Source organism: Phocoena phocoena, chromosome 9 (genome assembly GCF_963924675.1).
Source record: "Phocoena phocoena chromosome 9, mPhoPho1.1, whole genome shotgun sequence".
Classification (NCBI taxonomy): Eukaryota; Metazoa; Chordata; class Mammalia; order Artiodactyla; family Phocoenidae; genus Phocoena; species Phocoena phocoena.
In genome coordinates this window covers 99,045,927-99,116,845 of record NC_089227.1, presented here as the reverse complement: position 1 = coordinate 99,116,845, position 70,919 = coordinate 99,045,927, and the positions used below count along the sequence as shown (strand labels likewise).

The 70,919-nt window shown below is 48.1% G+C and overlaps 2 protein-coding genes and 1 pseudogene across 2 annotated transcripts in view; all 3 read left to right on the top strand.

Moving 5' to 3' along the window:
• Window positions 1–5,005, top strand: part of ZNF786 (zinc finger protein 786) — a 7,621-nt gene extending 2,616 nt beyond the window's left edge. Inside the window, exons 2-3 of the mRNA XM_065883609.1 lie at window positions 1,630–1,782; window positions 3,183–5,005. Of these exons, the coding sequence (XP_065739681.1) occupies window positions 1,630–1,782; window positions 3,183–5,005 (1,976 nt within the window). The remainder of the gene's footprint in view (window positions 1–1,629; window positions 1,783–3,182) is intronic.
• A 12,281-nt stretch (window positions 5,006–17,286) lies between these two features.
• LOC136127978 (activator of 90 kDa heat shock protein ATPase homolog 2-like) lies at window positions 17,287–18,083 on the top strand (annotated as a pseudogene).
• A 7,957-nt stretch (window positions 18,084–26,040) lies between these two features.
• Window positions 26,041–44,024, top strand: PDIA4 (protein disulfide isomerase family A member 4). Its single transcript, XM_065883824.1, has 10 exons — window positions 26,041–26,189; window positions 31,893–32,070; window positions 33,269–33,474; window positions 35,221–35,359; window positions 36,324–36,529; window positions 36,654–36,812; window positions 39,561–39,712; window positions 41,662–41,818; window positions 42,115–42,348; window positions 43,224–44,024. Exons 1-10 carry the CDS (start codon window positions 26,102–26,104, stop codon window positions 43,637–43,639), a joined length of 1,935 nt encoding a protein of 644 aa, XP_065739896.1. The 5' UTR covers window positions 26,041–26,101; the 3' UTR covers window positions 43,640–44,024.
• The last annotated feature ends 26,895 nt before the right edge of the window (window positions 44,025–70,919 follow it).

Sequence of the window (70,919 nt, the reverse complement as noted above, 5' to 3'; positions counted from 1 at the left end):
CAATTAACAGTAAATGTCAGAGTTTATTTCTGGATTCTCAAGTCCGTTTCATGGATCTATATATGTCTAGTCTTATGCCAGTACCACACTGTTTTAATTACCATTGCTTTAGGATCAGTTTGTCAATTTCTGCCCCAAAAAAAAAAAAAGCAGATGGGGTTTGGGGAATATGGTCATCTTAACAGTACTAAGTCTTCCAATTCATGAACATGGGATATCATTTCATTTATTTAGTACTTTTTTTTTTAGGACTTTTAAAATTACTTTGAACAACATTTTATGATTTGTATTGTGTAAGTCTTATGTTTCTTTTATTAAATTTTTTCCTAAGTATTTTACTCTTTTTGATGTTCTTGTAAATGGACTTGCTTTCTTAATTTTTTTTTGAAAAATTGTTTTATTTTAAAAGATGCTGAGAGTTCAACCCAGATGAAGACTGAGAATAGGTGTATGGATTTATTTTTTTAATTAATTTTTATTGGAGTATAGTTGCTTTGCAATGTTGTGTTAGTTTCTGCTGTACAGCAAAGTGAATCAGTTATACGTATACATATATCCCCTCTTTTTTAGATTTCCTTCCCATTTAGGTCACCACAGAGCACTGAGTAGAGTTCCCTGTGTTATACAGTAGGTTCTCATTAGTTATCTGTTTTATATATAGTAGTGTATATATGTCAATCCCAATCTCCCAGTTCATCTCACCTCCCCTTCCCCCCTTGGTATCCACATGTTTGTTCTCTACATCTGTGTCTCTATTTCTGCTTTGCAAGTAAGTTCATCTGTACCTTTTTTCTAGATTCCACATATAAGCGATATTATATGATATTTGTTTTAGGTGTATGGATTTAAATAAAAGACAGTGATTCCTTTTTTCATGAGAGCAGCCTTGGAATTCTTTTGGGGTTGAAGTCAGATTTCAGAGGGCTAATGTATATGTCACTCTGACATTTTATCCCTAAAATCCCTCAGCATTGCCCAGCTTATCCTCTTTCTCTGATTTGGACCATCTACTAATCTCCCTTTAGCAATCCATGAAGCATACTTTTGGTTCTTTTAAATATATATATTACCGAAAGAAAGTTTTACTTGAAAATACACAGCGTAAACAGTTTTTACAGGGAAACGGGTGTCTTGTGATATTTTAATTCGTTCATTTCATTCATTGCAACCCCCTCCTATTCTAGCGGAACTCAGCTGTATTTTAGGTTGTGATTAGCACTGTCACTGGAAGTACTTCTCAGAATATTTTAGCTGAAGCTCCAGTTCTTATTTTCATATACCCCCTATTCCCAAGATATCTCCGGTTGTCTCAGGGGTTGTCCCACAATTCTCAAAGCACAATACTGGTGAGTTTTAAGAAACCTGTGACAAAATGCAGCATTGCTAGATATATTGGGACCAAGACAAAATCAAACGCAGAGTCATCTAACAGGTCCAGGTAGATTAGGAACCCACTGTTATAATGTGTGGACAGTTCTGCTTTTCTTTGTGTAAACCTATAATCTATTTTAAAAAATCTCTTCTCATACATTTTCCCAGGAGTAAATTTGAGAATTTAAAAACAGCTCATTGTGCTTTAAATTTAGTGCTCAAGGAAACCGAACTACGCTGTTTGACTTTTCTGTACAGGTGATGGACTTCCCAAACCAGAACTAATATCCTGGCTTGAACAGGGGAGAGAACTCTTCAGGATCTGGGGAGAATCACAGAAATCAGGAAACATAATTTGCACCTCTGCTGATTTGCATTTGGATCCAGTTATTGAGGGACAGCTGTTTGTGGGTGAGTATTAAGAAATCAGGGCCCTGTCCTTAAGACATCCCATTCAGGTTTCTTAGTTCCAATTCTCTGACCTTGACTTCCTGTTTGACTGGACTGAGGCTTAACACCTGGTATATTCTAGAGAAAGGCAGTAAAGCATAGTTGTTAGGATTGTGGGTTCTGGATCCTGAGTCTGGATCTTGCCTTTTCCAGATGACCTTGGGCAAGTTATTCAACCTCATAGTATTTCAGTTTCCTGACCTATAAAGTGAAGATAATTAAAGTACCTACATTATAGGATTAAATGGGTTAATGTATGTAAACTGTCACAATGATACCTGGCAGCACAGTAAGAGTTCAGCAAATATGAGGTATTCTTAGTAGTGGGGGGAGGAATAGAGACTCCTCTTTTGTTTCTTGTCATGATGGGAGAGTCTGAGATTTTTGGATTCTTAAGGGTCAGTATTAAAGTATGGAAAGAAAGTCAAATGGGAGCATCATTCCAAGAAATGTTGTCAGTAGTTTAATTTTTAGCTGCTTCTTTCAGGAGAGTAAAAGAGTTTTTCTTCACAAATTATTTCACTTTTTACTGTCTGTTAGCAATTCTTCCAAGAAACCTTTTTACAAGGTTGGTAGGAATAGAGACGAGGAGGGAGGAACATCTGGTCTTAGGACAGCTCCTGGAGTATATGGAATCATAGTGTTAGCCAGGGCCTGTCAGTAACACTGCCGTCATTATTTTATCTTTTTTTAAGTCTTTATTGAATTTGTTACAATACTGCTTCTGTTTTATGTTTTGGTTTTTTGGCGAGGAGGCATGTGAGATCTTAGCTCCCTGACCAGGGATTGAACCTGCACCCCCTGCACTGGAAGGTGAAGTCTTAACCACTGGACTGCCAGGGAAGTCCCTGTCATTATTTTTTGACTCCAGGAATGTCTCCGCATCCAAATGGGACAAGTCTGGTGGCCCTGAGGTCATAATAATGGTGAACATTTACAGGGAACATGCAGTGTGCCAGGCCCACGCTAAGCCCTTTACCCACGTTAACTCATACAGTTCTCACAACAATCTTATGTATTGTTTCCATTTCTACAGGAGAAGGAACTGAAGCCAGAGATGAGTTTGACAAAGCTTGCACAGTGGACAAATGGGATTCGAACCCAGTCTGATTCCAAAGCTTAGGCCCTACATTTGTGACTTACATGTTCTCTTTTCAATATTATTCTAAGGTCTGTTCAGTTTAATTTCAGCAGACTCTCACCAAACTCCTGGTCATGAAACTGACCCCACTGAAAGGAGCTGCCGGTTTAGTTCAGTGGAAGGTGGGCTTCCAGGCCACCTCAGGTCACTGCTACGGCCACATAAGCCTTGGTCATGTCACAGGCTGAGATACTGACTGAAGTTTTCTTTTCAATTTCAGGAAGCCAGCAAGCTGTGAAACCAGGAGAAGCCCACTGCCATTTCCAAGTAGATTCTCTTCAGAGCCAGCGTTCCTCTGAACCCTTATTAGGAAAAAGTGAAGATGTTTCCTTCAGGCCTGACCAAGTCGTCGCCCTCCTGAATCCACAAAGACATGATACTCGGGCTCTAGTTCCAGCAGTCCACAGCTCCAGGGAACCCACCCAAAGAGACACAATCCTAAGTCCCAGGACCCTCGGTCCCCCAGGCTTCCAGGAAACCTCTGGGGAGGGCCTCCAGCACCCTTGCCCTGTCTGTGGGGAAGGCTTTTGGAAAAACCTCTCAGAGCAGCACCAGGGGAGCCACTCGAAGGACCTGCCACACAGGGCCTGGAATCAATTCCGCAAACAAACCGAGGCACAACAGCCACTGAGTATCCCTCGGGGCCAGAGGCACTTCCGCTGTCCAGAATGTGGGCGGGGCTTCCGCCGGAAGTCGTGTTTGCTTAGACCCCTGTCAAGCCACCCTGAGGAGAGACAGCTGCTGAGCAGCGAGTGTGAAGTGTATGCCCACCACCTGCGCGCGGGGCCGAGGCCTTCCCAGTGTCCCGGCTACGGCGAGCGAGGCCCCCGGGGCCCTCCCGGCGCGGAGAGGCCAGGCTCCCGGAGAGAGGGTGCCGGGGCCGCCTCCGAGCAGGCTGAGCTCCCACGCTCGGGAGAGAAGCCGGGCCTGAGCCCGGCTGGCGAGGAGCGCCCGGAGGCTCTCGAGCCCGGCCCCGGCGCGGAGAGGTCGGCCTCCTGCGGCCCGTGCGGCCGGCGCTCCTCCCCGCAGTGCGGGCTTCCAGACCACACCCACGTGCACAGCGCAGAGCGGCCCTTCCAGTGCGCCGAGTGCGGCCGGGCGTCCCGCCAGCACGGGCGGCTGCGGCTCCACCGGCGGCTGCAGTCAGACGAGCAGCCTTTTGCGTGCCCGGAGTGCGGCCTGGGCTTCCGGCTGAGGAGGCACGGCGGCGAGAGGCCGCTCTCCTGCGGCGAGTGCGGCCGCGACTTCGCCCACCCGTGCAAGCTGCGCGAGCACCTGCGGGTTCACAGCGGAGAGCGGCCCTTCGGCTGCCCTGAGTGCGGCAAGAGCTTCCGCCTGAAGGGCATCCTGAAGGCGCACGAGCGCACGCACAGCCGCGAGCGGCCCTTCCAGTGCGCGGAGTGCGGCAAGGGTTTCACGCGGCCGTCCAAGCTGGCCGAGCACTTCCGCGTGCACAGCGGCGAGCGGCCCTTCGGCTGCCCCGACTGCAGCCGCCGCTTCCGTCTCAAGGGGCAGCTGCGGAGCCACCAGCGCCTGCACACGGGCGAGAGGCCCTTCCCGTGCCCCGACTGCGGCAAGAGCTACCGCGTGAAGGCCGACATGAAGGCGCACCGGCTGCTGCACGGCGGCCGGATGCCCTTCTCCTGCGAGTGTGGCAAAGGCTTCGCCAAGCAGTCCAAGCTCGTGGAGCACATCAGGACGCACACAGGCGAGAAGCCCTTTCAGTGTCCCCAGTGCGACAAGAGCTTCCGCTTGAAGGCGCAGCTGCTCAGCCACCAGGGCCTGCACACCGGTGAGAGGCCTTTCCGCTGCCCCGAGTGCGATAAAAACTTCCGGGAAAGGGGCCACATGCTTCGGCACCAGCGCATCCACAGGCCCGACAGGCCGTTCGCCTGTGCAGACTGCGGCAAGGGCTTCATTTATAAGTCGAAACTCGCCGAACACATCAGAGTGCACACGAAGTCCTGTCGTGCCCCCAGTGAGCCTGACGTTAAGCAAAGGCTCAGCCAACTGTTTGCGATGATTGAGGCCGACTGGAGTTGAGGCCGAGTAGGGCGCCCAAAGCGGTCAGCAGAGTCCGTATTGCCAGGGAGTCCACAGCCAGCGCAGCCAAACCCAAAATCTGGTAAGACAGATGGAAGGAACAGGGGCCCTTTTTTGAGCAAGAATGTAATACAGGTTAGGTATGTGAGAAACCACAAAGATTTTCATTTAAAACATCACCAGCTGTGTTTTCTATCCATTGATAGAAAACAGTGGATAGAAACAGTAGATAGGTTTGTTCTTCCCACCATCTTAACCGGTCATTTTCCCCAATGTGCTAATAAGCTAACTCTGAAATCCCAGCTTGAATTTAGACAGCAGGAAATCCCTCCAGTACTGTTCTCAAAGCTAAAAGGATGGGGTGACTGTTAAATGTCGACTCTTCTTTTTTTCATAGTATGATGATAAGCAGGGAGTTTAACCCGGCGACTTTTGTTGCAGGCCTGATATGATAGGATTTGGTTTTGACTTATTTGAAGCTAATAGCAACAAAATGAGTTCTCCGACTCATGGTTTGTCTATGTGAATGCTGAAGTTTCACAGCAGGTTTCATAGTGATTATGCATGGTTACCCTTAAGGAAAAGCTGATAATTCAAGCAAAATTTGATTAATCTGGGTTGAAGAAAATAAAACCAAAGGTGCTAAGTTGTATGGGACTAGAGTTTTGTTTTTTTAAATTGAAGTATAGTTGATTTACAATGTGTTAGTTTCAGGTGTACAGCAAAGTGATTCAGTTATACATACATATATACCTATTTTATTTTCAGATTCTTTTCCCTTACAGGTTATTATAAAATACTGAGTTTAGTTCCTTGTGCTATACAGTAGGTCCTTGTTGATTATCTATTTTACACATAGTATCCCAAACTCCTGATTTATCCCACCCCACGGAGCGGGGGTAGCTAGAGTTTAGATAAGAGATTGGGACAGGAGGTAGATTTGGGAGTTCCAGAACACAGGTGCTGTTTGCAACTGAGAGAGTGAGTGAGATTCCCAAGAGTGACTTTCTAGGCAGATGACTGAAGTCTGAGTTAAGACAAAATAACAAAGCTAAACAGCTTTTATTAGGGAGCCTGACAGGCAACAACAGTTTCATGTAGAGAGTTTTCAAGGAAACGTTCAAAGTAAACATAATACAAATAGAAGTCGAGGAGAATACCCCATTTGTTACACTAGGTGAAGGCTGTGTGAGCACAGAATGTTTATACCTCAGGGACGGAGTTGTATTCCATCCAGAGAATTCCTGACTTTCAGAGGGTTTATGTTTCATTTAAAAGAACGGCTGACCTGAAATTCTAGAGATGATAGAAAATGAGATGTCAGTAAACTGTAATAGACATTACTATAAAGCAGTAGTTCAAGATGATTTTCTCTGGAACACTAGCTCCAAGTAAATAAGTTAAACAGTTCCCCACTACACACACACAGAGTCTATGACTCTCAAGAGGAAGACATAATGTATAGTATATTCTGAATATATTTGACCTTGGGATTCCTTTCTGTCTTTTTTTTCCCCCAAGAAAACCCCACTATGATCTTGTGGACATCAATAGAGTTCTACAGGACTCATTCTGGAAAATATTACTGAAGAATAGTCCTGGCTCCAGCCAAGTAGCCCTTAGTCTAAGACAGAATATCAGGGGTGAACGCCCTCAGTTTTAGGTGACAAAACAGAACTTTAAGTCAGAGTAAATCTTTAATTGGTTTTAGAGCACCCTTTTCTCTCATGTGATAGGACACTAACAGAGGTGACTGATGATATTAAGAGGTGATATGATGTAGGCAGGTTTATAATCACTGGACACACATGGCTGTGTCTGCTGTGTTCACGAGGCAGTTGACCTCACAGTGCGTGAGGAAAGAAGGCCGTGGCCCCTGCTGCAGACGAGGGCCTGTGGTGAGGGAGCAGGAGGGTGAGGAGGAGCAGGGTCCGTAGTGGGGGAGGGGGAGGAGAAGGGGGCCTGTGCTGGGGGAGGGGAGGAGGAGGATGTGGCAATGAATCATGTAGAGGCTTTGAGGGAGACTGAAGGCTCGGGCCTCTAGTTCGGTGTTCTCACATATTTCCTGTTATAATTGGAGGATCTCAGAGATAGTAAAAGATCCAGAGTGTTTGAATTTTGTTAGAAACTGGAAGGGTTTTGGAGGAAGTTGAGAAAAAGGGCACGACCCAACTAAACCCCAGTACCCTAGGCTGCCCACGCTACAAATGAAAAAGATACCAGAGTGGTGTTTAACAAGTAGAGGGATTTCTGGGAAGGAAGGTATTATAAGCACAAGTTCCTAAAACTTCTCTTCCTTTCCTGCCCAAAATTCCTAAAAAAAAAATATCACTGCTGAGATATCCTGGTGAAATCCCTGAACTTCCAAAAATAAGAAGAAGGAAAAAAAAAAGTATCCTGTCACCTACAAAGGAATAAGAACTCTGATGGGAGCAACAGTGAAGATCATATTAAAGGGACAGAATGGTTTAAAAAAATCCATTTAGGGGCTTCCCTGGTGGCGCAGTGGTTGAGAATCCGCCTGCCAATGCAGGGGACATGGGTTCGAGCCCTGGTCTGGGAAGATCCCACATGCCACGGAGCAACTGGGCCCGTGAGCCACGACTACTGAGCCTGCGCGTCTGGAGCCTGTGCTCCGCAACAAGAGAGGCCGCGACAGTGAGAGGCCCGCGCACCGCGATGAAGAGTGGCCCCCGCTCACCGCAACTACAGAAAGCCCTTGCACAGAAACAAAGACCCAACACAGCCAAAAAATAAAAAAAATAAATTTAAAAAAAAAAAAAAAAAAAATCCATTTAAGTCAAGAAGACAAGGTCTCTGCTGAGCCATTATTTAACATTATAGAATACATCATATTACTGTGTACCTGGAACATCCAAGAGAATCAGCTAGGTAACTACTACAAGTAAGAAAAATGACCCTCTTCACAAAAGTCCAGTTACTGTATTGATTCAAGATAGGAATTAAGCACACACTTATGTTTGTGTCTTCTGCCTCTCAGTATCCCATTGAAATTATAGTAAAGGGATTTTTCTTCAAAGGCTGTAAATCCACAACAAAGAACAGAATTCCAAGGAGACCATCACCAGATGAGAAATTTCAGTAGATTTCAGAAAGTTATTAAAGAATGGTATCTAATGAAGAGGATCACAGGACTGAGCTGAGGGGACTATTGATTTGCTCAGAAGAAGCTCAGCCTGGGGAGCCAGGCAGGATGGAGTCTGGAAACCAGGGCATTAACTGAAAGTCCATTACAGTGAATAGTCCAGCCCCACTCCATCCCTACCACTACCAACACCAGAAGCAGGAAGTATGTCTGGCAGCTAGGTATTTACCTTGTAAGGGAAAAAAGGAAATGAACAAAGCATCTGGGGATAACTAGAACAATATGGATGTTGTCTGAGATAAAAGCCCTCCTCATTCTAGCATGACTCCTAAGCAATCAGTCACCTTGGAGTAAACTGTTATACAAGACCCACCCATGGACACAAAGATCCTAATTGACTTGTCTACTGTTGCATTCTCAAATATGGACAGGCAAGATTATCAAACATTTGGAAAAAACTTTTACATGAAAGAGAAAGACCAAGACAAGCAAGAAGAGTACGTCAGACAAACCATAGCTAATTCAGGAAATAAAAGCTATATTTTAAAATCTCTAATAAAAATAATCAGAAAAATTGGAGAACACTTATAAAACAAGAACATAATGTTATGAAAAAGGAAGCATCTGAAAAACAAATTCTAGGAAGTTTAAAAAAAAGTGCTAAAATAAAAACATCTCAGGAATTCCCTGGCAGTCCTGTGGTTAGGACTCGGCACTTTCACTGCCAGGGCCCCGGGGTTCAATCCCTGGTCGGGGAATTAAGATCCTGCAAGCTGTGCAGCACAGCCAAAAAAACCCAAAATAAAACAAAACAAAATCTCATCGTAGTATTAAATCTCAGAGAAAACAGAACCAAGTTTCAACAGATAGAAAATAAGAGTAAATGGGAGAAAATGAATTGTGCAAATACTAGCCTCTGCCCATTTTTCTATAGGAAAGAAATGCATATCTGTACATATTATGTTAATCATGTATACATATATGACATAAAGGTAGGAGGGGAAGAGAGTGGGAGAAAGAAGCAAACAAAGCGGGGAAAGTACACCAAAAAGCCCCTCACGTGTGATTATGCATCTATATAAAAATGTATGTGATTACAAGGAAACTTTGAAATTTTAAAAAGTAGTAATATAAAAATAAAATATAAAACTCAGTCCTAAAGGAGGGCTGGACACTCCTTTTAATTCTTTTTAGAATTTTAGAGTTTTAAAATTCCAATCTCTAATAATACAGAGAAGGAAACCAAAGCCACAGTAAGTGTCTCATCCACAATCTCATACCTAGTTAGTGGCAGGGCTGAGACCGTGCGGGTCTTCTGAGTCCAGGGCAGGGATCCTTCCACCACACTTAATTAGAAATCCAGGAAATGCATGTTCTGTGGATAAGAAATACTAACTGCTTAAACAAACAAAACCAGCACAGTCACCTAAACCAGGGAAGGAAGATTACAGAGAAAGAGAACAGAAAACCACAAGTATTCAGTGTAAAAAATCACATAGGCAAAGGGAGATTATTAGCAGCATCTTAGAAAAGACCAAAAGATTAATGAAAGGATTCTTTTTTAAAATAGGGAAGAAAAGCCATCGGAATGAATGGAAACCCTTTATGATTTTAGGGACAAAGAGATTATTTAGGAATAAAATAGAATCTTCTTTCTGACTGAACGTAATTCACTACTTCACTCTTGACCAAGATAGCTTCTGGGGGGAGGTTTCCATCACCCTAAAATGTGAAGCTTGGAGTTATTAACTAAAAATCCAGAAACTTTTAGTTATAATTGACAAAGGGGAGTTTGTCACCAGAAGTTTTAAAATAAGTTAGGAACAAACCAATCACTCTCATGGAAACTAGAGGGCTTTTTATCTGTGACCCCACTCTATAAGAATAACATCCCCCCGCCCCAGAAACCAGTGCGATTATATCCTGATGAGAGTCACCTGGTAAAAAGTACAGAAAAGGATGTGCTCACCAAACACTTAAAATAAGTTGTTGAGGGAGAGGCAACAGTTTCTATTATGCCTGTGTGGTGTATCCAGGGAATAAAAGGATAGCTTCTCACCACATCCACTTGGATGTCTAATAGACTTCTCAAATTCAACATTTCCAAAACCAAACTTATAATTTTCCTCTCTTATCCTGTTCCTTCTGTAGTCCTTTCCATCTCAGCAAATGGAAACTCCACCTTCTAGTTTCTTAGGTAAAAAATCTTGATACTTCCTTTGACTTCTCTCCTCTCAAAAATCTCACCTAATCCATCAACATGTCCTGAGAGTTCCATCTTCAAAATAAATCTAGACTCTTAAGTCTTCTTACCACCTCCTCTAAGACAACCTGGCTCAAGCTGCCATCACCTGGTGCCTGATTATTTCAATAGCCTCCTCACTGATCTTCCTGTTTCCGCCATTGCCTGCCCACAGTCTGTTCTCCAGAGAGCAGCCAGAGTGATCCTTAAAAAATAAAAGTCAGGTCATGTCATTTTCCTGGTCAAAACCCCCAATAATTTGAGGGTCAACAGATTTGAAGAAGCAAAAGAGACCAAAAAGGAGAGAACAGTGAGGTGAGAGGGATCCCATGAGAACATGGTGTCTCACTAGCCAAGCAAGGAGAGTATTCCAAGAAGCAGGTCTGCTGCTAAGGAGTACAATGAGAACAGGGAAGTGGCCAGTAGAATTGGCAACATTGAGATAAATGTTAACCTAATCAAGAACAGTTTCACTGGGAGCCGTTGGGGCAGAAAGGCAAAACTTGGTTGATTGGTGCAGGAGTGTGAATAAGGAATTGGAGACAGGCTACACAGAAAACTCAAGTTTGAAAGAAGTTTGGTCATGAAGGGGAAAAGAGAATTTGGCAGTAGCGGGAAAAGTTATTGATAATGGAGCATGTTTGCATGCTAATGGAGGAGGATTCTGAAAGAGGAGGAAATTGATGTCGAGAGGAAAGATAATAGAGGAAGTGGAGGAATTGGCTTTTGATGAGGGAGGGACATTTTCCCCACAGTAACTGGAGGATAGGAAAAGAGGAGGAGAGGGACTCTGTCCCTTTGAACCACTACCGTCTCCCTTTTAGTGTGCACTGTGCGTCTGCATTACGTAGACATTAACTATATCCCCTCAGAAGACACAGGCATGCCTACTCGCCAAAATACCTCACCCAATTTCCTCCTGGCACCAGCAAGGTAACTCCTTAGGAGTTAATGTTCCTTTCTCAATCCTGTAAGAGGTCACAATAACCCACTACTTGCCTCGTTGGACTATGTAAACTGTCAATACGGTACTTAGATGTATAACCCTTTGTCTCAAAAATCTTTACAACTGTGCTTCGCCTTCTGATAGGTGGAACAGCCTTCAGAGCTTTCTGCAAGACTGTCTCCCCTGTAATAATCCTCAGTTTGGCTCAAATAACAATTTCCATATCTTTATGAGATTGACTATTAAAGTTTTTTCACTGTCGAGAAGTTTGGTGTACCAAAAATTCAGGCAGAAAAAGGCAACCTTACACATGATCCAATTCCCTGATTTATATGCCCATCAATTTTAGGTCCAACCTTGTGTAACCCCCAAAAGAGGAAGGGGCGGGACTTCCCTAGTGGTACAGTGGTAAAGAATCCGCCTTCCAATGCAGTGGACTCGGGTTCGATCCCTGGTCGGGGAACTGGGATCCCACATGCCACGGGGCAACTAATCCTCCTCACCATAACTACTGAGCTTGCGTGCCTCAACTAGAGAGCGCGCGTGCCACAACTACAGAGCCCACACGCCCTGGAGCCAGCGTGCCACAACTAGAGAAGAGAAAACCCACAGGCCACAACTAGAGAGGAGACTGCGCACCATAACGAAGAGCGCACATGCCTCAACGAGAGGCCACATGCCCCAACAAAGATCCCGTGTGCCCCACCTAAGGTGTGACGTAGCCATTAAAAAAAACCAAGGGGTTGGGGGAGCGGAGTATAAATTGCATTTCTCCCAGAGCCTGGGAGATATGGACCGGACGCGCAGCGCTATGATCGGCCTCTGGAGACTCTTGGCTCCTCCTGCCTGCAGGCGGCGCGGTGGGACTCCAGTCCCCGCGCCAGAAAGGCAACGTTCCCAGGATGCCTTGCGTGTCCCCATGGCAACGGCCCCCGCGGAGCGGGGCTGACCGGCGCAGGCCCCACCCCCGAGCGGTCGGTAAGATCGTTTGGTCGTCCGCCGCGGCATCAGCGCGGCATTTGAAAAGGGTACCCGCGCCCAACCGAGGCCTGGAATCCGGCCGGGGACCATCCCGGGGGCGGGCTCAGCGGCCGCGCCCCGGGTCTCGGGCTACGCAGACTCTGCAAGTGTCAGCGGTGACTTCTCGGCCCGGCAGAAGGGGCGGTCCGCGGTGGCAGGAAGAAAAGCCTGCTCGGGCGGGAACCGGGCCTGGAGGAGGCGCGGTCCGGGATCCTCGGACTGACTGTGAAATCTGCAGCCCTAGCCCAGCAGTCTAACCCGAGCTCGCGCGTTGGAGTCCAGAGGGGGCCGTGCAGGGAAATCCGTGCTTTCAGCCGTGGTTACTAAGTTCCTCGAAGCAGGGACTGATTTTTTTTTTTTTTAATCTTTGTTACCCATGCAGTGTGTTTCCACAGTGGGCGCTCTACAAACACTCGTTGAATCAATGAATTAACGAATGAAAGAGATGTACACATAGCCACTGATTTTACAGTCAGCCCAGGGCCTTCTGAGTGTTCCTGTTTCTCTGAAGCTTAGCTTGTGTGCTGGGAGTACTGTTAGTAAGGTACAGAGTGGAAGAAAGAACAGGGAATTACGGCTGAGGAAAGGAAAGGAGTCCCATAGGGGAACATAGAGTATAATACTAAATTGCAATGATAGGGACTGTCACCTCAACATGTAGTTCTTTAGAAAATGATGACGACGGTTGCAACTCTTATTTTAGTTTCAAGTCTTTGAGAGATTCTCAGGGGTGACAGTAACTCAGTTTCCTGATACTTAGCTTAAATTGAAACAATGTTTCCCAAGAAATATGACAATTAATTTCTTACTGCCTTTTCCCTAACACACACACACAAAATGGTATTCAGAATAAAATCTGTAGGGATCATAATCCAACTCCCTCACTTTATAGATGAGTAAAGTGAGTTACAGAGAGGTTGAAGTGACTTGCTCCAGGTCATATAGCTAGTGACTGAGAATACAGCCTAGGTTTCTTGAGTTCCAGCTCTATGCTCTCCCTCCTTTCTTTCAACATATTTATTGGAACTTCTTCAAAAAATATTAATACCGTATTGTTTCTCTTGGGTTGTGGCTGCTTAATCAAGCTTCTGTTTTACATTTTCCAAGTTATCAGGAAGCTATAGGGCATTTTCCTCATTCCCCTTTGTCATCTACAGAAAGTGGTTTGTTTTTCTGGTGCAAATGGTCTTGAAAAAGATCGCTGATGATTTATCATTTCTTTCTGACATTTGTAACATGATCTTGGGGCAAATAGTTTTCAGTTTAAATTTCATTTCAGTGGAGTCAAACTACCAATTGTAGAAGTCTCTGTAAATGCAACTTTCTGTATTTCTTAAAAACACATGAATGGGTTTAAAGATATCTCACAGGAAATGCTGAAGACAGTTCTATGCATACTTTATCACACAGTATTTTAACACATTTAAACGACTGTGTCCTATGGTAGGTAGTTACATGACTGTGTCTTATGCTATGTGCTCAAATGGCTTTTTATTTTATTTTTATTTTTGACTGCGTCACGCGGCTTGTAGGATCTTAGTTTCCCACCCATGGATCGAACCTGGGCCCCTGGCAGTGAGAGAGCTGAGTCCTAACCACTGGACTGCCAGAGAATTCCCTCAAATGTCCTTTTAATTGAATCAAACTCTTTGTTTCAGGTCAAGTTTCTCCAGTTAGAAATGAGTGTCTGTGGCAGTTCCAATGACTGACTTCTTTATGAGTTCCCCCCATCCCCCCACTGTTCCTGTAAAACAAGGGCCTGTACATTCAGTATTCCACCTTTGTCAGGGTATAAATTCGCTTTGTTTGCAGCAACTGTTGTTTTGGAAAGAGGACCAGCAAAACCATCACAAGCTCTTCTTGGAATTGTATCATCCAAACCTTGCCCATTTTACATATTGAAAAGTCTGGCTTTTCAAGATCTGTGTCGTAACTTCTCGCCTGATACGAACAAAGGTAGAAGGCTTTTAAACATTACTGATGAGAAGTGTGAAGCCATCCTGAGACAGAAGGAAATGCGTTTGGGGGTCCAGATGGCAGTGCCCTTTGATGACGTGGTCATCTGTTTCTGAGCCCAGGAGTAGGAGAATCCGGATAAGCATCAGAACGAATGCTCGTGGTGCATGCTTTACATGCATGTGATGAGGGGTATGGATGAGACTGCTCTCTCTAGGCATGACATGTTTTTGGTGAAAATTTGAGAGTAATTCATGAAATCAAAGGCTAAGCAAGTCTCAGCAGGTCATCCATACTTTCTGTTTGCTACTTGGTCAGCCTTTAACGAGACAGCAAATTTGACGTACCCATCCAGCGTCTTTTAAAGTCACAGATACTTATATTTAAGTCACTTTTGCAGTTGGAGATTCAGCAGTGATTCAGTGAGTCGTCCACATAGTGGTGAAAGCGTAACTGGATAGAAAATCATGCCCTTAGAGTCTTCATGCTGACAGCGCTGATGTCGAAAGGTAGTAGAAAATGCCACCTATGAGAAGAAAACTACCTGTACTTTTGCCATTTGAAAATTATGTCATAACTTCCTTATTCTATGAGAATGACTTACACAGGGGGAAAAAAACACCCTCCTTCCTGATGGATATGAATGAGGAAGGATGCAGCCCTAAGAAATGCTGAACCAGCATATTGGAAGCGAAACCTTGTCCTGGTAACATTGTTTGAACCCCGCATTAAGCGGTCCCTGAACTTATCCTACCCGACTCTTCACGTATGTGAACCGGTAACATTTTCTTACTGTTTAAAATGTTTTGGAATTGCATTTCCTCTTACAAAACAGAGTCCTAAAAGACATAGAAATTGTTAACAGAATGAGGGTTTGTGAGTAACAGATCCTAAGGCATGAAATTGGCTGCACAGAAAAAGAATGGGAGGAGTGACGACTGTCCTGGTCTGAGCAGGTGACAGTCTTTGTTAGGTAGTAACTGTCACCTCTTCTGTCTTGGGACTCAGACCGTGTACATACTAATATGAAGCATTAGGGATTTGGTAGGGAGAAAAAAATTCAAATGTTGCAGCTTGCTTGTTTTCAGCCCTCAATAAGTTTCTAAAAAAAAAAAGAGACAGTCTTAGGCTGTCAAGACCTTGATACTTTTCAAGGTTACAGGGCAGTTTTTGTAGAATGTCCCTCAATCCGGCTGTACCTGATGTGTCTTCACGAGTAGGCTCAGTTTATTTGCCTTCAGAGGGTTAGCCAAGATGTGATGCTGTGTTTATCTCACTGCATCTTATCGGGTGGCGCATGATTTCAATTCCTTCCGTTACTGAGGATGTTCGTGGTGATCACTTAAGGTAGTGTCTGCCAGACTTCACTATGAAGTTGCTTTCCCCCCTCTTTGTAATTAACAAGTAGTTCATGATTTTGTGGGAAGGTACTTTGAAGTCATGTAAATATCCCATTCCTCATCAAATTTTCCATTCGTTTAGCCACATATTTTATATCTGTATGGACTCATAATAGTTTCCTATTTTTATTCCTATTTTGTCCAGTGGGTTATAATTCTATCAGTATTTATTTTGATGCTCTCATTGTCCTAAATTTGGCCAGTGGAAGCCCCCTTACACAGGCTTCTGTGTCCTTTTAACTTGTTCTCATCATTCTTGAGCAACTTCCTTGCTATCTCTGTCACAAGTTGTTCCAGGTGTCTTCTATTTACCCTGTTCCAGCGCTGCAGTTGATCATTTCTCCCAGGACCCCCGGTTCCTTGTAACGGAGAGTGGGTTAGAAGCCAAGATCTGGCACTAGTTGTGCCCATTGCTATTTGAGGGTTGCTACTCCCAGACCCTCTCAGTGGACAGAGCTAGGACATACATACATATAACACGTACACATGTTTACATTTACACTTATTTCCACATCTATTTTTATGAATGATTCCACACCAATACCATTACCACACCAGTGTCCGTTCTAGTTTTGTCCCTTCCCATATCGGTAATTCTCATCTCCAAGAGTGAGCTTTGCTCCCATTATCTGTAATATATTTATTTATCTGATCAGTCCTCCTGTGAGTCAGCCACCTCATGGGGCCACTGCCACCCCTTCCCCCGAGCAGAGCCCCACTGGGGCTCTGGCATCCTGCTCTGGGCCACCCCACCCCCTCCCATCCCCACCTGCTGTAGATGCTTACCTTACTCAGCTCTACTTAATGATTTTGGAACTGAATTGTTCAGGAAAGGAAGGGAGGAGAAAGAGGAAGGAAAAGAAAGAGGAGAAGGGAAGGAAAAGATGGCGATACTATTAATGGAAATGGTTTAGTTGACAAAATGAATCAGTGAAGAAGTGAAAAAGATCAACAGAGATGATAAATTTAATATGTGAGCGGATATAGGACTGAAATCAACCCCCAAACTGAATCTAGTACAGCTCTGAAAGTCATTTAAATCAAAGTGATTCTACTGCTATAAAATTAGGAGTAATGTACTAAGATCATAAACATCAACAGCCAATTGCAGATGGCCATGGGCTGGGGTTTGGAAAGCACACCCAACCCAAGGGCAGCACCAGGAGGAAGGGCAGTCCCAGTCATTCAGCAAACGTCGATGTGGCCGGGTATTGTCCCTGCCCTCGAGAAGCTCACAGTCAAATGGAGAGAAAGACGAATAATGGGCAGATATAGGAAAGTGGAATAAGCGCCAGGCGAGAGGGAAAGCAGACGCGTGAGGACAGCACCCAGGAAGGGCACTTAACCCACATTCAAGGGGTCAGGGAAGTTGTCCCAGAGAAACGACACCTCAACTCAGTCTTGACCAATGAGAAGCAGGTTGCACCTGCCCAAGAGGTAAACTTGAAGTTGATTAAACTGCAGGTGAGACAGTCTAATGAGAACCAAGGAGGAAAGCAATGCATGTCTTCGATGAAAGGGCTTCATGTGTGGTTTATGATAGAAGGCAGATTCCAGTCATTGGAAGGAGGCAATTAAGACTAACACGTGTTGAGAACATCCAGCCCTTGGATGATAGGAGATGTTGCCCACAGTCCTACAGAGGTAAGCCAGGAGGGGAACAAGAGGAGAAGCAGGTTCAGGGACGTGGCAGTGAGCCAGGGCTTGACAGAGCGGGATGCCACCAGCTGGTCCAAGGGGAAGCTCTGTGAGCTCCTGGCGGGCACCGCGGTGGAGAATGAGGCTGCCGGTTGCGAGATCAGTGAGCTGAGGCAGGCGGAAGGTGAGGCTTCCTGCAGCCGCCGCAAAGGAAAGCTGATTTTCTTCTGAGTGCAACATCACATTGGTCTGGAAAGGTATAATTAAAGAATCTGGTGCGAAGCACAAGGGGTTGATTGAAATACCCAACCTGTCTTAAGAAAATGAAGTAGATGACACTGAAGTGAACGTGAGTAAAAAGAAAGGAGATGGGGATATACTTGAAAGATCTTATGAAATCTGCAGACACCGCCAAGGTCAGGGAAGCCCTTGGAGATTACCCGAAGGCACTTAAGTCGGAATTTACAATGGGAATGATTTTACATACCAAAGCTATGGCAACCCAGGAATTGACTGTTAAAAGGAAACTGAGTGAGAATACCTTGCAGATTCAGGGCTCCTCTCCAGTGGCACTGGGTGTAAGGATTCCCACTATGGCACTGCACATGACGGAACTGTTTGACACAGCTATCGAGCAGCTGTACAGAATCTTTACTTTGAAAGATTTGGTACAAAATTTTCTAAATCTCCTGCGGTATTAGAAGCTGAAAAGGGAGGGAAACTCCAAATGTTTGATGGGAACATCACCGGTAAATATATAGAATTGTTAACAAATAAAAAGGTCATCCTGAAATGGAGATGCAGGAACTGGCCAGGACACTAGGCACTAGTTGCACTGACTTTTGTGCCTACTCTAGGGCAGATGGAACTACAATTGGACCGTGAAGGAGCTCCTGTCTGTGAAGGAGAGAAACTCAAATTCTGTTGGCAGAAGCAGCATCTTGAAGAAATAAAAGGTTTACTGCAGCTGAGAAGATTTTATAACGGCATTACTTTTTGTAAGCAGAAAAAGTGTAGCATTTACCACTTCCCTCTATCATTCCTTTAAAAAAAGAAAACAAATACTCTTAATTTATACTGGATTAAATCCATGAATTTATAACAGAATAGAAAAAAGAACACTAACACGTGGGACAGCTCTAGCCCTCCAGCCGCCCCCCTCCCGGACCATATGCCAGGTTCCCCACTGTCTTCGGGCATCTGCTTCCTAAACTACAACCAGTCACCTGCTCCGCTGTTTTCTTGGACCATGTTGTCCAGGCCCTTAGAGAACAGTTGGAACAGCCTTTTGGTTCTGAGCAGCCCAGCCCTATCGTTTGGGTTAGATGCCGATGAGACCTCTTCCCTGCAATATTCCTGACGTCGTTTCTCCTGGAGTACTGTTTCTACTACTATCAGAAAACAGACACCTCACTGGGCTTTTTAGTCACGTGAGAAGTGTGGTAAGATGGGTACCCCAGTTCCAAATAAAGCTTACAGTGCTGGAGTGTGGATGGTTTTATTTCCCCTTCCTGGCATTGAAGGGTCCTCAGGTTTTTTGGTTCTGTTTTGATTTTCTCTCTCCCAGTGTCTTGTGCCTTTAGTAAAATATGGGAACTTTGGCACCCCTGGACGTGCTTTCAGACATAAAACTCAAGGCAGCGAATCCACCTCATTGTGACCTTTCGAGGTGAGAAAACACACTATTCCCAAACCAGGCTCAATATCCCAGATTGAAATGGGACAAGAGCTGTTCACTCTTCCAGGACAGAGGGGAAAGCGAGAAGACAGAAAGGACAGTTACCCCTGTGCTGGGAGGCTTGGATTTGAAGAGCATCAAAGTGTGGCTGTTTTAGGGTAAGAAAGAGTTGGAGCACTGACATTTGAGTCTGTGCATTGAGATTACATGAATTGCTTTTCTTACGTCTTCTTGTCATAGTGGCAGCGTGTAGAATTCTGTGATTCCAGCCTGTAAGATGAGGCCCTTTTTTTTTTTGTTTTGTTTGTTTTTGTAGTACGCGGGCCTCTCGCTGTTGTGGCCACTCCCGTTGCGGAGCACAGGCTCCGGACGCGCAGGCTCAGTGGCCATGGCTCACGGGCCCAGCCGCTCCGCGGCATGTGGGATCTTCCCAGACCGGGGCACGAACCCGTGTCCCCTGCATCGGCAGGAGGACTCTCAACCACTGCGCCACCAGGGAAGCCCTAAACTCTTTTTAACAATAAAAAAAACCTTTTTAAGTACCTCATGGAAAGTGCATATTATTCTCTGTTGATAAATCTAATATATATTGTTGTTCCTTGTCTTCTTGTTCTCTCTTCCATGAAATTCTTCTCATTGCAGCAAAGTGATCACTCTTACTTCTCTTGTATCCTCTGACAATCCCTAAAATGTTGCTTTCCAAACTTTCATCCTCTACTTTCTTCTCACTCAACACCCTCTCCCTGGGTGATTTCATCCACTCACACCTCACTTACCCATCACATACTGGCATTTCTCCTAAGCTCAAAACCCACGTTTACACCTGCCTACTGTAGCTCTCTTCTTGGATGCTTCACAGGCATCATAAACTCAACACACCCCAAACTGGAATCATTCCTGGCTTCACTCGTCCTCTCGTCCCTGCCTGACAGTAACATGTTCCTCCTTATCTGTTCCCCATCTCATTGGAAGGCACTACTAGCTGCCCAGCTGACCCTTCATTCCTCTTCCCCATATGTCTTGGTCAATCACCAATTTTTACACTGATTCCAGTTCCTTATTATTACTTTAATATTCCTACGTTGCTTCATGCCCACTACCACCACCACCTCTCACCTGGATTAGCACGAGACCATCTCCTCATGGATAGACCATCTCCTATCCAGTGTTCCTGACTCCAGTCAACTTCCACTGCCACATGCCCACCAGCGTGATCTTTATAAAATGCAAATAATTCCATGCCACTCCCCCACTTAAGATTTTTCACTGACTTCTTATTGCCCTCAGGCTAAAGGCTTTTATTTTCTGGACCCCTGCCTCCAGCTTCATCCCTGTTGCACCTCCTTCCACTATATCTCAGGTTTACTAAATAACCTGCCTTTCTCCAAATTCTCCATGTTTCGGTTATTTGCATGGGCCTCGCTTACATAGAATATCTCTCACTATAGATTCAAGCTATATTATGTTTTCCATCCTTCATGTTCCAATTCTTTGCATGGACTCCCCTATATCCACCATCTCCACCTGTCTAATTCAAGGTATAAAGCCACACTTAGGGGGAAGTTTATACCTACATTAGAAGATAAGAAAGGTCACAAATCAATTACCTCAGCTTCCATTTTAAGAAACTAGGGGAAAAAAGAGTAAGTGAAACCTAAAGTAATCAGAAGGGACATCCCTGGTGGCACAGTGGTTAAGAATCCACTTGCCAATGCAGGGGACACGTGTTCAAGCCCTGATCCGGGAAGATCCCACATGCCGCAGAGCAACTGAGCCCGTGCGCCACAACCACTGAGCCTGTGCTCTAGAGCCTGCGAACCACATCTACTGAGCCTGCGTGCTGCAACTACTGAAGCCTGCGTGCCTAGAGCCTGTGCTCTGCAACAGGAGAAGCCACCACAATGAGAAGCCCATGCACCGCAAAGAAGAGTAGCCCCCGGGGCTTCCCTGGTGGCGCAGTGGTTGAGGGTCTGCCTGCCGATGCAGGGGACGCGGGTTCGTGCCCGGTCCGGGAGGATCCCACATGCCGTGGAGCGACTGGGCCCGTGAGCCATGGCCGCTGGACCTGTGCGTCCGGAGCCTGTGCTCCGCAACGGGAGGGGCCACAACAGTGAGCGACCCGCGTACCAAAAGAAAAAAAAAAAAGAGTAGCCCCTGCTCGCAGCAACTAGAGAAAGCCTGCATGCAGCAACGAAGACCCAATGCAGCCAAAATAAATAAATTAAATTTATTTTAAAAACTTTATCAATATCAGCAGTAAGAGAAGTGACCTCACTACAGATTCTACAGTTATTTAAAACATAAAAAAGAATATTATTAACAACTTTATGACAATAAATTTGACAACTTACGTGAAATGGACAAATTCCCACTAATTACCAAAGCTCCCTTGAGAAGAAATAGATAAACTGAATAGCCTTAATATTTATTAAAGAAATTGAATTTATAGTTAAGATCTTTCCCACAAAGAAAATTTCACTAGAGAACTTTACCAATTCTCTAGTGAATTGGTAAACTATTCCAGAAAACTGAGAAAGAGAGAATACTTCCCAACTCATTCTGTGAGGCCAGCATTACTGATTTATCAAAGCCAGATAAAAATATAACAAGAAAGTTAAAGACCAATATTTTTATACATAGATATATAAACTCTTAATAAACTTTTGGTAAATCAAATCCAACAATATATAAAAATGATAATACATCATGACCAAGTGCAGGTTGTCTCAGGAATGCAAGGTTGGTTTAACTTTTGAAAACCAATCAATATATTAATCTATATAAACAAACTAAAAAAGAAAAACAATATGATGTATTCATGATTTAAAAAAAAAATCTCTCAGAAAACTATGAATTAGAAGGGAACCTCCTCAACCTCAAAAGTGCATCTGCTACAAACCTATAGCTAACATCAAATAATGGGAAAGACTGAATTCTTCCCCCGATATCTAGAACAAAGCAAGGATATCTTCTCTCACTACTTCTCTTCAGCATTGTACTGGAGATTCTGGCCAGTGAAATAAGGGAAGTAAAAGAACTGAAAGGCATCCGTAACAAAAAGGAAGTAAACTGTTTTTATTTGCAGATGACATGATTTATGTAGAAGATCCAATGGAATCTAAACAAAGCTACGAAAACTGCTGTGAGTTTAGTAAGGTTGCAGGAGACAAGGTCAATATACAAAAATCAATTGTATTCTACATACTTTCAATGAACAATAGGAATTTGAAATTTCTAATTTCAAGTGAAATTTAAAGATTCACTTAATATAGCATAAAATAGGGACTTCCTTGGTGGTCCAGCGGTAAAGAATCTACCTTACAATGCAGGGGACACACGTTTGACCCCTGGTTGGGGGAACTAAGATCCCACATGCCACGGGGCAACTAAGCCCGCACAAGCCACAACTACTGAGCTCGTGTACCTCAACAAGAGAAAACCTGCAAACCCCAACTGGAGAGAAGCCCGCCCACTACAATGAAGAGCCCACGCACCACAATGAAAAATCCCGTGTGCCTCAGTGAAGATCCTGTGTGCCACAACTAAGACCCAACGCAGCCAAAAATAAATTAAATAAATATATAATAAATAAATCTTTTTAAAAAATAGCAAAAATATATGCAAGATTGCACACTGAAAATCACTAGTCACATAGTAGGTACACAATAAATACTGAATGAGTAAAAAGTTGGTAGGGTCTAAACTCAAGGCTGTGAGGTCTGACTCCAGAGCCTCTACTCTTAACCTTTCACAGCAAACACAGTAAATATTTTTTTGTTTCTAATATAAAGGTATTCTGTCTTTAAGTTTTACTATTTAATTTCCACAAGGGCATTGGTCTCTTTAGTAACAGCTACCAAATGTCTGGAACCTAGCATTTGGTGACAATAATACTAAAATAACCTCAGTTTGAGTCTTAAAACATCTTCTTAAGAATTCGTTCACCATAGAACAATGAGAAATGGTGGCCAAGACCACTAGCTTAACAAACAAACAAAATGGCTGTGCAAGTTACCTATATTTGCAAACTTGGAAAGAATGTCTTATCACAGACAATCTCCTGCAAAAATGCTGGCTTAGTCTTACTCTCAATGTTTGGCCACACTTGCAGTGTGAACATTTTGCTGTTTTGAATCACATCAAAGGCAGTAAATACTCCAAGCTATTGGAAGATTCAATAAAAGTTGCAGTAGCTGAATATCATTACATCCTAAAAGGTAAGGATAGAGTCTGAGTACCATGTCTCAGCTATGAACAGGATGGAGTTAACGAATATGGTAGGCATTCTCAGGCAGCTGCCTGAGCAGCTAAAGGAGGTCTGAGTGTGTGCCTGGGACCTCATTTCAGTCTCTCATCTTCATGAGTCAAGGTGGACCCTTCAAGGGAGAGCTCAGTTCCTTCAGAAGACAACGTAAGAGCGTGAGAAAATGAGTATGATGTGATTTTAAGTTAAAAACGTAAGCTAGAAAAGTACATGCAGATTGTATCTCTGGCTACAGTAGTGTTTGCCTGAAGAGGCAGAGATTTCTGAAAACGAATCCCTTTATTTCCGAAAACTTCAGCTTTTCTTTCCCCTTTCTACTTAAAGGGGACTATATCAGAACCATGGGAAAGATAGCCAGGACCATTCCTGAGTTCTCCAGCACATAAAAGAAATGGTTTCATTCCACAGGGTTTAATTCCCCCAAAAGATTGATCATAAGCCTCATGCATTCAGGGCATGCAGATGTGCAGCTGCCTGGTTTCAGTTTACAGTTTTCTGACCATATATTGTTGGCTTGTGAAAACTGACATAAGTGCCAAGATTGGTAATGATATTGTCACAGATCCACCTGGAGACTATATAATGGGGAAGATTATTTCCCCGTAGGCCGCTTCTCTAGAGAGTGCTATTCGGGAGAAGAGGGAAGCACATGCTCAAATTGATCTATAAACATAACCTAACAGTGTTAAATGGCAGCCCTGAGGACAAGCCAGGGGCCAGTTCTGTGTCTTAAAGGCAGCCTCCTATGTTCCCAACTAGTTATAAAGATCTTGCAGATAATCACAAAAATCTCTCTCTCCATTCTGACCCTGAACACAGTGGTCTCCAGCCTACTTGTACCCATATAACCAAACCTGGTGACATTTGGGGATAAAGAAAAAGTGAGGAGCTTTTCAACTTGATAAACTAATGTTTTGCTGTTGAATGAACTGTTCATTCATTGTTCATTGCTCTAAATGTTTTTTAAAAAGAAAATATTACTTTAATTTCACAAGTAATATGATACTGATTTCATATATATGTGTTTGTATACATACATATATACTGCATTTTGAGAGGTTTCCTCTCATACCTTGGATCAACAAAGGGTCTTAGTGAAATTGGTTGTATTTGTCCCACTTCTGGGCAAATGGTATTCTCAATCCTCAGTTTAATAAGGATTCAGAGGAAACTACCAAGAAAGATAAAAATTTTGGCTGGGCACACTATCTTTTTGAAAAGTTTCTTTTTTTTTTCTGTGGTACTCCGGCCTCCTCACTGTTGTGGCCTCTCCCATTGTGGAGCACAGGCTGCAGACGCGCAGGCTCAGCGGCCATGGCTCACGGGCGCAGCCGCTCCGCAGCATATGGGATTTTCCCGGACCGGGGCACGAACCCGTGTCCCCTACATCGGCAGGCGGACTCTCAGCCACTGCGCCACCAGGGAAGCCTCCTAAAGAGTTTCTTAAAATGATATTCAACTGTTTGATATTCTACATTCAGAGCATTCTGATAAATCACTTAGTGCATACTCATCCTGTCGTTACAGTTAATTGAATAATGTCTTCCTGCCCTACAAAATTGAGGGGAGTACCATCAGATTCTGTAGTTCAATAGAAATTTATTAAATTTAATAAATCAAATAAAAAACTTTCTAATTACTAAAGCCTGTGAGTAGTTAGCTTTCTTTCTTCCTGACAATCTGTATACACAGAAAAATACTTCTGGACCCTCGAGTTTTGTTAATTTGACCTATTTGTCTTCCATAACTCTTCAGGCATACGAATCCCCAGGTGTTAAAGAAATCTCAAACCCTAAAACACATCACGGCTTGACGTACAAAAATCATTATCTATCTTAATCTAGTTTTTTTCCTCCTAAATTGTCAAGAGGGGAAACCTCAAGCCTATATTTAGACTTGTGTAAACCTATAGATTTTGCGTAAAATCAGGAGAAATTGATAACATGAAGCAAAGTTTAGACACGCACCTGATGGCCTGCTCATAGATGAAACCCTAGAGAGAAGCTTCCCCAAATCCTAGTTCTAGATTCACTTTTACTGCATGCGACCCCCGTCCCTAGGCCAATTTGTGTTTTAATCCAGGAAACAAATGCCAACTTTCATTCGCGCAGGCATAAACCAAAAAGACCACGAACAAGAAGCCGACTCCGGAGTCCCGTTCTCTCTCTTTCCCACCAACAGACTAGTTCGGGCCTCTCCGCCGCTTCGCTCTTGAGCTCCCCCCGGCGTCCCCCAGAGTTGCGCACACATACCCTCTCACCAACGTTCTGCTAAGGACACGTGTTCTTCCTGCCCAGATCAGCAGCCTGGAGCCCCGCCCGCCTCGCATTTCCAAGGCCCCGCCTACCGCTCCACCGGCCAATTGCTCCCGAGGCGCAGCCCGACCCCGCCCCTCCGGCTCCTGCCCGCCGCTTTTGTTCTCCGCAGCTCCTTCTCTCAGCCTGTGCGCTCCAGGCAAACCGAGTGGCAGCCGCTGATTGGAGGCCGCGGCGCAGCCAATCAGAAGGGGGCACCTCACGGTAGCGCTCTGATCTTTAAACGCCGGAGCCGCGGGGCCTGCGGAGGAGGCCCGGGAGGAGGATCTGTGCTGAGAACTGTGCTGCGGGGCTCGGACGCGCACTTCGGCGCTCGGACGCGCACTTCGACGCACGCGGCCCCAGCCCCAGGTCGGGCTGGGATTGGCCGGTCCGCGGCTTCCCCCGCCCCCAGTCAATTGCCGGCTAGGTCTTCCGGGGAGGGGGGAGTTTCTTTCCTTACCTCTCGTTTCCTTTCGCGAGACCGGAGCCAGAGGTTTGGGATCGCCCAGTGGCCGTCGGCGCGAGGAGGCCGAGCTCCGCACCGCCGCGATGAGGCCCCGGGAAGCCTGGCTGCTCGTTCTGCTCTTAGCCCTGGCGCAGCTGCTGGCAGCGGCGAGCGCAGAGGGCCCGGATGAAGGTGAGCGGCGGCGGGCCGGGCCTGTGGGCGGGGTCGCCGCGCGGACCGCCGACGTGCTGCAGTTTGAGGGCGGTAGCGGGGGACAGGATCGCTTGGGAGATCCGGGAGAGGAGGGCGGCGAAGCGGCTGGGGCTGCCACTGAGGCTTGAACGCGGAGAGGATGTAAAGTGCCTTCTTTGCATGCTGGCTCCTTCGCCGTGATTCTGCTCAGGTTTTCCTCGAGTTCAGGCTGACTTCCCGCTCCTGGGAACGGGAGCTTGGGAACTGGTTCAGCCTTTGACGCTAACACGTCCAGGGAGTGTGAAGGGAGAGGGGCCTCTGGTTTCAAAACAGATTTTAGAGAAGGGGCGAGGGCACGAAGCCCCAAGTGGGAGCTCTCGGGACAACCGCGGGCAGCAAGCATTTTTCGTCTCAAAACTGTGGTTTGTAGGTTTGGATATAAGTAACTCAAGGGTTCTGGTTTGAGGGAGAAAGGGATGGCTTGGTTTGCATCTTTTGGAAACCGGAGATAGCACTCCTTTTGCGAGCATTTATTCAGCACTTACTGTGTGTGCCGGTCACTGCGCTGGGTTGTGGGAGTTAAGGATGAGTGTGGCCCCTGCCCATAAAGCGCCCGCTCTGGGAGGAAGGTTCGCAGCTACTAGTCACCACTCCTGCATTTTTCTTTGAAGTCGGCTAGCTAAAAAATGGTGTAAGAGAACTTGGAAAATTAGAAAGTTTTAGTCAAGAAAAGAGTGCTAATTCCTAGAGAACAGGGCATCGCATTACTGGTCTTAAACTTCTTCCTCTCTGGCCTTTCTCTAGGTGACTAGAGTTTTTTCCTGTTGAGTTTGTTCCAATATAAATAAACCCCTTTTTCTAACGTTAGTGTGTAAAGGAACTGTGAACTTTATACTCTTTTAGACAGCTTGAGTAACTTTTATGCAAGTCAATGATTCAAGAGTCTTTACCCACATAGAAAGGGAAGTTAAAAACCAGCGCCTGGTGAGAAGAACACCTACCTGCCAACAGGAACTAGAGAGTAGTGTCACCTACAAGTGTCTTAGGACCTTTATCCAAATCACCTGGTGCTTATTTAAATACAGAGTCCCAAAATACACCCAAGCGGACTGCAGCAGTGGGCCCTCGAATCTGCAGGTTAAACATTTCATTGATTCCTGGGCAAGGTAAACTTTGGGAGGCACCTTAAAGTTTGAGGACCAGTGGAGATGGAGGGTAGTTTTTGGAACATAGCCAAAGAGCAAACTAGCTTTGTCTTGGTTCTGATCCAGTGATTCTATTTTGCGGGGATTCTTAAGAGGCCTGGAAGGGTGGCAAACATGGGTGGACACCAAGGGCTATTAGGAAGAGTGAGTCTGTCATTTGGGTCACAGGTCACTAATGCACTGGAGACCCTGGGAAGTAGCCGCCTCTGGGGTGAGCCCGGGAATCTCTGCAGTTGGGTAGGGTGGGGCTTCTAGTAGTTACCTCGACTCTTTCCCATCTCTGGATCTTCACGTTCAGCTTCTATCACAGGTAACCCATCCCGTGGATTTATTTTAGGGCCACACTTCCCTCTACCCAAGATGGTCCCTGTCCTTAGGGGGTTTTCCCTAATTTTGCCTCACTGCTGGGCATGCAGGTTCTTAGTTATTTTATTACTTATTTATTTATTTGGCTGCACCGGGTCTTAGTTGCAGCATGCAGGATCTTCGTTGCGGCCTGTGAGCTCTTGTAGTTGCGGCATGTGGACTCTTAGTTGCGGCATGCGGGATGGAGCCCGGGGCCCCCTGCATTGGGAGTGCAGAGTCTTAACCGCTGGACCACCAGGGAAGTCCCTTGCTTGCTTTCATTTGGGATTGGTTTAGATTTTAAAGTAAGTGGAAATTCACTTGGGTACAGTGCTGGGGAACTGTCCAGTTGCACCTCTCTTTTCCTTTCTGGGAAGTAATTATCAAGCGAGTCCGTGTAAAACTTGGGGCATCCTGGGAAGAAAATCCTATGTGTCACCATGGCATAGCAGCTGAGCGGTCAGGACCCTCCACTCAGTAGCCTTGTGCCTTTGGGCAAGTGACTAAAGCTCTCTGTTTCTTCCTCTGTAAAGTGCATATAATGTGTTTCCCTCGGGGGATGAGAGAGTGTGCTTAAGTGCCCAGCACGGTGCCTGGCGCATAAAACATATCAGTTAAATGATGTTATATCTGATAACAAATTTCTCTTTTTCTATTCAGTATTGACCTAATGGTAAGATTTACCCAACTTTTATGGGCACCTCCCTGGTGGGGACTGGAAGACTGGCCAGCTGAGGAGGCAGATGAGGACATGCTGTAAGGAGCCGCTGGTGTCCAGCCTGGGCAGGATCCAGTGTTGTCAGATGTACTGGTGGGGCTGGGCAGGGGTTGCAGTGACCTGGTTAGAGGAGGGGCCTACATTTCAGGAGGGGCCTTACTGGATGGGCTAAGCAGTGTGTGGAGATGATGCAAGAGGCTTCACTGACTACACGCTGGGGAGGATGGCGCCCTTCCAGAAGGTGCTGGAAGGCTTTGGATATATTTCTATCCTAGAATGTCCAACTTTAAAAGTGAAGCCCAGTGAAGAGTGGTCTCCCCATTAAACTGAGATACTTTCCTTGTCTGGATGTGTGGGGTTTTAGTCCATGGGAATGTAGAGCCAGCACCTTCTCCAGTTGCAGACGAGTCAACCCTGGGAATTGTCTGCAACTTGGGGAGGAATGGAAAGGGGCGGCCACGCCTTAACGCTATTGAGGATCCTTAATTATGTAGGGAATGTTCTGCCATTTTGTTTATCCTTAAAACTATAAACTCAAAGTCAATTTTTTTAAAAGTGTCAAGAAATGAATTCACTGTTTGGAGCTCTGTCCCAGGATAACTCATGGACCCCCATTTAATCGTGAGAGCCCCATTACCAATAGTGCTCTCAGACCACTTCGGGCTGGGTGTAGGTAGGAAAGCATCTTTGCTTTTCCATTTTGTAAAATTCACCTTATCCCTGTGCATTGAGCAGATAGCCGAGTCCCTCTTCCTCCCCGAGCTGTGTTTCCTAGCTTGAAGAGAGGATTAAGTTCTCCCGAGCCTTCTTTCCACCCTTCCTCCAGTCTTTCCGTCTGCCCGCAAGTAAACTTGATTCTCGGACTGAGCTGAGCAGCCAGGCGGTGAGAGTGGAGATGCACTGCCTGGGGCATCTACCTAACTGCCCACAGCAGGCCTTCCGGGCCGTGGGAGCACCCAGATCTGGGGCAAGGCATGTGGTGCTTCCTAGGTCCCCGACAGGAGCAGAGAACCTGCACGACATCCCCACATTAAGCCCCCGGGTTTGCAGCCCCGATGTGGGTCATTTTGGGTGGGACTTTCAAGTGAGGGGCGGTCAGACTAGCCTTTTGAAAGCCACTGTGACAAGGTTCTGCAGGCCGACATGGGTCAGCTAGTACTTATCCTGCAAGTTTGTTGTAGGCAGTGTTCCTGTACCGGGAGCCCCTAGCCAGCTGGCGTAAACCCGGAGGTTCTCAAGCGTTACGTCCTAGGATTCCCGAGGACCTGGGTGTATCGTGTTGGCTGCCAGTCACCAGTGGAAGGGGATTCAGTGTTGACGTGAGTGTAAAGAAACGAGCTGAGGCCACAGCCCTGAGAGGTGGCGTTGGGGTTGAGCCCAGGTTGTCTTCCTCTGGGTCCTGCCCCCTCCACGTCCAGGGAGCCTGGTTCTCATTGCTCTCCCCAAGCCTCCTGCTGACAGTGCTGGGGGCCTGGGGCTTCTGCAGGCCTGACCACCCCGCAGGGTCCCTGATGAGGAGCAGGGAAGTGGTGAGGTGGCTGGGGAGCTCGGGGAGGGCAGGAGGAAGACTGCGGGCAGGGCCGGTAACCTGCCCCAAGAAACATGGATGTGTACTCCTCAAATTGGTGGGTGTTCTTTTTGGATTTTAGAGCCATTTCTCCTGCCCGCGCAATGGAGGAACTTCTGCCTTAAGTTGGGGGGGGGGGATGTGAAAGGAAAAAGCAGTGGGTGTTTGAAGGGACAATGTGGAGGAAAGTGGGGCTCAGCGGGTGGGGTGGGTTTTTGGTTTACTTTTGACAATTGGTGTGCAGATTGGTAGATTTTAATGATACCGAGCAAAGCTGCCACCCTGCCCAGACCAGTTCCTGGCTTTTCTGAGCACCTGCAGAGCCAGCACTGGATCAGTTCAGGGGTGGCTAAGATTGGTCAAGTCCCAGGGGTTCCCGGATCCCGAGGGCAGGTTTTCGAGCCCTGACCTCAGTCCCGCTGTCGGTGTTGGTTTCTCTCCTGGGAAGCATCTCCAAAAATAAATAATTGGCTCTGAAACATTCTGCCTTTGGAGTTGATGAAATCGTGCTGGCTGCAGTTCTGTTTGCTGGCGTGGTAGCAGCTGGGGAACCTGGGTAACGAGAACTGCCGTTCAGGATTTCTGGTACCTGTAGTTCAGCAACAAATTCAGTTGAACCTTGATAATAAGATGTGCTCATATGCTTGTGTTCTGGAAAGAGTACTTTGCTTCCAGGCAGGGCGTCCTACAAAGGTATGAACAGGAAACAAGTGCTGGTTCTCAGCTTTTCATTCTGGAGGATGGAATCCTAATCCATTTCTGAAAGGGGTGGCATTTTTACCTCATACACATAAAAAATAGCCCCACGGGTGTTACAGTCCTTCAGCAAAAGGTTGAAATGTGAAGGGAGGAGTGTGGGGCATCATATTTTACTTACAAAGTCAGCCCGAGTAACCTCCGGGGTGGAAAAGTTGAGACCAGTACTTGTTTCCTGTTTGTACTGATCTGGGGACCAGGCAGTCAGTCATTCATTGGGCAGGGGTCGGGGGGGATTGGATGCAGTCCTTCCTGCCTGTGGAAGCAGAGAGGGTGAGGAAGAGCAACATGTGTGTGAAAGTTAGCCTGGCCCTTAAGCACAGATGTGGGGGGCCCACGAAGTGAGGAACCTGAGGCGCACAGCGTGCGTATGGGTCAGGAGCCTTGCGCGGGGCGGCCCGAGGGGTGCATCAGGTCTGTGCCTGGGGAGCAGGACGGCGGGTTCTCTGTACCTGGGCTGGAGGCCTGCAGAGCAGGACCGGGGAGGGAGTGCTCCCTCTGGAGAGGGGGCTGGTCCTGCCCTCCGAGTCCTGCTGCAGTTTTTAGACTTTAAATTCTAGACCTGTAGTCAGTTTTCAGCCATCTTTTAGGCATGACCTCCCTTTAAGTGAAATCTTAAGTGGCCACCCGATATGCAAATTCCTGGGGTCGGGGAGGCCCCCAGGGACCACGCAGGACTCGTGACCATTTTCAGGGTTTTGGGTTCTAGGGAGATTTTTTTTTTTTTCTTTTTGAGTAAAGTTACGTATTTATTTATTTTTGGCTGCGTTGGGTCTTCGTTGCTGTGCGTGGGCTTTCCTCTAGTTGTGGCGAGCGGGGGCTACTCTTTGTTGCGGTGCGCGAGCTACTCATTGCGGTGGCTTCTCTCGTTGCGGAGCACGGGCTCTAGGCACGCGGTCTTCAGTAGTTGTGGCACGCAGGCTCAGTAGTTGGGCGCACGGGCTTAGTTGCTCCGCGGCCTGTGGGATCTTCCCGGACCAGGGCTCAAACCCGTGTCCCTTGCATTGGCAGGAGGATTCTTAACCACTGTGCCACCAGGGAAGTCCCTCTAGGAAGATTTTTAAGGAGGAGGGTCACCATTTTCCTAACCAGTCTGGGTATTTTCTGCACAGATTCTTCTAAGAAAGAGGATGCCATTGAGGAGGAAGACGAGGAGGAGGAAGAGGACGAGGACGACGGCGATGACTTGGAAGTTAAGGAAGAAAACGGTGTCTCAGTCCTAAATGACGCGAACTTTGATAACTTTGTGGCTGACAAAGACACGGTGTTGCTGGAGTTCTACGCTCCATGGTGAGGACCCACGCTCCGCCCCCCTCAGCCAGATGGACCAGGGGTTCCTCTGTGTCCCAGGCTGGACCCCTCAGAGTCATCCGGACCCCGCAGGGTGGGAGTGTCCGGGTGCAGGAACCCAGACTCCTGGTTCGGGAGCGCCAGGAGCTCAGCATTCTGCCAATTTGCATTCAGCGTCCGACGAGCCAGCCCTCGCAGACCGCGGGCCCCGCTCGTTTCAGATCCGGTGCTTAAAAATGTGAACATGTCCTCTGCTGGTTACAGCTGGGGGCGGCTAACGAGCTGTGATGACACAGAGACCTGCGTGGGTGACAGGCGCATCCCTCATTACAGATTCCGCCCTCCACCCCCTCCTTCTGCCCGGAGTCTGGTGGATGCCCAGTGCAGCCCCTGGGGCCTCCCATAGGAAAGGTGCATGGGCCCTGGGGGAGCAGCCCCTCTTTTCCCATCTTTCACCCTCACGGGGCAGCCAGTCATGACTCTTGGGCTCCTTCCCCCCACCTCTCTTCTGCTGTTTTTTCCATCTCATAATCCTGTCTTCTTTTTCCCCTTTCTCCTGCCCTCCTTGGTTCACTTCGGAGAAAAAATAGTCAAGATATTCTTACGTTGTTTGTCTAGCACAGTGTGAGATGCTTTGTAAAAGTATCTAAACAGACCTTAGGACAGGCCTATGAGGTTACATTGTTCCTGGTTTATAGATCAGCCGTTCTCAAACATTTTGTTCTCTCGGGACCCCTTAACATTTAATAATTGAGGACCTCAAATAGCTTGTTATGTGGGTCATGTTTATCAGTAGTTACCGTATCGGGAATTAAAACTGAGAAATAGAAAAGGCCATCTTTAAATAACAGTAGCCCTCTTACATGTTCACATCAGAATGCTGACATCATCGTCGATCACGTAGCCTCTGGAAAACCCTGCCGTATGCTTCTGAGAGGAGTGGAAAAGACGGCATCTTTCAGGAAGAGTTTTCTCCTCACACTGGGGTGTAGAGATGTTGAAAGCATGTTCCCTCAGCAGAGCTGAGTTTCGAACCTGGAGCTGTTTGACTTTCAGCTGCCTTGGCCTCCCTGTTTTGTGTTTCTTGTTAGCTGCAAACATTTCTGGTCCCAGTGTCCCCGTTGGTGTGCGCGTTGCTGGATTTACGTCTCCATGGATACAGTTAACCTGCTTCTTCTTCCCGAAATCTAATTCTCAGGTGCGGGCATTGCAAGCAGTTTGCTCCAGAATATGAAAAAATCGCCACTACCTTGAGGGAGAATGACCCTCCCATTGCTGTCGCCAAGATCGACGCGACCTCGGAATCGGCGCTGGCCAGTAGGTTTGACGTGAGTGGCTATCCCACCATCAAGATCCTTAAGAAGGGGCAGGCTGTCGACTACGAGGGCTCCAGGACCCAGGAAGGTGAGCGGCTTCTGAGCTGCTGGTGGAAGTCGGGGACAGGGCTCCCTCCCCCTGGAAGGGAAAGTGGAGGGGGTGATGGGAGGGGAATTTGGATATTAGAAAGGAAGCCAAGCTGAGTGGACGGGGAGTGATCCCTGATGGAATGTTCGCGGAAACTTGGATCAACGTAAACTTGTCCTTGCATGGGAGGGGGTATCTTCTTCCATTGACGACCATGAAACTCAAGGTCTGGAGCTGGTGTGTTACAGGTCATGGGTCTTGGTAGTGCGCTGGAGCGGTGCTTCTGAATGTCTAGCTTGTATCCGACTCACGGGGGGGTGGGATGGGGTGGGGTGGGGTTGAGGAGGCTCGTTTAGACAGACTGTCGAGCCCCAGCCCAGAGCTTCTGATTCACTAAGATTCAGGTCTGGCCCAATAACCTGCGTTTCTTGCGAGCTCTAAGGGCTTGCCGAACGTGCAGGTCCAGAGCCCCACACTGGAACCACTGGTGTGCGGAGCCAGACAGTATTTCTAAAACCAGGCCCGATGGGTCCCTGCCTGGCTCACATCAGACACTAAATAAGTTTCATTAAATGAATGAGAAAATAACATTGTGGTAGCCTTTAGCGTATCTCTTAATCACTTAAGAAAAAGGATTGCTCTGTGCTGCATTTTCCATTCCCAGTATAGCGTAGTAGAAATAGCACTGAATAGGTTTGGGGTCTTCACTGCCATCACGTAGCCCTGTGTCCCCCACAAGGGCCTCCCTTGCTGGGCCTTGGGCTCCTCATCACGGAGTGTGAGGTCATGGGGACTTGATCTCAAGGTTCCCCTTGAATTGGTACGAGAGTCTGTCCTGTGACAGACTTGTATATTTGGAGGTCTGCACTTGACACCTGCCAGCTAGGGACGTGGCCCAGTTTGGAATCTTGAGAGCAGAGTTTGCCTAAGTGGCCTCCCCAGGCACCAGCCCTCCCAGTGCGTCTTAATAATGGGCTCGCCTGCGTTGATGGCCCCAGGGCCTCGGCTCTGCCTACACCGGCAGGTGCTGCTCTGTGCGCTCCAGTCTGAAAGCTCGTGCTTTGCGGCAGTGGGTCTCAGACCTGGCTCCTTGGTAGATTCTATGGCAAAAAAGGAGAGAAAAAGTTTGCAGCCACTGCTCCTAAGAACCCCTTGGAAAGTGCTTTGCGAGAATATATTCAGTGTCCCAGGCCTGGCGTTGAATCCATCTCCGGGGAAGCAGGCCACAGAAGGGCCGTTTGCAGTCTGTGCAGCCTGAGCGGCGTGGGAGCTGCTGCTTCTCTTTTCATTTTTCTCCAGTTTGGTTACGTTTTATGATGCGTGTAACATGCCAGTGCTAGATGTGCGTGTCTAAATACATAGGTATTTGTACGAGTTAAGAGGATGCCGCCAAAACTATTAATAGGCATGTGTGGTCAAACACTGGGAGATGACCTCTCGGGGTTCAAGTGCAGTTAGAACCCTGGCGTGTTAGGAACGGAAGTCTCATTCGTCGGGTTGGGCTTGGACTGTCTCGAGCAGTCCGCAGCGGGTGCGTGTGGCAGTGGACCCATGACGGACGGCTGCTGGAAACAGTGGGCCTCTGGCTCTTAACTGTGCAGAGTGGCCCTGGCTGTAGATGTGATTGGATTTCAGGAAATCACATGGGTCCTGTTCTGTGGCCCCGCTCTCTCTCTTCGCCCCTCATCACCTGCCACCCCTGGAGCGGGGGCCTGCATGTGCTCAGTCTTGTGTTGTTTCTTCCAGAAATTGTGGCCAAGGTCAAAGAGATCTCCCAGCCCAACTGGACACCTCCACCAGAAGTCACACTCGTGCTGACCAAAGATAACTTCGATGAGGTGGTGAATGACTCAGGCATCATTCTGGTGGAGTTTTATGCCCCGTGGTAAGATGGTGTCTATCACCTGTCATCGGATACTGGTCAGGCCCGTCCTGTGTTCGGTACAGGCACGGGCCAGAGGTGGCAGAGACAGACCCCCGCATGTGAGGCAGGGCTAGCCGAAGAGCAGGCGGGCGCAAAGTCCCCGCCGTGCACAAGTGGGCAGAGTGGGGCGCTGCGTGTTCCGAGAGAGGTGGTTTCCCAGAGTCTTTCCTGGGGAGTAGGATGAGGCTAAGATATAGGCCTGAAGCGTGGAGCCTGCAGGGGAGAGTAAGCCACGTGGGCCACATAGGGGGGCCACCCAACGATCTGGGGCCCCTCGGAGCTGGAGGACACGACCGTGCGCCAGGCAGTGCCCGCTTCCCCCCCGGGCCTTGCTGCCTCCCTCCTGAGACGTTTGAACCTTGGTTTTCTCTGTCTTCGTCTCTGCTCTCGACTGTTCTGGAGTGAATCTTGGAAGTTGACCCTGACTCTTGCTTTACACTCAAGACGTGTTCCCTTCTTGTGCCGGAGCCCCAGGGCCCCTAGAGCTTCCTGCCTTTTTGTCCCTTCCCCTCACCGCCCCCTTCACAGGCTTGCATCCACTTCCTGCCCATCCCTTGTGTCCCAGCTCACCCTCACGTCCTGTGTGAAGTCACCACTGACTGGTATCCTTACCTGTCCCAGCTCTCCAACCAAGAAAATTGTCTTGGCCTTTCCCATGTCTTACCCCATGTCACGGTTATGCCCCTGTCCACCCATGTCTCGGGTGTGTGTGTGTTGTGTGTGTCCCCCCACCTCCATGAAGGAGGAGGCCACATCCTGCTGGCCCCTGGGGAAGGCCCGGGCTCCGCCCTCACCCGGGGGCATCCCGAGGTTGGCGGGATCTCTCCAGTCGCCCGGAGCGCAGGCTGGGTTTCTGCGCTTCACTTACCTGGCAGGTGGCATCCACACCAGAACAGGCCCCTGACAGAACTGCTTCCTCTCGCAGGTGTGGACACTGCAAGAAACTGGCCCCCGAGTATGAGAAGGCCGCCAAGGAGCTGAGCAAGCGCTCTCCCCCAATCCCCCTGGCGAAGGTCGACGCCACCGCAGAGACAGACCTGGCCAAGAGGTTCGACGTCTCCGGCTATCCCACCCTGAAAATCTTCCGCAAGGGAAAGCCCTTTGATTACAACGGCCCACGGGAAAAATACGGTACTGCCACCTCCTCTGGCCTCAGTGGGGAGGGAAGCTCCTGGTGCGTGTGGGCGCCGGCAGAGCTGTGGGGACGGCGCCCTGCAGCCCCAAGCGGCCCCTCAGGCGTGTGCTCTGCTCCCAGGGATCGTCGACTACATGATCGAGCAGTCCGGGCCACCCTCCAAGCAGGTCCTGGCCCTGAAGCAGGTCCAGGAGTTCCTGAAGGATGGAGACGATGTCATCATCGTTGGGGTCTTTAAGGCGGAGAGCGACCCAGCCTACCAGCGGTACCAGGACGCTGGTAAGGAGTGGCCCGCTGGGCAGGGCAGAGTGCCCAGGCCCGGGCTGTCTGAGGTTGCTGGGGAGTCTGCTGCTTTTGTATAAAACTCCTGGGCATCGACTTAGGGGATGGCTTGATGGAAGAATTGAGATTGCATACATGGGAACAGGCTTTCCTTTCTCGGCTTGGGGCTTGGTTCTCTGTTGCTTTAATTGCACGTGGGTGATATGATCTCTTACTAAATAGATGAGAGGGCTGCACAGTCCCCCTCCTGGCCTCTGAGAGGAGGGGAGGGGCACAGTCAAGTTCATCCAAGGTCATTTTCTACCTCCCGCCCCTTCCAGGGCCCCTTCCCAGATCCAGTCCCTCTGCCAGGGGTAGGGTCTTGACCGGAAAGTGAGGGTTTCTGCATCAGACCTGGGTTCGAGTCCTGGCTCTGCCAGGGTTCGAATACCGTGGCCACAGTCAGTGACTTGATCAGCTCGGAGATCTCACGTCCAACACGGTGACCTGTCCTACTTGGAAGGTTGTTACATTAGTTGAGATGAATTGGAGGAAGTGCTTAGCGAAGTGCCTGGGGATGCTGATTGCACACTGAACGCTGGTCTTGCCGGTCCGGGAGGCAAAGTTTATCACCAGCAGCTGTCAGTGGTGTCCCGTGGGGGCTGGTGTCCTCGCTCCCCGGACGGTCCCTAGGCCATGAACAAAAGATGGCTTTTCAGGGACGGTCAGGATCCTCTTGGTCCTCAACAGCCCCTGAGTGCCCTCCGCCCCTCACCCCACGTCACACACGCCAAAACAGTTTGCTTTTCTGCGTCGAAGGAGCAGTTACGATCTGCCTGCCACTTAGTGCTGACCTCTGCTGCGTGGTCACGGTTGTGCGTTTGTCAAATGCAGAGTAACGTTGTGAAACATACAGTGGAGCTAAACTCTGTGCTTCCTCGGTCCTCACTGATTCAGTCAGTAACCTTGTCACCCAGTTGTGCTAGAAACTTGCAGAGGGGTCCCCTAGCCCACCCAGGGCCACAGGCAGCCACGGAGTCCCCAAACCTACACATTTATGTGCATGCAGACCCCTGGGGATCTTGTCAAAATGTGGGTTCTGGGGCTTCCCTGGTGGCGCAGTGGTTGAGAGTCCGCCTGCCGATGCAGGGGACACGGGTTCGTGCCCGGGTTCGTGCCCCGGTCCGGGAGGATCCCACGTGCCGCGGAGTGGCTGGGGCTATGAGCCATGGCCACTGAGCCTGCGCCTCCGGAGCCTGTGCTCTGCAACGGGAGAGGCCGCAGCAGTGAGAGGCCCGCGTACTGCAAAAAAAAAAAAAAAAAATGTGGGTTCTGGTGCTATACATCTGGGTGGGCCCGGTGCTGCCCGTCCAGCTGCCTCACTTCCAGTCTGACATACGTGTGACCCCACGTGGCCGGTCAGGTTAGGCTTGGGCAGGGGTGACGGTCACTGGGCCTGGGGTGTAGACTGGGGGGAAGGAGCCAGAGACAGTCCTGGGGATGCAGCGTGGATGACAGGGAAGCTGATGGGGCAGGAGCAGAGGGGAGGCTGGCGGGAGGAAGGGATCTGTGAGCGTGGAGGGCGGGCAGGAAGTTCTTGAGTCGATTCTGTCTCTGCACCCAGGGCCACCTGATAACAAATACCCGGGGCGCCTAGTGGCTTAGAACGGGTGTGCCTTCTGGGTGGGCCACCTTGTTTCATTCTTACAGTGGTCTGAGAGGTGCCCTGTCCTGTTTCTACAGAGGAGGGACTGGGGCTCGGGGAGGTGAGTCACTGGCAGGCCTGAAGTCACACAGTCGGCAGGTTGAAAATTACGATTTCAGTCGAAGTTTGTCTCAGCTTCCAAAAGCTGTGAGCTTGTCCAGGTCGCCCCTGCCTCCTGCAAGACACATACTGTGCCCTCAGCCACCTGTCCCTATGTATAGCCAGTCGGAGGCTGCCCTCGGGTGGGGCGACGCCTCACCCAGTGCTGGGACCACACACTCCGCTCAGGGTGCGTGTGGATGCCTCAGCGAGGACAGAACAGAGGGACTGAGGTGATTCCCCTGGGGGGTCCGGGGCAGGGATTGACAGGCCGGCCCACGGGCCAAATCTGGTCCTCACCTGGTTTTGTAAGTTCTCTTAGAACACAGCACACTGGATGGTTTGCATGCTGGTCAGCACAGAGCGGGGTCATCGTGACCGTGGGGTCCACAAAGCCAAGATAGTTCCTGTCTGGTCCTTTCCATAAAAGATTGCCAGCCCCTGTTCTAGAGTACCCTCAGTCAGTGGGGGTGCATTTGGGAGTTTCCCGAGATTTAAAGTATGTACAGCAAAAGAACCGTATCCCACAAACAGGCCACCCAGCAACTCGAGGAGGAGCAGTCAGGGCCCTGCGACGGGTGCTGGGTGTGAAAACTCCCTGTGGGGATGGAGGGCTCTTGTGACGGACGCAGGAGGATTTGGGCTGTCTGTCCAGGGTTATGTGCTTCTCAGCATCAGAGGCCGCAGTCGACCGTAGCACCTGACAAATTAGCTCTGAGTTTTTCTGTGAAGATTGTTTATTTTTAAAATAAATTCCAAGATCTATAGATTTTAAGGGATTACATCTATACCAGGTTGTAAACTCCAGACTCCTTTCAAGTGTTTCAGCTCTGGATATAGTCCACACGGCGTTTGTGGTTAAGAACACTATTTTCTGGGCGTTTGCTTTGACTGATGGTGGGTAGTGAGTTGAATCTAGATCATTAGTAAATCGTGTATTTGTTGTTCTGTTAATTTTTCAGCTAACCACCTGAGAGAGGATTACAAATTCCACCACACTTTCCACACTGAAATAGCCAAGTTCTTGAAAGTCTCCCCGGGGAAGTTGGTCATCATGCAGCCTGAGAAATTCCAGTCCAAATATGAGCCCAAGAGCCACGTGATGGACATCCAGGTGGGGGAGGGATGCCAGCCCCGGGGCATCCCATCGGCATGGTCTCTTGGTCAGGGTTCGCGGGAGGGACGGCGGTCGGGGGTTGGGGTCACACATACCTCGTGGGTCGTGGGGCCTTGGCCCCTGGCAGAGCTCCACCTGCTTTTGCCAGAAGGGTTCCCCCGGTCTTTATAGCTCCTGGCAGGCCAGCAGGGGCCTGCGTGGCTGGTGTGGCTCCTGGCCAGGATGTGCTGGCTGCTGGGTCTGAGCCAAGCCTCACTTGCCGCCAGGTGGCTTGGGCGCTGAGGCCTACGAAGCGATGACGGGCCTCTCTGTTCACTGGGTGAAGCTGTGGGACATGGCATGTGGACTTGGCCTTTCTTTCCTCTATGTCTCCCCACTCTCGGTCTTCCTAAGGGGGTGACACAGTCATCTCTAGAGGGGCGGAGGGAGTTCCCAGCCCAGGGTGAGCCTGGGTCCAGCTCGGTGTTCCGAGTGCTTCACAGGGGCTCCGCACTCCACTGAACAGATCTTCAGGTTTGGAAAAAACCTTACACCTTGAATCCAAATACTTTATTTGATAGAACGATGCAGAGAAGTGAGCTAACAGACTGGAGGTCCTACAACCAGTTAGGAGCAGACTAAGGGGAAAATGCAGGTGTGCTCCGTCCCCAGCCAGGACATATGGGGGTGGTCTCATCTCTCCCCCTGCCCTCCAGCTTTTTAGCATCCAGAGATACTGACTCTGGGTCCACAGAGGGGCCCTGATGGCACAGTTCTGTATGGTGTGTGTGCTCCTGGGAAAGGGGGGCTGTCTGCAGCTTTCAGTAGATTCTTGAAGGGGTCCTTGACCTGAATAGGTTGAGATCCACAGTCTGTTGTACACATCACTGCTACTTGGCTCTTCTGGTATTATTTATATACCGTCTTGGTTGCAAAAATTATTTCAGGCTGCTTTGTAAAAAAATTCACACAACAGATAAAATGCGACTTTTAAAAAATGGATTTAAAAATTAGGACAAAGGGAAGACAGGGGCAGGACAGGTAAGATGAAGCCAGGTGTAAAATCAGCACAGGCAGCACTGCTGTGAGGGGGTCGCCTGTCTACTGCACAGGTAAGCGGAGGGCTCTGGCCTTGAGTTGATTCGGGCCCGCGGGTGCCAGGCGCTCAGCTCGGGAGCACATTTGTCCTGGGTCCCTCGGCTTTGAGCCCACCTCCTGAGTGATGGTTGGTCCAGGGGCCGTCCTGATGAGAGACACCCCACGGCCCAGCTGCCCTCTGCCTCGTCCCTGCTGCCTCCTCCCACCTGGCCCGGCCTGCCATTTCTCAGCGCCACCTGGGGCCACCTCCTGACCATCCCTGCAGATGGGACATGGGCCCTGGGGGGAGAGAGCAGTGATCATCCATCACTTCCTGCTGGGCGGGCAGCCGCACCTCGTTGGGCCTCGGTTTCCTCACCTGTAGAGCGAGGTGGCCGTGCCGCCCTCACGTGCAGCTGTGTGGCCCCCATGCTCTTCCTGAGAGACACTGCCCGCACCGCTGCCCCCGGCTTCGGTGTAGCGGCTAGTCAGGGGCAGGCTTTCTCCAGGCGGAGCTCGGAGCCCCAGCGGCGCTTCGCATCACGGCACCGTGTTCCTCGTCCGTGCAGTGTCCCAGAGAGGCTGCTGTGAGGATCAGACCAGGGGAAGGTGGGACCCTGTGCCCAGTGTAGCCCATGTTAGCGCCGCTGTCATCTGGGAGCCGGGCCTTCTCCCAGCAGAACCTGATTGACCTGGACCGCAGGCCCCCACCCAGAGGGAAGGGCACGCGGCCTCTGGTTGCCCGAGAGGCTCACTTCGGGTTCCCTGGAGGAGGGGCCCCAGCATCACCGGGTGGACTTGAGTGGGGCCCCTGTGCCCGTCTCTTGGAGCAAATGGCTTTTCCCATCGACAGCAACAGACAGCTGCACCTTACCTGCCCCCTTTTGCAGGACTCCACGGAGAGCTTGGCCATCAAGGAGCACGTGTTGAGGCACACGCTGCCCCTTGTCGGCCACCGCAAGTCTTCCAACGAGGCCAAGCGCTACTCGCGGCGCCCCCTGGTGGTCGTGTACTATGGCGTGGACTTCAGCTTCGACTACCGCGTCGGTGAGGCCCGGGTTGGCGGCTGGGGTGTGTGGTTACTTACGGCTTCAGGGGCTTTTTCCTCCCGGGCTGTGTCGCTACCCCCTTCCCTCTCTGCTTGAGCACGAGGGGAGCTTCGAGTCGAGTTGGGCCCTCTTAGATTAGAGATGCGGGGGCGATCGGGTGAGGCCAGCTCCCAACCCCGACCTGCCTGCGGGCAGGGGCCCTGGGCTGCGGCCCGAGGCTGGTCCGGGGTCTGCGCTCGGCATCTGGAGCCTCAGCCGCTGTGGCCTGGCTCACAGCCCTCGGTGCCCTTTCAGCCACTCAGTTCTGGCGGAACAAGGTCCTGGAGGTGGCCAAGGACTTCCCCGAGTACACCTTTGCCGTGGCCGACGAGGATGACTTCGCCACGGAGGTGAAGGACCTGGGGCTGAGTGAGAGTGGGGAGGAGGTGAACGCGGCCATCCTGGACGAGGGCGGCCGCAGGTTCGCCATGGAGCCCGACGACTTCGATGCCGACGCCCTCCGCGCCTTCGTCAGCGCCTTCAAGAAAGGTGAGCCCTCCCCATCCCATTCCCCCCCCCCCATCCTCCACCTCCGCGGACCCACCGGCTGGTTGCCGGGGGCCTGGCCCAGGCTTCCTCCTGGACCTGAGAGATGGGAAGATGAGGATGGAGAATCCCTGTTCTTTTTTTTTTTTTTTTTTTTTTTTTTTTTCCGGTACACGGGCCTCTCACTGTTGTGGAGCACAGGCTCCGGACGCGCAGGCTCAGCGGCCATGGCTCACGGGCCCAGCCACTCCGCGGCATGTGGGATTTTCCCGGACCGGGGCACGAACCCGTGTCCCCTGCATCGGCAGGCGGACTCTCAACCACTGTGCCACCAGGGAAGCCCAAGAAGCCTTATTTTTAAAATATGTAAAGTACAACAGGCTTTTGGACTTAGGCGTAAGTTTCATGTATGAGGGAAACTTGCTTTGGCATCAAGCAGAGTGTCTTTCTCATCTGGTTGAGCACATGGCCCCGGGTCCCCAATGCTGGCGGCTGGCGGGCAGACCTCCTTCTCCGTCTCTGCTCAGTCTACCCCCCACCGTGGCTTCCAGCCCCCAGCGCCCACCCTCCTAGTAACCCCTCTGCATCGGGAGCATCTCTTGTGATGGCCTCACTGAACAGGACCCAGCGTCTGCTAGGCCTTGTGGGGAACCACCTGCACCCTCTCTGGCCTTTGCAGGGACTGGGAAAGTAGAAGACGTGAGGAAACCAGAGAACTGGCGGTGGGCTTCTGGAGACAAGGCCCTGGCTGGCCCTGGCAGCGTCTAACTTGCCATGTCCTGCACGTCAGGCCAGCCTCACTGCCTGGTCCAGTCAGAGCCGCCAGGGTCGGGGCCTTTCGGCTCTCACACTCCTCCTCTGCTTGCTTTCCTCGGCAGGAAAACTGAAGCCAGTTGTCAAATCCCAGCCGGTGCCCAAGAACAACAAGGGGCCGGTCAAGGTCGTGGTGGGGAAGACCTTCGACTCCATCGTGATGGACCCTAAGAAGGACGTCCTCATCGAGTTCTACGCGCCGTGGTGCGGGCACTGCAAGCAGCTGGAGCCCGTGTACACAGCCCTGGGCAAGAAGTACAAGGGACACAAGAATCTGGTCATCGCCAAGATGGATGCCACAGCCAATGACGTCACCAACGACCGCTACAAAGTCGAGGGCTTCCCCACCATCTACTTCTCCCCCAGCGGGGACAAAAAGAACCCAATTAAATTTGAGGACGGAAACAGAGATCTGGACCATTTGAGCAAGTTTATAGAAGAACATGCCACAGAACTGAGCAGGGCCAGGGAAGAACTTTGAAGGCCTTGAGGGTCTGCTCAGGGCAAGCGCGGCAGGGACCAGACAGCGAAGCTTCCAGCACTCGGCATTGGAGCCTGAGCCAGCTGCGAGCCCGGTGGGCTTGCTCAAAGGCAGTCTGTCAAGGTGTTTTGGTTTGTCTTGTGTTTTAATTTTTTATACTTTGGTATTTCACCTTATGCTCTGATACTGAATAGATATGAATGACTCAGTAGATTAGTCCAGAATTTTACAGAGGATACATCTATTTTTACCATTATTTGGGGTTTGATTTTTTTTTAACTTTTTCACCTTCTTTAATATATTTCTTCAAAGCAGACAGTTGAACCTCTTCTGTGTGAATGTTTTTCTCTGTTTTTAATTTAAAATTTAAGAAGCCTTTGCCAAATCACGTCGACTTTTCCTTTTTGTTTTATTGTCATCTGAGGAATGCTTAGCTGAAGATGGGACTGTTGGTGTTTGGTTTTTTTTCTTTCTGTTGTGGCACAAAGTGAGAACTGTCGCCGAGCACCCTGCCGAGGACGTCATTTCAGCCCGACTGATCTGCCACCCCGTCCAGGGAGAAACAGCATCTCTGCAGGCCTGGGCGTCACCGTGCCTTCTCCTCCCAAATCGAGGACGGCAGGCAGGAGCGTTTCCCAGGTGCTCCCAGACCCTGATCCGAGGCTCAGCCTCCGAGAGGCCGCCTGCCTCTTCAGAACCGCTGTGGCCGAGGAGAGATGAGCTAGGGCACAGGTGGAGACTTTAGGGTGATAGGACGATAGGGTAGGCTGTTGTGATGGAATAAAGAAAGGATTCAAAATGAACCTCCATCACTGTCCTAGAGAACATGGTCCCGCCCTGGAGCTTCAGCGTGCTGGAGATGGAGAGGCCGGGCCTGGAGGGGAGGCTCCCTGCCCGGCCTGCCTGAACATCCAGGGGTGGGGTGGCATCCCGACCCGGGTAGGGGCATCTGCTCTTGGTTGTTTGTGGGTGGGCAGTGGTGCACTCTGTCGGGAGGCGGCAGGGGTGGAGGGCAAGGCCCTGAGCTCTTCTGGGGGCTGGAGGGAGGGGACAGGACAGGACAGGACGGGAAGCTGGACCAGCCTGCAGGGTTCTGGGCGATTTGTGTGACGTGAGCTTCATTCTGGGAGTTCATTCACCGAGATGTGCCATCCCCGCTCACCTGTTCCTAATTTTGCTGAAACAGAAATCGTGAGCTGGGGGCATCTCTTCGAGCAGTGGCTGGTGGGTTTGCTGCAGGGGTTGGGGGGGGGGCAAGAAGCAGCCCCAGGGGAAGGGACAGCTGTGGTGGGCCTTTCTAGATGATCTGCTTTCAAGTTGAGTCTGGCCAGGGTGGGCTGGGGTGTCTGGTAAGTCCTCAGAATCCCCAGTGTGGCAGGAAGTCCTCTGCACCCTCCTGGATGCCCTTTTCCCTCAGGAGGACAAGCAGGCCCCCTTCAGAGACTTTGTGCCAGAAGCTCACAGGAGTAAATGTGGGTGTGGGGCTTGAAGGCTTTTTTTTTTTCAACCGAGAGGCACACTCCTCCAGCACCGCCTCGGGCTTCCGTGCTGGTCTGGGAGACCTCACACAGCAGACGTGAGGCCTGGGCTCTAGGAGGGAATAAGTGTGGTCTCATTTGAAGTGAGGTGTCGGGAAAGCCCTTTTTGAAGTGATGTTTGAGCTGAGACCCAAGGATGAGTTGGCTGGAGCCCGGCTGAGGTTGGGAGTGAGTCATTTCTCAGTGTGTCCCGGGACCTGCAGTGTTGACACTACTTGGATGTTTGTCAGAAATGCACGATCTCGGGCTTGGCCCCAGACCTGCTGAGTCAGAATGCATTTTAAGGAGATCCCAGGAGACTCATGCCTAGTGAATGCAAAGGCCCTGAGGCAGAAGTCAAAATTTATCCTCTTCTGAAATACAATCTGGAAACCAAGTTGCCCAGTGGAGTGTCAGGTAAACTCACCCTATATCGACTGTAGAGAGTAGACCCCTGGGAGAGAATCTACCCCAGGCTGGTTAGGGAGCTGATAGGTTGCTAAAGGAGACAGGTGAGTCAGCCGATGACAGTCCAGTGCAATCAGTGCCAGGGTAAAGATGTGCAGGCCACGGGAGCCCAGAGAGCAGGCACTGGCCCAGCCTGGGAGCCTGAGCAGCCCTTCAGAGAGGCTGACCCGGGAGCCACAAGGAAGAGGTGAACTTCCCAGGTTGAGGCAAAGCAGGTGCAGAGGGACAGAGGCGAGGGAGGGAAGCAGTGATGCGAAAGGAGGTGGAGCTGGACCTGGAAGAGGTGGGTGCCCTAAGTCAGGAGTTTGACCTTGTCCTAGAACTTTGCAGGGAACCCCTGATGGTTTTAAGCAGGAAAGTGCTGTGATCAGCTTGAGAGATTAATCATGGGAGTGCCAGGTAACATTTATTGGGCATCTAGCAAAAGCCAGACCCCGTGTCCAGCAGTTTGCCGGATTATCCCACTGCAAGTGATCTGCAAGGTGGGCGCTCTTGTGTTCACTTTCCAGCTGAAGAAAGGAAGGGGGCATGTGTCTGCAAATGCAAAGCTGGGGTGTGCTTCTCCCCCACCCCGGTTGTGCCATTGCATCTCCCTCGTAGACAACGCAGTCCAGTAGCAGGGGAGCCAGGGCCGGCTGCAAAGGAGGGTGGGCTGCATTTCTAGTACTGAGTGGGCTTTAGCAGTTAAGGGGTCTGCAGGAGCCGGCGCTGATGGGAGGTTGAGTGTGGGTGAGTGGACGCAAGAAGACTGGTATCACATCCAGTGTCTGAATCAACTTTTTGTTATTTAATTATGAAACATCTCAAGCATCCACAAAAACGGAGAGAATTGGCTACTCGGTGCCCTTTACTCATCATTCACCTAAAACAATTACCAAAATTTTGCTACATTTTCATATCCCCCCCTTTTTTGGCCACACCCACTGCATGTGGGGTCTTAGTTCCCCGACCAGGGATCGAACCTGTGTCCCCTGCATTGGAAGCACAGAGTCTTAACCACTGGGCCACCAGGGAAGTCCCTCATGTCCCCCCACCCCACCCCGCACCCCCCACCCCTATGACAGCCAAGACGTCGTTTCACCCCTGCACTGGAGAACGCATTGTCCTACAGGGCCTCGGTGCCTTTTCACAGCCACCAAAATAAGCCGTAATTCATCAGTACCCAGTCCAGATCCCCCAATTTTCTCAAACATCTTTTTGCACTTGGTCCGTTTGAATCATCAGCACTGCCTGCCTTGTAGTTTTGTCTCTTAAATCTCAGCTAGAGCACTTCTGTCACCTCTTTTTTCCGCACAACTGTCCCAGTTTCAGAAAAAAAAAAAGACGAGAGATCTCTTGGGTCACTTGTGTTTTGCACGAGTTTGAGGAATGTTCGATGGTCGTTGTCTTGGTGGTGTGTCTAGTAGGTATGGAAACTGGCGAGGTCCGGACGGAGGAAACAGTAGCAAGTCTTGTAAGATTGATGATCGGTGCCTTGGCCGCGTGCCTTCTAGGTGCCCAGGACCCAGCATCCGTTCTGAGTCATCAAAGCTGCAACCCAGGCTGACTCTGCTCTCAGGCTGTGTGGCTTTACATAAGTTACTTAACTCCTCTCAGAGTTTGTTTTCCTGTCTGTAAGGTAGAGACACAGCCTCCTTCGCAGGGTATTCGTAAGGATCCAGTGCAATAATGTGTGCACGGGTTTCCGCACAGAACATCAGCCACCCTGAAATGCGAAATCTGAGGCCTCTCCCCTTTTTGTTGGAACTGCTTATCTCTTTGTCTCTCCCGCCTGTTCTGATGGGCCAGGTAGACCCCAAATGGAGGGTGTGGGTCTGTGTGTGTATAAAACAGAATTCCTAATTCTGGCCTAGGGAATCAGATCGGCAGGGTTGCTGCGTACTTTCTGATTTCAAAAACTTCCAAATATGATCACATTTCACCTGAAACATAGGCAGGTCAGGTATTATGACCTCCATCACATAATAAAGGAGGTGGAGATCAGAGAGACAATAATTTGCCCAAAGTCACACAGTAAATTGAGAAGCCAGAACGAGAACTCAGAACCAGTATTGTTTTTACAGCACCAGCATCTCCCAAGGTGTGTTGGCAGAACACTCATGAAGGAGACTAATACATGCTTCATTAACATTGGATTCTGTTGGTAATTTGGCTTGGGAAATACTGGAACTAAAAGATGCTTCGATGGGGTTCTTGTTGAAGAAACTTGGAGCCTGTAAGGCACCAACGTGCTGGAGACTCCAGGAGCAGGTGGAACTTGCCCTGGCTTCTCTCCTGCGCGGATCCTCAGGGCTCCACCTTGACGCCCTCTCCTGGTGCCAAGCCTCGTTAGTGCATTTTACGAGAACACGTGAGCCCTTGGCTCGTTCCCCAGGCCCCGAGGAAGTACTGGTGCCTTCCTTCTCTTCTGTATCCATCCCCCTCAGTGTGGACCCACCCTAGGGTGAGGGATGTGGGCCAGGAAGTGCTCCAGGAGCCCAAGGACAAGCCTGACCCTTGAGCCCATCTTGGTGCACGTCAGTAGCAACGTTACAGGTGTATTTCCCCCGTCTTCAGAAGAGCCTTCAGCTGGAGCAAAGGAATTAAACCCTGAGAGGCACGTTACTGTGTCTCCTTGATTCCTATTATGATGAATCAGGTATTGAAAATGCATTCTCTGGCACCTGTACTAAGGTAAAACATCGCTCCTACTGTAAGTCTGTCCTGTTACCCACATGGCACTTGGCCAACTGTGCTAAGCACCGGCCTTGGGAAAGCTGAGGTGAGATTTGGGAGCCCCCAGGGCCGAGCACAGAATCAAACAGCATTTGAGTGAACCGGTGGAGAACCTCAGATCCTCGGGTCCACAGGCCTGAGGGCCAGGCAGAGAAGGGCTCCGCTGCCCTTACCTCCCCCTTCGGAGTCAGCCCCAGGCAGAATGAGCACAGTTCTCTAATTTGTCGTGTTCCCACCTTAGATTACGGAGATACTGGGGCAGAGAGAGGAGGACAAAGGACCACTTGTTGGCAAAGACTGAGAGAGGGCCTTTTAGAAAGCAGTGGCTGTGGCTTGGAGAAGAAATGTGGAAAACGAGCTTCTGTCTATTCCTTCTGGCGTTTCTCAAAAAAAGAAGTGTGAGCTCAGCTCAGGTTGGATTGAAAACTGATGCCTCTAGAGACTTAAAAGGCCTTCAAGCTCAGAGGTTGAAAAGTCCAGTGTTCAAGGGACCTGGGTGGTAAGTTATGTGCATGAAGGGGCTGGATGCGGGCGATAGGGAGTGGTGGTGACCAGGGCACACCTGAGATTCTGTGTCTCACCTGAAGGGGGCACTTGCTGCCTGTAGGACTCTGGGCCTGCTGTTGCCATTCTGATTTTTCAAGAAAAGCCAGATATTTTAAATGTGAAATCCCCTAATTTTTAAGGGTCGAGTCTAATTCAGATTATCGTTATCAATACTGTGTGGGCCAAAGAAAAGGCATCTCAGGGCTGGGCTTGGTTAGAAACTGCAGATCTAAATAAATCCTACCCCCCGACACACCTTTTTTTTTTTTTTTTTTTGCGCCATACGCGGGCCTCTCACTGTTGCGGAGCACAGGCTCCGGACGCGCAGGCTTAGAGGCCATGGCTCACGGGCCCAGCCGCTCAGCGCATATGTGGGATTTTTCCGGGGCGGGGCACGAACGCCTGTTCTTTACATCGGCAGGCGGACGCTCAACCACTGCACCACCAGGAAGGCCTCTCCTGATGGTGTTACAATCACAAGAAATCACTAGCACAGAGGATGCCCTGAGTGTAACAAAGGCTTAAAACTCGAGTTCTTTTAGGAAAGCGGAAGAGTTGAGTCTGGCGGTGGGATTTGGGCTGAGTTCTTAGGATTTGGGTGGGTTGCCAGCCGCACAACATGGTCTGTGCTTCAACGGCATTTGAACATGAGAATGGCCACCTGGCCGGGCAGAAGTGCTGCCTTTCATGGATTACCTCAGCACGTGCCCAGCGCAGCTGTACTTGTCAAAATCCTTCCTATTATTTCTCTGACCCGCCCCGGAAGCACACCCAACGGCCTTTTGGTCACCCCAAGGCTGATTTATAGGTCAGGGAAGGTCCCTGGGGGCGGGATTAGCTGGAGGCAAGCCCACCCACTTCTGCTGTTCCCACCAGAGCCTTGGCACTTCTAACTCCTGCCTTTTTAGGAAACTGAGGCCCAGAGAAGAGGCGGGCCTGGCCTAGGGCACTTCCAATCATTCAAAATTGCGAAGGGTCCGGAGCTACCGTCAGTGATTCTGTCTCAGCGCCTTGCGATGTCATTGCTGAATTAGCCCAGTCTCAGGCTCCTGATCCTCTGACCTCGTGGCTGCCAGGCTCCGCCCCCTCATGGCCCTGCAGACTGAAGGAGCTGATCAGATTGGGGTCTCTTCCTCCCCCTCAGCCCCTCCTTCCTGGCTCCCCTCCTCTGGGTTTGAAAACCAAAGGTGTGAAGAAGGAGCCTGTTGCTTTCAGAAAGGGGCTTTTACAATCACACTTGCCACATAGGAGGTCAGAGAAAGGTGGGCCTGGCTCTTCGGAAAGACTCTGAGAAAACTTCCCCAAAGGAGGCGAGATGGTATGGGAAGGGCCAGGCTGGAGGGAGGGCAGTGTCCTCCCATGAACCTCTCAAGGGGGCCCCGTTCATCCAAGCTGGCACCTGTGGCCCTTCCCTCCGGCCCTATGAGGCTCTGTTTTTAAGGAAGACATATGCGGGGGCAAAGGAGAGGGCCTTCCTATAAAACGGATGAAACGTGTGAGGGAGAGAAGACTCAGAAACCGGGCTTGTGAAAAGGAGGTGTTTAAGGCCAGCCCGAGTCCGTTCACATTCCAGAGAAGTCTAAGGAGGGCAATTTTTATGGGTTTTTAATTCTCCTGTGTGGGTTAGGAAGGGCTGCCTGGGATGGAGGGGGCGGGGTACAGCGTCCTAGGGAGCGCCAGGGAGTCACCGAAGTCACTGAAAATTCCTATCCCCGTGCCCACCGGTGTCACCAGGTCGGCAGGTGGCAGCACCTTGAGTAGGACTGGGGGGAAATCAGGCCCTTCATGTTTTGAGGGATTAAGCAGAAAGCTGCCAACCCATGGACACAGATTCTCGAGGAGGAAGGGCCCCCTGGTCGGGATCCAGTGTTCCAGCTGTAGCCTGCGAGCGTCAGTTGCGTGCTCTGAGTGGCTGAGGGCTGCAATCTCAGGGGCCTGAGCAGGGAGCACCCGGATGGGCCCATCCTCACTCTTGGGACCACGTCAGCCTTTACAGCTATCTGGACAGAAAAAGCAAATCCAAGTGGATACCAGTGTTATGGATTGAATGTTTCCCCCCGACATCTCTATGTTGAAACCCTACCTCCCAATGTGATGGCATTTGGGAGTGGGGCCTTTGGGAGGTAATTAGGTTTAGATGTGGTCCTGAGGGTGCGGCTGCCATGGTGGGATTAGTGTCCTCATAAGAAGAGAGAGGCCAGGGCCTCATCTCCATGTGCACTCACCAAGGAAAGCCCACGTAAGGACATAGCAAGAAGGTGGCCGTCTACAAGCCAGGAAGGGGGTCCTCACCAAGAACTGAATTGATTAGCACTTTGATCTTAGACCTCCAGCCTCCAGACTGTGAGTTATACCTGTCTGTTGTTTAAGCACCCAGTCTGCGGTGTTTTCTTATAGCTCCTGAGCCAACTAAGACAACCAGTATTATTGGTCTGACTGCACAATCCTCGTGCAGTGGGCCACTCAGACCCCAGGAGCTCATCAGATGGGTGCAAAGGCAGACGGACCCTCCGCCATGGGACTGTGGAAATCCTGCCTGGGGTGTCTTCTATTTCATTAAAAAAAAATTGTTATTTAGTTTTATTTTCACAATTCAAAGGCAGGAGGGACTAAAGAAGGGAGATGTTTGATTTTCAGCTAACTCCGCAGGTGAATGTCAGTGAGTCAAGAGACACAGGATTTCTCTCTACCCGGGTTTCTGGTATTAATACAATTTTAAGTGTCATTTCCACAGGTTTTTTTGTTTGTTTGTTCTGGTTCCCTGTCTATTTCCCTGTGATCCAGGGCTGTAACGTGTGAGCAGGATGAGAGCAGCTCAGACACGAGGGTCGATGCTGTGCCCTCCCTGAACTCTGAGACCCGGTGAGGGAGGTCTCCTGACCTCAGTGCCCCAGGTTTGGGGCTTTGAAAAACCCGGAACCTGGGAAGGTGTGTGGTGGTGACCACAGGCTCCCGACCACTTGCCTGTCGGGACAAATAATCTTGCTGGATGGTGGGCCCCATCTTGGAAAGTGAGGGGGGAGGGAGAGAGATGTGGCAAAGATGGGACCCACCACAGATAGATTTTGAGTGAAGGGAGGGAAGAAAAGGTTGAGAGAATTCACCTGGCCTGGGAGGGCACATAGATGGGGAAAAAAAGGCAAGAAGAAAAGACAGGAAAAAGGGAAAATCCTGCTTTCATAGAGCATTTTAGGACTGTTTGGAGAGCCATCTTTTATTTATTTATTTTTGCGGTACATGGGCCTCTCATTGTTGTGGCTTCTCCCATTCGGACGCGCAGGCTCAGTGGCCATAGCTAACAGGCCCAGCCGCTCCGCGGCATGTGAGATCCTCCCGGACCAGGGCACGAACCCGCATCCCCTGCATCGGCAGATGGACTCCCAACCACTGCGCCACCAGGGAAGCCCTGGAGAGGCATCTTTGATAAAAATCAGGGCAAACTCTCTTCTCTTTGCCATAACTTAATTGATTAGGACTTCAAGACAGACACAGTCAAAAAGGTTTTCAACAAAGTACCTCCATTGTCTACTTTAACATTAAGAAGCAGCCCTGCATCACCCTCACGGATGTGCCCCTGCAGGTGGGCCCTCCCTGGTCCAGGCCGCGGACACGGCCTCCTGGGAAGGAAGGGCCTGCAGGCTGCGCTGTGTGCACCTCATGTGGTTGACCAGGCCCACAAGTCCAAGTGTTAAGGGGGCGCGAGCCTTGGCGGACAGCCCCCAAGCCACCTCCGCCTTCTGCAGGGCTGTCCGCCAGGGCCACGGGAGCCCCTGGGGAGGGTTCTGAGCCAGCTGGGCCAGGGGAGCCAGGGTCCCCTCGACACTGGGGTGACAGGAAGCAGGGAGTATGGTGGACATTGGGGATTGAGCTGGCCCTGGAATCGGAGACTCCCCCGCTCCAGACTTGTCTGGGACCACTGAGCTTACTAACAGGGCAAACTCCCCATCCACTTCCAGCCCCATTTTTCTCAGCTATAAAACTAGAAAAAATACTGTCAATCCTACTCCCTTCACAGGATTGTCACGTAGACCAAAGCTAATGGGATACTGTTCGTTGAAAGCATTTTTGCAAAGTCAAGAAAGTGTGAGGAAATGTATGTCACCACCTCGGTCACTTTCCCCTGGGTACACTCTAGTTTGCCAATGTCTTTTTAAAAACGGAGCCCTGGGATTAAGAGGTACAAATTATTAGGTATGAAATAAGCTACAAGGATATACTGTACAACACGGGAAATATAGCCAATATTTTATAATAAATATCAATGGAGTATAACCTTTAAAAACTGTGAATCACTATACCGTACACCTGTAACATAATATTGTACATCAAATATACTTCAATTTAAAAAATAAAAATTAAATGTAAAAAAAATGAGCCCTGGGCTCTGGGTACCACCTGACCAGAGCATACCTCAGGGGGACACTCGGATTTGCATTTTTACTTTGTGAGATTCTCTTATCTGGTACCTGCTCAGATTTTCTTTTTGTTTTTAACTGAGAAGGGAGACTTCAGCTGTTAATTTGTATCTGTTGTCTTGTTAGTTTGTATCTATTAGTTTCTCATTAGATTGTATCTGTTCAGCCTGGGAAAATGTTTCTGAACATTGAGAGCTAACCTTCTTACAGGACTTTTTAACGTGCCTGAGTGAACTCTCTCCACGGCTTCTCACTTAATCCTCCCAACCTCCTACAAGATAGATATTCTGATTATGCCCATTTTAAAGGTGGAGAAACTGATGCTCAAGCAAGGCAAGCAACTTGCCCAAAGACACATGGCTAGTAGGTGGTGAAAACTAGGACTCAAGCCCAGATAATGTGATATGAGCCCACGCTGTCAATCTCTGGTGCCTTCCTGATTCTCACAGCATATCACCTAATGTGTCCTCAGTAAAGGTGAATAGCTGCCTTTGGTGTTTCATTCACGTGAATGATGAAAACAGGTTAGATAGGGTCTGACCAAGAAACAGCCCCATGGGACAGCACCAGAGACACCCCTCTCCCAGGATGGCCTCAGTCCCCAGCAGCAGCCTCTGAGCCTGTTGTCGAGTGGACTTCCAGCCCACATAAAGGCAGAAGAAGAGATGGGAACATTTAGTCAAGCAGTGCAATTAGAAACAAAAAGAAATTAAGTTATTTTGATGTGTGACTTTTTCTTGTTAATTTCAAATTGGCTCCCAATATACATCCACCTCCTAAATAATCCATCCTAGAATTTTACTGGAGAGCAACACCTATTTAGAGATTGTAATTTATGAACATTTTACTCTCATTTTCCCCCCTCTTGAAAATTAGGACATTTGCTTGTGTCTGGTTTTCTGGGATTGTTCATTTTCCTTAATCTCTTTCACTCACTCATTCACTCAACACATTTATTGAGCACCTGCCATGTGCCAGGCACTGGGCTAGGCACGAGCGGGAGTCAGACAGGCATCCAGCAATTCTGCTTTCACATCAGGGGTAACAGGTGTGTTTGGTCTGGGCCTGGAGATGTGAACTCCCAAAGGGGCAGCTGCCTGCCCTCCTGCTGTGGCCTTCCTGCTGAGAACTCTGCTGCCCCTCTGCCCGGGAATATTCCTGACCTGGCTGCCCCAGACACAGCCCTACAGTCCTTTTGCTATTCTTTGCATTGGGGGTGAACCTCAGGTCTCTCTGAGCTTTGTCTCTCTGATGCTTTTAGGGAAATCTGTTCCTCTTGCCTTCACTTAAAGTCATCTTCCTTTCTGACTTTCAGCTTCTGTCTTTTGTCTCTTTAAAATTTGAAATCCTCAGAAGCATCCAAGATGTTTGAGTGTTTCAGGTGACTCATCTTCCCGTTCCTGTGGTGGTTTCTGTTTTATTAGTTGGGATTTAAAGAGGAGGAGCAGATCTTGAGCAATGAGGAGGCCTCTCCGCCCTTCGGAAGGGAGCCGACTCCAACATGTGAGAGCGCTGCTTCCGGGGTTGCGGGGCTCTGCCGGGGTTTACAGATGTGGAGAAGCACAAGACTTTATCTGCTCTGCCTCACAGAGTTTTCTCCAGACCTCACTGAGCTGTCTCGAGGGTCACATGTGGTAAATAGACAGAGGAGGTCAGCGCTGAACGGACAGCTCTCCCGGATCCTGCGGAGTCTCTCCAGAAAAACCGGACTGAGCAGAGACGCCCTAGTGACGAGATGCTAATTTTGCATGTCTCTTTCCCAGGGTGCTCAGCAGTGCTTCTGATTCTTGTTGTTAAATACATTTATGCTATTTATTGATAAATAGGTGCTTGGGGGGAATCGTTAGAGGATGCATGTCATACATACTGTAAATGTTGTCATTCATAAATGCCAACTGGAATATCACCATAAGGTAAAAATGAATAGTTTCTTGGGCTTTAAATACTGTACGCAGCTAGTTTTGAAACCGGCTGGTCCGAAGGTAGTGAGTTATCTCAATTGATTGTCTACAGTCAGTTACAGATCGAACTCCTCGTTCTACTCTTTCCCCCCTTCTCACTACTGCACTTGACTAGTCTTTTGCACAGCTGCCCCCCTTCTAGGTGTTAGATATGTTGCTCTTGTTTTTATCTTAATGTGAAAAATTTGAAAGATAACACCATCTTATCACTGAGATAAGAGGTGGAAATACAAAAAAGAATTTTAGAATAGCCCTTTCTCTGAAGAAGCTGACAATAAATTTGGGGAATCCCATCACAGAATCCTCCTCTTCCCCGACACACACATATAGATATAGTAAAGATAGTATATATTCTCAGAGGGCAAGGAAAGGAAATGGGGTAATGGGGTGGGGGTGGGGTGAACAAGGATTTTATTTTTCCCACTTTTTAGCGGAGTGGGGTTTTATCTAATTTTTACATTCTTTAAATCATTTGCAAAAAAGAGGAAATCGTCTTTAAAGATATGTAAGGATTTTTCAGTGTTTTGAATATCAACAGGATGAGAGATTAATATTTGATAATAGTCACAACACTTAATAGACAAAATTAAGAGACATTTCAAAGTCAACAATACTGTTAAGTTCTGAAGATAGAGATATGAACATTCTCAAAACATGTTGGGGGAGGAAAAACCAAGTCCAAGAGTCTGGAAATAGAGAAGAGAATGGGAGAAGGGCAGAATATACTGTGGGACTCCTGGGTGGGGCCTTGGAGCCACTCTCATCTTGGTTCTGCCTTTACTCTCTCGTGTAACCTTGAGAAAGCCATTCAGCCCTCTTCTTCCATCTGAAACTGGGGGTCATAACAGTGATCTTCCTAGCCCTTTGCTAGATGGAAATGTAAATTCCTAACAGCATCGGAAGCAAGGCATAGTACTGGGTAACTGTCACAGATGTGTGCATAATAAAGGAGACTATTTGGTTTGTCCTTACAGGTGCAGGCGACCCAAGGTGCGTTGAGAACACGTTGGATTTCTCTGGCGCTTCCACTAGAACCATCTCGTTTAGTTGACCTCACAGAGAGGTAAGGCGGTGTTAGGAGTACCACCGTCAGGAAGCCAGGGTTCCCTGTGTGGGTTCTCAGTCTGGATCCTGTGCCCTTTGTCGTGCACCCGACTGCTTAGCCCTCTGTAATGGGCATACCCTTAGAAGGCGAACCGCCTTAATCACAGTGGACTGTTCAAGCCAATTGATGATGCTATGATCACACACCAGCACTTGACACACGACTGTTTTATCTGAGGAATAATGATAATAAGCGATCTTGCAAGAGAATAACAGCCGATGGCCACAGTCAATGTTCTGTATGTGCCAAAGAAAACCCTTACGTTCGTTTTGTATTTTATAAGGTGCAAGGTATCTTCAAATATTATTTGTTTTATTTAATATTCTTTGCAACCCAGTCAGGAGAGATGGCAGACATTATCATTTTACAAATGAGGAAACTGAATTTCTGAGAGGTCACACGGGCAGCTCAAGGTCAGCCAGAGTTCATAGTTCATGACTTGCAGGACCAGAAAAATCCTATCTTTCTTCTTCAAGAGTTCTCCCTGCCACCGCATGATGAAAAACGGACAACAAAACAATGGCAATAAATCCATGAAACCAATTGCTGTGGTGTCCTGGTCAATAGAAGCACTGCAAAAAAATGAAAAATTTTAAAAAAAGGTAGATACATGGACAGATAATAAATGAGAAACGGACAACAAAACAATGGCAATAAATCCATGAAACCAATTGCTGTGGTGTCCTGGTCAATAGAAGCACTGCAAAAAAATGAAAAATTAAAAAAAAAAGATAGGTAGATACATGGACAGATAATAAATGAGACAGACGGACAAGGAGAGAGGGAGAGAGGTAAGTACTTGATGGAATAGTGTGACATGGACATGAAGAAGCGAAGAAACTTGAGAGCAGAGTCAGTTTCTCCGACCTTAGGAAGCTCTCATTCCACAGGTGAGGGGACTCCACAATCCCATCAGTCTTGATGACATATGTATACTGTCTCCAGAAGATTCCTAACCATGTGATAATAACTGCAAAACAATAATGAATGGCCAACGAAACAATGAGGCCAGCCTAGATCCATACAATAACTCGAGAAAGGAAAGAGTTTGGGGTTAGTTCTTTCGTAAGACTTGTGCGACTAAGATAGGATAGCCAGATAAAATACAAGATGCCTAGTCAAATTTGAATTTCAGATAACAAGTCTTAGTATATAAGTATACCCCCAGTATTGCAAGGTATACCCTGCTATCATTGCAGACACCACAGTTTGAAGCCAAAATATCCTTGATTTTGCAAAAGCCCGCATTTCCGCCCCCGCCAATACCCAAATCTTTACGTTTTATTAGAAAAGCAAAGCTTAGTGGACCCAGGGCTTAAGCCAGTACAATGAACCTCTTGCTCTCTCTCCTTCACACCTCAGGCACCCAAACCTCTGGCTCTCCTTTTTCTCAAGGAACAATCCAGAGACAAGGGGACCTCTTTTCCGGCGTCCTCCCTGCAGACTCATGAACGGGGCATCTGTTGCGGTCCATTAGTCATCCTCGCCGGCAGACGGGCGTGCACAGTGCATTTTATGGTGTGTTTAAGAAACGGACTTTGTATTTGGCTGTCCTGTAAGATATAAAAGACAAAGAGAAAAAGAAAAGCTTTTAAGACTAATTCTCCATTTCCCTCAGGCGGTATAAAAGGCTAGTCAAGTGAAGCAGTGGGAGTGGAGAAGGAACAAAGAAATCTGTAACTGGCTGTGATCAATTAATTGTAAACACCACTGCACGCGGACCAGCCGACTCAACTAATTCCACCGCTGCTTATATAAAGCTCTAGAATTCCACCTCTTCTACGCTTATGGTGATTACCTATAGCCCGGGGGGGGGGGGGGTGTCTTTTTAAACGCACAAACATACACCTCATATATCAACCGTATATTTAAAACATAAAACCATTAAGCATATGAACTTCGTCAAGAAAGGAGGCTTTTCCTCTTCAGTGGAATGCAAACAGCTCCGGGCGGCCCTGCTAGAGCATTGTGGGTGATTTGCATGCAAAACGAGCCGCGGCCAAGGCGCCGAACCGCGAAGGTGGGTCCTGGCGGGTCTGTGAAGCGTGGGGAGCCCCCTGGTTTGTCTTAAGTCTCAAAGGGCCGGGGCATTTGCGTGGGGCGGCCTCGCGCGGGCAGGTTCCGCTTCCCGGACCCCACGCCCCGCGTCTCGGGCTGGGATACAGGGAAATCGCCCGGGACGCACTGCGGGGCTTCACCCTCCCGAGCCGGGGTCTTCGGCCAGGAAGCCGAGCCGCCCCGGGCTCCCGACCTCCTGCCCGGGCGGCGGGGAGCTCCCGGCGCGCTGCGCCCCGCAGTCTCCGTGGTCGTTGCCTCCTGTTCTCCGCAAGCGCTTTTGTTTTTAGGAGAAATGGGGACTGTCTGCTCTCCGGGAGGGAGATGGGGGGGTCCCTGTCCTCACAGAAGGGGAAACAGTGAATTTCGTCCCTGGCGGCTAAAACAAAAAATGTGTTTAATTAGCAGTGAGTTTTAAAAAATGATGCCTGGGAGAAATAAGGCGCGTGGTAACTGGGGGCAGGAGACCGGGGCTGGGAACTTGCCTGGCTTTTCTCCCGCAGAGCGGCCCCAGGGTCCTGGACCTCCAGCCCCGCACCACTGGCTGCACGGTCTTTTCAAAGTGCAAGTCCTTTTCCCCGTAGCTTTGAGGAGGGCGGGAGGGGGTCTTGTCGTACAGAAGCGAACAGTGAGAGCTGGGCGCGCAGGGCAGCTTTGGGGCAAGTCACCACTGTCAGGCAGTATCAGGGACCAACTACTGGACCCCCGGAGCAGGTCATTTTGAACACTTCTCTCTGTGCGTCAAAATTATTTTCAGTAATACTCATGTAATAATCAGTAATAATCATTGTTTCCTCTATTCGTCCTTTAGTTGTAAAACAAGCAATTAACAATTTGAAAAAAGGAAGAAATGTCCATTTTAAAGATTTTGCCAAATTCAGTAAGATAAGTTCATGTATGAATTAAGATTTGCACTTACCAAATACAAATATTATGCGGTGCAGTTCCCGCTGTGTCCCTGCTTTAAATAGTGTGTTTAAAATTTTATATTAAACAAATTCAAATTTAAAACCAATTTAAATCAATTTATTTGAAATTAAACTTTAAAATTTATTTAAATTAATTTAATTTTCAATTAAACTTTAAATAAATGAAAATTCCAAGTGGTGACATACAATGAAGTAACTCAACTTTTCTGAAGAATCACTGTTCTCTGGTGTTTTGGGTTTTCTTCCCCCTTTTTAAAATAGACTTTATTTTTAAGGCGGTTTTAAGTTCACAGCAAAATTGAGCAGTATATACAGAGACTTCCCATGGACTGGCTGCGACCACATAGGTACAGCCTCCCAACACTATCAACATCCTGAACCAGAGTGGTACATTTGTTACAACCCACAAATTTACACATCATTATGACCCAAAGTCCATAGTTTGCATTAGGGTTCACTCTTGGTGTTGTATGTTCCATGGGTTGGGATAAATGTTAAATGACATGTATCAATCATTATAATATACAGAGTCGTTTCACTGCCCTAAAAATCCTCTGTGCTCCAGTATTCATCCCTCCCTCCCGCCTAACTCCTGGCAACCAGTGATCCTTTTACTGTCTACATAGACTTGCCTTTCCAGAATGATGTATAATTGGAATTATACAGCATATAGGCTTTCACATTGGCGTCTCTCCCTTAGTAATATGCCTTTAAGTTTCTTCCATGGTTTTTCATGGCTTGATAGCTTATTTCTTTTTAGTGCTGACTAATATTTCATTGTTTGAATATGCCACAGTTTATCCATTTACCTACAGAGGGACATTTTCCAAGTTTTGACAATTATGAATAAAGCTGCTATAAACATCTGTGTGCAGGTTTTTGTGTGGACATAAGTGTTCAGCTCCTTTGGATAAATACCAAGGAGCATGATGTTGGATCACATAGTTAGAGTATGTTTATTTTTGTAAGAAATTGCCAAAAAAAAAAAAAAAGAAAAAAGTAATCACCAAACTCTTCCAAAGTTGATGTACCATTTTGCATTCCCACCAGCAGTGAATGAGAATTCCTGTTGCTTCACATCCTCACCAGCATTTGGTGTTGTCAGTGTTTTGGATTTGGACCATTCTAACAGGTGTGTAGTAGTGCCTTGCTGTTTTAATTTGCAATTCTCTAATGACGTACAATGTTGAGCATCTTTTCATATATGCTTATTTGCCATGAGTATATCTTCTTTGGTGAGGTGTCTGTTTGGGTCTTTTCCCATTTAAAAATTGAATTGTTTACTTATTGTTGGACTTTAAGAGTTGGACTTTGGATAGCAGTCCTTTATCAGATGAATGTCTTTTGCAAATATTTTCTCCTAGCCTATGGCTGGTCTCCTCATTCTCTTGATAGTGTCTTTCCCAGAGCAGTTTTTAATTTTAATGAAGTCCAGCTTATCAATGATTTGTTTCATGGATCATGCCTTTGATGTTGTGTCTAAAAAGTCATCACCATCCTTAAGGTCACCTAGATTTTCTTCCTGTCTTATCCTCTAGGAGTTTTATAGTTTTGCATTTTGCATTTAGGTCTATGATCCTTTCTTTAAAACATTGAAATGTAGTTGATTTACAATGTTGTGTTAGTTTCTGGTATACAGCAAAATGATTCATACATATATTAGATTATTTTCATTATTTATTACAAGGTATTGAATATAGTTCCCTGTGCTATACAGTAGGACCTTGTTGTTTATCTATTTTATATATAGTACTATGTATCTGCTAATCCCGAACTCCTTATTTATCCCTCACCCCACTTTCCCCTTTGGTAACCGTAAGTTTGTTTCCTATGTCTGTGAGTCTGTTTCTGTTTTGTAAATAGTTCATTTGTATCCGTTTTTTTAGGCTCCACATATAAGTGATATCATATGATATTTGTCTCTCTCTGTCTTACTTCACTTAGTATGATCATCTCTAGGTCCATCTAGGATCCATTTATTATTTTTTTTTTTTTTCGGTACGCGGGCCTCTCACTGTTGGGGCCTCTCCCGTTGCGGAGCACAGGCTCCGGACGCGCAGGCTCAGCGGCCATGGCTCACAGGCCCAGGCGCTCCGCGGCATGTGGTATCTTCCTGAACCGGGGCACGAACCCGTGTGCCCTGCATCGGCAGGCGGACGCTCAACCACTGCACTACCAGGGGAGTCCGAAACTGCACTTTAAATTGTGAAATGTAATTTGCTCTGAGGGCATCTCCTGGATACACCGGTAGCCACTTATATGTAATTGAGACCCTCACAAAAACACCTTCTCCCTAACAATTTAATCACAAGGCAGCAATCAACATATTGTGACTGTTGGCAATCAATCGACTGCTTTAGAACCCTATTTTCCTCAAATGTAAAAGGAGGAATTGGTCTAGAGCCCTCTAAAATGCATCTCTAAAATTATGTGCTTCCGATATGATTTAAAAGTCTTCATTATGGCTTTATTGACATATTCACACACCATAAAATTCATCCTTTTAACGTGTACAGTTCAGGCCATTGTATTCATGGAGTTACGCAACGTCACCACTACCTAATTTTAGGACATCATCATTATCCACCCTCCCCCCCAAAAAACCCCATATTTACTAGTGGTCACTCCCCCTGCTCCCTAGCAACCATGAATCTACTGTCTCTATAGATTTGCCTATTCTGAACATTCATATAAACGTAATCATACAATATATAGGCTTTTGTGTCTGGCTTCTTTCACCGTTTTCAAGGTTCTGCCATGCTGTGTCAGGCATCGGCAATCCATTCCTTTCTATGGCAGAATGATATTCCACTGTATGGACATACCGCATTTCGTTTCTGTATTCAGCAGTTGATGGACATTTGGGTTTTACTGTTATACTAATACTGCTGTGAACACCTAGGTAGAAGTTTCCAGTGTGAATTTAAGTGGTTCTTTATTTTGGCAGACCTTGATATGCTATGTGCGTCAGTAGGTTGCAGGAGATAAAAGACTCCACGTCTGCTCTTCAAAATAAGAGGATAGCCCACGGGGAGGCATAGACTGAAATACTGATACCTATTTGTTGAGTGATTGAAGACAAAGATGTAGTGCAAAAGAATCAAATGATGGTAAATGGTCAGACTGCCCTCCTCAGGTGTGGATGATCCAAATAGATTCCATACCAGATGGGTAAATCATTAAATCTTAATAACCCATGAGTACCATGAATGGAAAAACGGAAGAGAGAATGAGGAAAGTGTTCAGAAAAACTCCCTGTTGCATGCACAATTTATGGGAGATCCAGAGCCTCACAGTATAACTCCTGGAGCATCTCAGTATAGTCTATACTATAGTCTCTGTATGAATGGCACCCCCTGGAGTTGTGCAGTGCACAGCCTGCCCAGCCATACGCTGTGGCCATGGGGAAGGTCATCCTGGAAAGGCTCGCATTCTCAACAGGCTCGCCCTGTTTGCCACGCCTGCACAGCAAGAACCTAAAAAGCATAGGGCCAATACCAAGGATTACATTTTGTATTTTAATTAAAATATGACTTCCCTGAAGTCTGATTTCTTTCATAGCCTATGTACCTTTGCTACTTTGCATAGTGTAATCTAACCTTGCTCTGAAATGACATCTTCCATTCCTCACTTTCAGATTTTCAACCAAGACAATATTGTATATATGTATATGCATGTGTATATATTTTCCAATAAGAATGTATAATATAATATAGAATGTTATAATAAATTATATAGAATATAAGATATAATATGAAACATATAATATAACAAAATAATTCTATGTAATATACTTACCTATAAATGTATAAATATTTAAATATATTTATGAATATATTAGTATATATTAGATATTATATGTACTATACTACATAATAATTAGAATCTAATATATTCTAGTAAGAAGCAAGATGTAATTACTTTAATTAATCGTACTCATAAGCTCACCTTAGTGCTACAAGGAAAGAATGATCATTTACTTCAAGGGTACATTGTACATATTCCTGTCCGATAGGAAGAAATCACTAAGTACAGCATGAAACTAATCTTTCTACAAGTTCATTTAAAAAATTCAAATATTGTAATTAGAACATTGCCCAGGGATCCAATTCAAACTTAATGATACTTGCTAGCAGGCTCTGATGTTTTAACTGAGGTGATAATTACGCTACAGACGATTGATGTGCTAATTAGCTGCTACCTGTGTCACATCTGATAGCACTAAACAAACCAAACAAACCTTCCTCAGCAACCCACAGCCTCATCACCCCAGGTCACGGAAACTTGCCACGATCTGCGTCATGAGGATATTTATTCAAAGTGCAATACAGACTTACTGGCAAGACGCAAGAGCGAGCTGTGCACAGGAAAGGAGAAAGAGCATGGAAGAGGTATCTGCAGCATCAAACAGAGAGGGTGTGGGTGGGAGGTGCTGTGTGTGCGCAGACGTGGGTTGTTATCACCAAGGGAAGTCAGGCCACCAGAGCGATGCAAGGTTTGAAATGTAAACAGCATTCAGAAACGTGCCCACTCGATTTTCCACCGGAGAGGACAGTATGGAAAGGGAGAGGAAGAAAGAGTAACTTTCCCATGGAGAAAACTGACAAACCCGACCTCCATCAGGTGATCAAGGTTAAATCAACAGTGATAAGTCATAGTGACAGTACGTGACCGTGATACAATATAATGATGGCACATCACTTCGGAGGTCTTTCTCCAAAAACTCGTAACCCTGATCTAACTATGAGAAAAAAATCAGACCAATCCCAATGAAGGGACATTCTACAAAACACCTGCTCAGCAATCCTCAAATCTGTTGAGATCATCAAAAACAAGGATACTGAGAAACTGTTACAGACAAGGGGAGCCTAAGGAGACATGACGACTACATGTAATGGGGTGTCCTGGTTGGAACCCCGGACCAGAAGAAGGGTGTTAGGGGAAAACTGAGTAATGTAGGAGCTTTAGTCAATAAGACTGTGTCAATATTGGTTCACTAATTGTGACACGTGTACCCTACCAATGTAATAGGGGACCCTGGGTGCAGCGTATCTGGAAACTCTCTGTACTATATTCACAATAGGTCTGTAAATCTCAAACTGTTCTAAAAAGTTCGTCTCTTTATTTAAAACAAACAAACAAACAAACAGGTCCACTCAAAGTTGACCACTTTCGGTATAAAATGACTTGTGAGTGCATATCACACAAGTCATCCTCTTGCAGTTAAGAAACCAAGGCATTCTGAGTAAGGGATTTGCTCAGAGTTTCAACCAGAGCAGAGACGATAAAGCTCGCTGTCCGCGGGGTCCTGGCTGCAAAGCTGGTTTCCTTGAAAAAGCCAGCCGTTCGCCATGCATGTGACATTGACACTGATCTTCCGTCTGTCAACTGTATTCTAGAGTTATGGATGTCAGGGGTACCTAGGGGTAACAGTGAGGTGTCTTCTAAACTCTTGGAAGGAGGGAAGTCAGAGAAAATCACCCAATTAGAAATTAACCCATCAATTAGCATAAACTAAGGAACTATCTTATAGTATGATGGAAAAATTCGAGTGTCAACTTAGGGCAGCAGAACCAGGCTGTGGTTATAATGAGCTGAGTGGAATCTTGTGTGCCTCTGTCCTCTTCCTTGTTTGGGGAAAGACTGTGATTGGATTGGAGCCTAACAGAGGAGCCCAGAGTGGGCAGTGAATCTCCAAGAGCTGACCAGCAGAGGGTGCCTGGCCACCAGACCTCTGTATCTGTCATTCAGCAACTTTACCTTGCTTGGGGCTCCTGGCTCCCCGTTATGGGTTGAAATGTGTCCCCCCACCCCAAATAATATGTTGAAATCCTAACCCCAGTACCTGTGAATGTGACCTTATTTGCAAACAGGGTCATTGCAGATGTAATTAGTCCAGTTAAGATGAGGTCGAACTGGAGTTGGGTTGCCCCCTAATCCAATATGACTGGTGTCCTGATAAGAAGTGGGGACAACACCATATGAAGACCAGACACACACGGGGCAACCACCATGCAGTGACAGGCAGAGACTGGAGAGGGGCAGCTGCAGGCAGAGAAGGCCGAGGTCAACTGACCAACCAGCACCAGAAGCCAGGAAGAGGCGAGGAAGGACCCTCCTCTATGGGACTTATCGGGAGCCAGCCCTGCTGACATCTGCTGGACTTCCAGTCTCCAGAACTTTGAGACAGTAAACTTCTGTTGTTTCAGTCCACCCCGTGTGTGGCACTTTGATGGCAGCCCTAGGAGACTAGCACACTCACCACGAGTGCATCATTTTGGTGTTGCTGTGATAGTTAATGGCGTTCTGGTCCGAGTGACCTCTGGAGCTCCCGTGGTTGATGGAACTCTTGGCACTCTGGCTCACATGCCCGTCTCAGGGAGCACCGTTATTGCTTTCCTCTCTGGGGACTGACAAAAATGTTCCTGAACCTCTGAGGATGAAAAAGAGTACTGGGCTGTGGTTAAGTCCAGAGGAGAACCTGAGCTTTTCCAACAACACGGCAACCTCAGCAGTGCTTTCACTCAGCCCCAGCCAGGAGTAACGTGCCAAGAAAAGAAACCAACAAGAAAGATGCCAAAGACTTGGAGCTTGATTGTACATGATGTTTTTGTTTGTTTTTACTTAAAACAAACAAACACCTTTCCAGGTTTTTTTTTTTTTTCTATAGTATATGTGTATTGTTTTTGTAATCAGAAAACTCCCACAAATCTCTTATTTCTTGGTGGGAGGTATGTTTCAAGTGTATTTCCCTTGCATTTGTAGTGAGGTGGTCCCTGACTCCATGGGTGCCCCACTTAGCCCCCACCTGTGTGCGTCCTCAACCTCCCCCCACCCCTGCCACCGGCAGACACGCATGGTCTCCCCCACCTTGAAAAATGACGATCGCCTTGGGTCCTCCCAACTCCAAAGCTGATTCCTAAATCCCTCCACTCACCGCCTAGCCTCTGACACTTGGAGATAGGCCACACTAGGGATTTCAAGCAGAAGGATTTTAGCCGAGGGAGCTGGGAAGGTCTGGACAGCGCAGGAAGGGAGTGGGACCACTGCTGCCCTCAGGTTCACGGCCATAGTCGTGATCCAGAAAGCCAGGGATGCCAAGCTACCTAGAGGTCAGGCTCAAAGCACAGCCGTCCAACTTGGTGTTTGCTCCCCCCATTGCAGGAGGAAAAGAGCTTCTACCTCCTGTATGATTTCCAGATCCCATTCCAGTCCATCTCAGGCAGAAAACAAACTATACGTGGACCACTGCTGGTACAGGAGGCTGGGAAGTGCGCTTTCCAGGTGTCCAGCCTCGGTGGTACTGGAGTGAGATAGAAGAGGGATGGAAATGTGCACTGACTGTCCGTCACTAGATGAAATCCAGGACAGATTCCCTCCTTAACTTTCTCCAAACCTCCTTCCTCTCTCCAGGGTCTCCAGTTCCTTGTCTTGACAAATCCAATGGCTGTCTCAGTTCTTACTCTCCGTAACCCAACCCAATGGTGTGGCACCTTTAGCCGGGACTCCCTCCTCACTCTCCCTGGCTCTGGGCTGCCTGCCTTAACTCCCCCTCTATCCTTTCCTATTCCCTCTTCCAGCCCTTTGAGTATCTGTCTCTCCCTTGACAAATCTCTTCACGTCCTTCTCTTCATATTCCCGGCTTCAGCCATGCCCGCCTGCGATGCCTGGATATTCACACACAGACGTCTCACTCTGACCTCAAACAACCTTCCTGGCACCCACCCCATCATCCTGATCTTCTCTCTTCAGAACTGTCTCCCTCATCCAGCTGCCCTGTTTTTAGCCAAGGAATGACCATTCTCTCTGCCCCTGGTTTGAACCTTTAGAGTTCATGTTTCCCACACCCTGCCAATCACTTGCAGTGTCTGAATTGTTCTTCAAAACGTGTGTCCTTTATTCCTCATTTCTAATCATGTTCGGCTGATTCTCTCTCTCGTTAAGTTGTAGCAACAGATCCTTTCTGATCTTTGTGACTCTTGTTTATTTATCCCCTGCCCTCACCTTGAGTCTGTCCTGACATCTGCTGCCTTTTCAATATCTTTTTTTTTTAGTTCAAGTATGGTTGACTTACCATGTTGTGTTGTCTTCTGCCGTACAGCAAAGTGATTCAGTTATACATACATATATATTCTTTTTCATACTCTTTTCCGTTGTGGTTTATCATAGGTGTTGAATATAGTTCACTGTGCAGGACAGTAGCACCTTGTTGTTTATCCATCCGACATATAAGAGCTGACATCTGCTAACCCTGACCTCCCACTCCATCCCTCCCCTGACCCCCTCCCCCTTGGCAGCCACCAGTCTGTTCTCTATGCCCGTGAGTCTCTTTCTGTTTCGTAGATAGGTTTATTTGTGTCATATTTTAGATTCCACATATAAGTGGTATCATATGGTATCTGTCCTCTTTCTGACTTACTTCACTTAGTATGATAAACTCTAGTTGCATCCATGTTGCTGCAAATGGCATTCGTTTGTTCTTTTTTATGGCCGAGTAGTATTCCATTGTTTATATGTATCACATCTTCTTTATCCATCATCTGTCGATGGACTTTTAGGTTGTTTCCATGACTTCACTATTGTGAATAGTGCTGCTATGAACACAGGGGTGCGTGTATCTTTTTGGATTAGAGTTTTGTCTGGCTATATGCCCAGGAGTGGGATTACTGGATCATATGGTAATTCTATTTTTAGTTTTCTGAGGAACTTCCATACTGTTCTCCATAGTGGCTGCACCAACTTACATTCCCACCCACAGTGTAGGAGGGTTCGGTTTTCTCCACATCCTCTCCTCTGTTACCGTTTCTAATATTATTCCTTCAACACCATTTCACCAGATAACGCCTCAATCAGAAATTAACAATGCTCTCTGAATGCCATAATTTATGCCCTTCTGCCAGATTTTAAGGTCCTCCAGAATCTGGACCCATTCTACCTTTCCCACATTTATAGTAGATTTTTAAATGCATGGTTTATAATTATGCTACAAAAAAAAAAAAAGCAAACAAACCAACAACCCAACCAACCAACTCTCACCGATCAGCTCTGGAGAATGCTTGCGAACAAACTCATTATTTTCAAAACTGTAGACAGAGGAAAAGACTCATTTATTCTGCTCTTACACAACACGCTGCACCTCGGAGTAACTCATAGTTGCTGAAGGAAAGTTTCTCTTCGTAGAGTCATGCCAAGTCACAGAAGAGAAGGGAAGATTGAGTTAAAACCGCACCGTTGTGCGACCTTGGATGAATCAATGGATCTGGGCAACAGTTACCAACAGCTGTTAACGCCGTGAAAAGAGAGAATCCTACATCATGTGCTTCTTTACAGACGTTCACAACACCAGAAATTCCTCCCCAATCCGACTTGAATCTGATCAAGACTCCAGACTTCACTATCCATTTACAGGAGATACAGAACAAAGGAACTCTGTAAACTACATCCCAGGGAGGCAATCTGGGAAATCCAACCTGTGCAAACTCTGAAGTCAAATGACCCAGTTTCCTCAACAAGTAAATTGCATAAGACGGAAAGAGGAGAAGCCTGCGGATTAAAAGAGAATTAAGAGGGACATCCCTGGTGGCGCAGTGGTTAAGAATCCGCCTGTCAATGCAGGGCACACGGGTTTGAGCCCTGGTCCGGGAAGATCCCACATGCTGCGGAGCAACTAAGCTCGTGTGCTGCAACTACTGAGCCTACGCTGTACAGCCCGCAAGCCACAACGACTGAGCCCACGTGCCACAACTACTGAAGCTCGCATGCCTAGAGCCCGTGCCCCACAACAAGAGAAGCCACTACAATGAGAAGCCCGTGCACCACAACGAAGAGTAGTCCCCGCTCGCCGCAACTGGAGAAAGCCCGCACGCAGCAATGAAGACCCAACGTAGCCATAAATAAATAAATAAATTTATTTAAAAAAAAAAAAAGAGAGAATTAAGAGACAGAAGGTAGATTAGTGGTTGCAGGGGACCGAGGTGGGAGGGGAAAATGGGAGTGTTTGTTGATGGGTATGGGGTGAAGAGAATGTTCTGGTATTTGATAGCAGCGATGGTTGCATAACCTTGTGAATATGCTGTAAAGGACTCAATTGTGTACTTTAGAAAGTTGAATCTTATGTGAACTATATCTTAATTAAAAAAATTTTTACAGAGAATTAAGAGACATGCTAACCCATTATGGTGTATGGATCTTATTTGGATCCAAATTCAAAATACATGCTGGAAAAAATTATGAGACAGGAAAATACCAAGGCTGCATATTTGATGACATTAAGGAATTATTGTTAAATTTTTAGGTAAGTGATAGTATTGTGGTTATGGTTTGTTTTTTTTTTTGCGGTGCGCGGGCCTCTCACTGTTGTGGCCTCTCCTGTTGCGGAGCACAGGCTCCGAACGCGCACGCTCAGTGGCCATGGCTCACGGGCCCAGCCGCTCCGCGGCATGTGAGATCTTCCCGGACCGGGGCAAGAATCCATGTCCCCTGACATTGGCAGGCGGACTCTCAACCACTGCGCCACCAGGGAAGCCCAGTGATTATGTTTTTAAAAAGAGTTTTCAAAGGAGTTATTTTCCTTTGTAATTTTATGTTGAAATATTTGCAGTTGAAGAAAATATGATGTCTGGGATTTGCTTCAAAATAATCTGAGGAGGGAATGGATGAAACAGGAACGGATGAAATCCTGGGACGGATGAATGGATGGAACAGGATTGGTCTGCTGTGGGGCGGGGCTGGGGCTGGTCGCTGCTACACAGAGTCAATCAAATGTTCTTCAGGCTACTGTCTCAGGATGTTTTTTAGTGGTGACCATGATTGGGCCTGCTCCCAGCTCCTGGGGAGGTGTCCTCTGTCCCCTGGGGCTGGGATGGAAGAATCCAGCTTTCTGGAGCCACCTTTATCTCTTTCCAGTGCAACCTCTGCTGTTAACTCCTTGGTGAGCTGGGAAGCAAATGCTTCTGTCTGTAGAGACAGAAGCAAAGAAGGAAAGGGAAAAGAACTGATTCTGAAAGAAGGCTGTTGAGAGCTTAACTGAGAAGTGTCCTGCAGAGCCTCCATGGAACAGCAGAGCTGAAAATTAAAGCACACACAAACTTTCTGAGTGACTTTTATTCTGAAGATAAAGTGCAATGCATATAATGAGTAAATGTGAGAGTGGTGGACACAGGGCTGTTGAATGAACCCCTCTGTGGAAGGGTGCAGCTAACGACGTGAACGGGGGCATCTTTCTGGAAATGGCCCCGGACTGAGGCTCTGGGCTGATAGGAAACAGTGTCGGGGCCTGCCCCCCGCTTCCAGAAGGTGGGAAGAAGCGGTGAAGGTGCTTCTGCACTGCTGCCGGTTAGCGTGGGGTCAGGAGGAGGGCTTTGTGAACACACCTCTGGTCGCTACGGCCCCAAAGCCTGGGGACAGAGCGCCAGGCATCCCCAGTGCGTTGCCTTCAGCAGCGTCAGTTTCCATTCTGTCCTTTCCTTGCCAGCCACTAAATCTCATTATTCACCAACACCTTCTACCACCTGCTCCAGCTCCCAGAGGGGCCCTTCCACTTACTTCGCCCACCCATTAGGAATAAATC

Bases quoted from the DNA above. Each gene is read 5' to 3' on its own strand.
- PDIA4 (XM_065883824.1), top strand. From the start codon at position 26,102: ATGAGGCCCCGGGAAGCCTGGCTGCTCGTTCTGCTCTTAGCCCTGGCG. The intron at 35,360-36,323 runs GTAAGATGGTGT...TTCCTCTCGCAG, and splicing joins GTGGAGTTTTATGCCCCGTG to GTGTGGACACTGCAAGAAAC. The intron at 39,713-41,661 runs GTGGGGGAGGGA...CCCCTTTTGCAG, and splicing joins GCCACGTGATGGACATCCAG to GACTCCACGGAGAGCTTGGC.